The 72,089-nt window shown below is 37.4% G+C and overlaps 2 protein-coding genes across 2 annotated transcripts; both read left to right on the top strand.

Annotated features, from left to right (window-relative positions):
- The first annotated feature begins 21,438 nt into the window (after nucleotides 1-21,438).
- On the top strand, nucleotides 21,439-22,359 carry LOC141619881 (uncharacterized). The gene has a single exon (XM_074436900.1). The coding sequence runs from the start codon at nucleotides 21,439-21,441 to the stop codon at nucleotides 22,357-22,359; it is 921 nt and encodes a 306-aa protein (XP_074293001.1).
- A 42,353-nt stretch (nucleotides 22,360-64,712) lies between these two features.
- Nucleotides 64,713-65,642, top strand: LOC141619880 (uncharacterized). The gene has a single exon (XM_074436899.1). The coding sequence runs from the start codon at nucleotides 64,713-64,715 to the stop codon at nucleotides 65,640-65,642; it is 930 nt and encodes a 309-aa protein (XP_074293000.1).
- Nucleotides 65,643-72,089: the final 6,447 nt, after the last annotated feature.

The following is a 72,089-nucleotide window of genomic DNA, read 5'->3' as shown; positions in this document are numbered from 1 at the left end:
CTTCTTTTATCTATTAATGAACAAGTGGGTATGAGTACTCATAGTAGAGAGTGTTGTGGTTTAAAAATATTTTACTCAAGATACTATATAAAATTTTGGGAGACAAACTTTCTTTGAGTAAAATGGTATAACTGAGTAGTTTTGTGTATTGGATAGTGAATTGGTGAAAGTGGGTAGGTTTGATACATATTATATATTAAATGTTGGGTTCGGTCATATTTAGATTTGGTAGATTGGTTGGTGCTTTCTATTGTTACATGTGGATGAGAATATTATTGTATAAATCATCTTATGAGTTAAAAGTTTGTCTTATAAATAAACTAAGTATGTTTTGGATGTGGTGACGGCTAAAACCTAGGGATCTATTTCGAAATAATATTTGGTGTTCTTTGATAAAGAAATGACTCTTGAGATTATTTTTATATTCATCGTCTAAAGAATTGTGTTAACATAGTTTTCTTGATTGCTTTTGCTTGGTTGTTACTACATAGTTAGGGAGTTACTGAATTTTATTTTCATTTTATTTTGTTTTCTTCAAACAAGAAATGTAATTTAATAATTGTTTGCGAGACTAGACCATCGATACCCCCCAAAAATGTAATAATTAAAGACCTAGGTTGTTCTTATGAATAAGTTAGAAGGTTATAACCTTTGGCAATCGATTAGGCCGACTCACGATATCGCTAGTCCAAGTTATAATAGTATAGTTCTTTTAAACAAGAGAAATTTGTTGATTACAGTCTTCTAAAAACTACAGCCTTATATAATTTTTTTTTTTTTTTTGAAAATTACATCCAATATATCACTTCCGACAGAATTTTACTACCAAAAAATTGACTCGGGGGAAATATTGACGCCATTTTAAATTTGTTCACTTAAACATACTTTTTTATGACTAATTTACCCCTATCTTTTTACCTTTACTTTCTTAATCCCCTGTCTACTAAAAGAATAGGTGAACTCACAATTTTTTCCCTCCAAAATGCATCTTTTTAAATAAGGAAACTATTGATAATTTAATTGTATTCCCTAAATAAGGAAATTAATAATTATAACGGATTTAAATTATATAATTCTTTTCTTTAAAATTAATCTTTTCATCAAATTATATAATTTTCACTAAACACTAAACCATAATATTTTAATTAAAGTATAAATAATATAAAACTATAAACTATTAATTTTTTTTATTGATGCTATTATTTGAGAATGACTTTACTCATACTATTCATACTAAGTATAAACAAACTATAAATCGTTTTGATTACTTTCATAACAAAAAAAGTTGAGAGAATTTATAATTGAAATCATTAGCTTTGAGGTACAAAATATACTTTTTAAAAAAAATACATTTCAGAATGATACTCAATTCTCTTGGATTAATTTTCAATTTTAATTTTTTTTTGCTCAAAACAAAATACAATAACGAGAAAAATGAATAACTAATGAGATAGCACTATTATGTTACAGTTCAATTTTATTCAATTTTCTTGAATAATTTTACAGTTCATTTTTTTTTCTCATATCAAAATATAATGACATGAAATATGAAAATTAATAAGGTAATTTAGCATGATTAAATAATAAAAAATATAAAAATTCTATAAATACTGCGCATTCATTGCGCGGGATCTAAACTAGTTGTCACATTATGTCTATAACCTCATCCACCTCTGACACCACTCTTACAACTTGTCCACCACCCTATCTCTTACCGAATTTCAACAACCACCACATGCCCACAACCACCACATGCCCACCTCTACCACAGCCCGCCGTTTAGCCACCACCTCCATCACCATCACTGCTACTCGCCCAAATTCACCACAACAACCGCCACCCATCTACCTCATTCACCTCCATCATCATTACCTCTTGCCCACCATCACAACCACCGTCGCTCCAATGTTCCACCACCACCATCGCTTGCACTTGATTCACCTGAAACCCTCTCCTTACTCTTAACACTCCCACAACTCATCCCAAAAATCTCTACTTGACTAGACACTACCACCAAACAACAACCAAAATTCCAGATCTATGAAATTCGTGTGAAGACGATGGCGTTTCAGGAGTTAGGGTGGTGCTTCAGAAGTTTGAATTATGGATATTTGTTAGGGGAACATTGATGGGGGCTGATTGGTTGGCCGCCACAAATGTAGACCCAATGGCGAGGGCAATTTTGACATCGTGGTGATGGTGGTGGTGTTAAAAGGCATTAGGTTTTGGCTTACAATGGTGGTGAGAAGTGTTGTTTTCGATGCTTTCGGAATTAGTTGAGATTTGTGATGATGGTGATGGCGCCAGGTAGTGAGAGATGCGAAAATGGTGGAGCTTAGTGGGGTGATGGGTGTGGTGGTCGTTTTAAGAGGGGAAGGATTTAAGTGGGAAAGTAGTAAGAGAAGGAATAAAGAATATATAAGGTTGAAATGTTATAAGAGGGGCATATCGATCAATTTTTGACAAAATTCGCCTGAAACGTCATCGTGGTGCAATTTTCAAAGAAAAGTGATATTATGGCTGTAATTTCAAAAAACAATTATATAAGGCTGTAATTTTCAAAAAGTGGTTTTTAAAAGACTGTAATCAACAATTTTCTTTTTAAACAAATATTATGAATTTGTATCTCTTAAAAGAAGGGACGTGCTTTTTCACATACGAATTTTACTCTTTCACATACAACTTTTACGATATTACCCTTGTCATTTTTTCCATTGTTCACCCCTTAATTTTTTCCTCCCTTCCCTCATCTCCCATCACCACCTCCGATCAGCACTTCGTTCACCACCTCACGCCGTCCGACCTCCCCACCAACCACATCACCACCGGCCAACCTCGGTTTCCCTCTCCCCTGACCGCACAGCCGCACTCCCCATCCATTGTCTACACTCTTCCTCCCTCGCTTGACTGCCATCTCCTCTCTCCATTCACCAACTCCGTCATAATAGTCGCCGACAAAACCTCTCACCGACCGACCTAGCGCCGTTCGACATCGGACTTCACCAACTCCGTCATTAGACTATTCGAGTTCCGCACTTCCACTCCCTCTACATTACTCCCCTTCGCACACCCCTTGCCCCGACCAAAACGACCACCCTCCCGACCGTCCCTTCCCCAGATCTGCCTACCCCATCCCACTACCCGCTACCACCACCACCACCACCATACCCTATTATTATTATTATTAGGCATATTAATTTAACCAAAAATTAAACCTGATAATTTCTATAATAATTGCTAAAAGCGAAAATTATTTCACTAGTCGAAGAATTATAATCCGTTGTTTAAGGTTTTTAGATTAATTAGACTTGGTTTTTGGGAAAAGGGATAAATAAGAGTTAATTTGATTATGATTAGTGATGTGACTCTTATTTTCTCACAATTAGTCCCCTAATTGAACTCATTTTGCATACTAATATAGCATTTCATGACCATTTTATCCGTCAATTCCTTCCTATTTTGCTTTCCTATTGTATTGTATATGTCTTGTAGGAAAGAAGATAATGAGGCGGAATTCCCATCTCCCGTGTATATTTGGAAGCTTTTTGATGATCTTGGATGGAATAGTATGAAGAGGAGGTAAGAATGGTGACCAAGGATGTAGGAATAAAGAGTATATAGAAGGATCATAGGCTTAAAAGAAGGGATGACGAGAAGGAAGCCATTACAAGAATAAATTGCTCGGAAAAAAACCAAGAGTTGCTCCTTTGGCGCTTTAAGTATGATAGATGAAACGACATCGAAAAATTAAGTGGTCTAGGCTTTTGGATCACTCCAATAGGAGTTCGGATGAGGAAATGACGTCCGTTTTACGATCCGAGCTCAAATAGACAAGCTGTCCCAGGATCCGCGCATCCCGAGCTCAATCCGCACATCCCAAGCTGCTTTGCCATTTCAGAAGGTACTGCCCAAGGATCCGCGCATCCCGAGCTCAGGATGAGCATCCCAGACTTAGAATCCGCGCATTTCCCTCAGGACTTGCAATTCTCTATTCAACACATAGCATTGTTATTTACTAATCTACCCTTGCATAACCTAATGATGTACCACTATATATACTCCATTTGTAATAATCAATTGAACCAAGTTCCCTTAGATTAGTTAAGCTTCTTTAGATTAGATTAAACTTTCATTAGGAGTAGATTAGAATAGATTAGTCTCAATCATTCCACAAAATTACACATTAATCTTTCCTTAATCATTGTTCAAGTTTATTATTGGGTAATTGAAGATTATTGGAATTATTATTAGAGAATTGACAACTCTTCATAAATCAATCAAGTTTTTTTCTATTATTTTTTTCTTTCCATTTGTTCATCTTAAGTTTGGTATAATTCCTTTACTCTTTACTCTTTATTGCATATTTCTTCACTCTTTTATCATGTTTATACATTTTGTGATGATTGACACCATTGATGACATGTTTTCCATGATAATAAGTGAGTAGTTGCTTAACTAGGATTAGTGGGGGATTAGGGGAGTTAATCATGGGATAGATTTATGCTTAATGAGTTCATATGAATGTTTGCTTATTGTTCTTTAACTTATGCACATATCATGTTTGATGAAATGCTAGACTATGAAACCTTGCATTTTTTACCTAGCTCTTATCTATTCAACAAGGCTTGTAAGATATAAACAACCTCAAGCCTTGTTATACCTTGCATAGAGTTGAATAAGGATAACCCAAGTCGACTTGTAGGTGTTGTAAAGTCTTAATCGACTCGGCTCCGTCACGTAAGTTTCCCTAGGATTTGTTTTATCATGTATGTAGTTTAATAGGAAGAATTAAGTCGACTTGTAGGTGTTGTACAATCACAAATGACTCGGCTCCGGGACCCAAATCTTCTTATGAATTATAAGATATGAACTAACTCAATTCCAACAATAAGAAATTGCTTGCATCTATATAACTCATTTAAGCTATCTTACCATGATTCCCCTATGATCCATGACATCCTAGTATCCTTTATTATTTGTTTACATCTTTATTTGCTTTATTGCATGTTTTATTTCTGTTGCTTTTATTAGTTTAGAATCATCAACCCAAACCAATTGTGACATCCCTAAGCACAACTACAATTAGATTGAACAATTTGAGTGCCCCCGTCCCGTGGATCGACCCCGACTTGCTTGCTATGCTAGTAGTTGGGTATAAATGTGTTTGATGGCGAGCAACGACCCACACCATCAAAATGGCGTCGTTGTCGGGGACGGTGTTGTGTATTTGAATTATTCTTTTGTCTAGTTTTAGTTGTGCTTCTTCTTCTTCTTCTTCTTCTTCTTCTTGAGTTTTATTGTACTTATTCTATTTCATAGATCAACATGTCTAGTTTCACTTTTTGGCAATTTGAAAATGAGTCATTTGATAAATATATTGCAAGATTTGAAGATTATATGACTCATGCTTGGCATCATGGTTTTACTCTTTCAAATTATGAAGCATGTTATGTTATTTATAATGGCATAAACCTTGAAACCCGCAACTTGGCATTTCACTTGAGTGGTGGTAGGATATGTGAGATGAGTTGTGAGGAATTTTGGGAATTTGTTGAGTTCATGACCACCCATTGTCTTAAGCAAACTATACATGACATATTTGAGAGTGCCAAGGAAGGTATGAAAGCGATAAAGACCACATTTCAAAAATTCATTAAGGAAAACTATAATGAAAATGAGATTTGTGAGAATGAGACACCTTCCTATAACCTTGAGCCAACCTACTATGTTCATAAATTTGCCCCTCCTTGGGAAGATGGTGTGATAGATGAAGACAGTGACGATGAGGAGGAATACATTTTTGATTGTGAAACCAATGCTTGGATACCGTCATCCTACTCTTCTTGTGTAACAATGAACCCAACTTCCACGGAATTTGATGTTAATGGGCAAAGTGAAAGCGAGATGGATGTGAGCTTGAGTGAAAACTCACCCTTTGAGGATGACATATTAGAGGGAGACAATTGTGTTGAACTTGGTGAGCCTTGTTATCACAACCCCTTTGATAATGGTCCTTGTTGGGATGAGGAATATGAGGACATTTGGAACCCCAAATAGACACCATTGAAGTCACCTTGGATGAGAGTAAGAGTACTTCCCTTGAATGTGGTGATTTTGCCTATTTGGAGGACAAGTTGAATGAAGTGCTAAGCAACTACCCATTTCATGTCCCTTCCATCCATTACATCTCTTATAACTTTTGTCATAGTATTCTTCACATGCGTGTTCGGTCTATTACTTGGGCACTATTCAATGTCATAATCTTGTGTTGTTATCCATGCCTTTTCATATCGCACTCCCAAGAATTTGACCGACTTCTACGTGCTTTGAGTGCTAGTGATAATTTTCTATGAAATTGTTTATTGACAATCCTTGATTTGATGGAGTTCCTTAATAACCATTAATTTGTATATATATGCTTTTAGTGTAGATTTGCATTCATTTAATAAATTGCATGAGAGATGAAAGGGAGGGATCTTATATTTTTAATTAAGCCTTTTGGAGGAAATTGATGAAAATGAGAAGGTAGCAAATGTAAAGAAATTAAGAAAATGGGGATTTTAGGCTTGTGCACATCTTTTCTATCATCAAAAAATCCGTGAAACATCTCTTTTCACTCCAATCTCACCTACCATCTTCATCTCCTATCATGATTGTAAGAACCCTTTCTTTCCTTCTCTCTCAAGTATACTTGCATTTATGTAGTTACCTCATGATTAAACCCCTTTCTTCCTACATTAGCAATAGTGTTTAAAATCGGTTTGGGGAGGTTAAACCATGAAGCGACATACATATATCATATAGTTTAGGCTTGCATTTGTATTATATTGCATTTAAATTAGTTAGTTCATATAATATAGTTTGCATTGTAATATATCTCATATGATTCATGTAGTTAGTTGCAAATAGACTAGAATTCATACATAGTCACTAATGACCAAACCTATTCCTTTCTACACTAGAAATAGTGCTTAAATCGGTTTGGGGAGGTTTGATCATAAGTGACCATAGTTTAATAGAAAACATGCATCATCTAGTGTAGTTTAGATTGCATTCATTTGTTATATATGTCATATAGAATTGCATTTAGTTAGAGCATGCATTCATTCATATCATATCATTGCATTTGTACTTCATTTCCATAAAATCAAAAATCCAAAAAAATGTATTTCCCTTTCATTTCTACTCCTACATGTACATTGAGGACAACGTCCAAAATAAAGGGGGGGGGATGGGAATTTATATTGCAAAATATATAAAAATTGAAAAATTTCAAAAAAACTCAAAAATATGTTCTTTAATTTCATAAAAACAAAATCTATAAAAATTTGAAAATTTCAAAAACCAAAAACATGTTCTTTAATTTAGTAGTGTAGAATTGTATATACTTGTATTTTTGTTCTCCTCTCACATAGATACAACACTACATTTGAGGCATTGTCAAAGGAAAATGAAGACCGCTAGGTATGATCGCTCTAATCTCTATTTCCCTTCCATTTCTTTTCGTTATTCATATGAGGAGGATGGGCTTACATGTCAAGGAGGATGTGGTGTATTTTGTTGTTGCGGTTTATGTATCTATGTGTTGTTAGGAGTTTCATCTAGATTATATGGCATAATAGTGATAGAAGCATATGCATTATAGTTGTATATATGTTAGTTGCATCATGGCATGTAGTTGCATGGTTAGAAAATTTTGTGAAAATGTCTATTTAGGAAGCTTGACAAGTGTATATAAGGCCCTTGTAGATAATTTTTCTCCTTGAAACTTTGTTTGCTAGAATACCCTCAAGACACCCTGGGATGTGTCATACTAGTATCTTTTGACCCATGGACTAAGGCCTAGTCAAGAGTACCTTGTGGAGTGATACCTCCTTGGCTACCGTTTATTCCAGGTGACCTTTGAAGCCATGCAACCGTTCTTTCACTTCTATCTTCATATTTTGTCAACAAAAAGGGAAAGGGCATAAAAACATCAAATTGAGTTCATGTACCAAAATGAAAGTAAAAAAGGTTTGCAAAAAAATTACATCAATGAAAAGAGGAGCAAAAATAGACTCCTATGCTTTAATAAAAGTACCCTTGCTACAAAATGGGGTTACTTTGAAAAATGTTCAAAAATGTAAATATTGAAAATTTTGCCAAGTATCAAAATGCCAAACATCTTGATCCATAAATATTGAAAATTTTGCCGAGTATCAAAAGAAATGTTCTCATAAAGTCAAATGCCACAAGAAATTGGGGGGAAAAACAAATCAAAAAGCAAACTACAAATGTGAAACTCAAAACATCTTGATCCATTTTATCCATTGATCTTATTTGTTGCATGGTGGAGAGGGGACGAGCCTTCTTCTTGTCTAGGCAAGAGGGGGAATTCCGCGATCCTACAGTGTTTCTAATACCATAAGGAGACTACTCTTGACAAAAGCATTTAGCGATTGTGGACAAAGTTACCCTAGTTTGACACAATTTGGAGGTGATTTGTTGGTATCCTTTTAGACTTAGTAGCTTGGAGAAACAATATCTATGATGGAGTGTGTACCCTTGAATTGCTTCCCCCTTAGATGATTTCCGCCACTTAGATGAGGAAAGTGGACATTCTTTTGTAGATGCATCCATTACTTGTTTTGTGTGCTTAATGCATGGATGTATCACCATTTTGGCAATCCTCACCTTACCTTGCAAGAAGGCATCTTACCTCATATATGTCTTATTGTGAGTTAAAGGGGCGGAGTGAGACCCGCTAATTGTCTTACATCGGCTATATTATTAGAACATTTTAAATAAAGGTCTAGTTCTAGTCACCTCTTTACTCGGGACGAGTAAAGGTTCGGCTTGGGGATGTTTGATGTGACTCTTATTTGCGCACATTTAGTCCCCTAATTGAACCCATTTTGCATACTAATATAGCATTTCATGACCATTTTACCGTCAATTCCTTCCTATTTTGCTTTCCTATTGCATTGTATATGTCTTGTAAGAAAGAAGATAATGAGGCGGAATTCCCGTCTCCCATGCATATTTGGAAGCTTGTTGACGATCTTGGATCGAATAGTATGAAGAGGAGGTAAGAATGATGACCAACGATGTAGGAATAAAGAGTATATAGAAGGATCATAGGCTTAAAAGCAAGGATGACAAGAAGGAAGCCATTACAAGAAGAAATTGCTCGGAACAAAACCAAGAGTTCCTCCTTGTCTCTTCAAGTATGCTAGATGAAACGTCGTCGAAAAATCAAGTGGTCTAGACTTTTGGATGACTCCAATAGGAGTCCGGATGAGGAAATGACGTCCGTTTTACGATCCGAGCTCAAATAGACAAGCTGTCCCAGGATCCGCGCATCCAGAGCTCAATCTGCGCATCCCAACCTCCTTTGCCATTTCAGAAGGTACTGCCCAAGGATCCGCGCATCCCGAGCTCAGGATGAGCATCCCAGACCTAGGATCCGCGCATTTCCTTCAGGACTTGTAATTCTCTATTCAACACTTAGCATTGTTAATTATTTACTAATCTACCCTTACTTACCCTAATGATGTACCACTATATATATTCCATTTGTAATAATCAATTGAACCAAGTTCCCTTAGATTAGATTAAACTTCTTTAGATTATATTAAACCTTCATTAGGAGTAGATTAGAATAGATTAATCTCAATCATTCCACAAAATTACACATTAATCTTTCCTTAATCATTGTTCAAGTTTATTATTGGGTAATTGAAGATTATTGGGTTTATTATTGGAGAATTGACAACTCTTCATCAATCAGTCAAGTTTTCTTCTATTATTCTTTCCTTTCCATTTGTTCATCTTAAGTTTGGTATAATTCCTTTACTCTTTACTCTTTATTGCTTATTTCTTCACTCTTTTATCATGTTTATACTTGTTGTGATGATTGACACCATTGATGACATGTTTTCTATGATAATAAGTGAGTAGTTACTTAACTAGGTTAGTGGGGGATTAGGGGAGTTAATCATGGGATAGATTTATACTTAATGAGTTCATATGAATGCTTGCTTATTGTTCTTCAACTTATGCACATATCATGTTTGATGAAATGCTAGACTATGAAACCTTACCTTTTTTACCCATCTCTTATCTATTCAACAAGCTTGTAAGATATAAACCAACTCAAGCCTTGTTATACCTTGCATAGTGTTGAATAGGGATAACCCAAGTCGACTTGTAGGTGTTGTAAAGTCTTAATCGACTCGGCTCCGAGACGTAAGTTTCCCTAGGATTTGGTTTATCATGTAAGTAGTTTAATAGGAAGAATTAAGTCGACTTTTAGGTTTGTAGAGTCACAAATGACTCGGCTCCGGGACCCAAATCTTCTTATGAATTATAAGATATGAACTAACTCAATTCTAATAATAATAAATTGCTTGCATCGATGTAACTCATTTAAGCTATCTTATCATGATTCCCCTATGATCCCATGACATCCTAGTATCCTTTATTATTTGTTTACATCTTTATTTGCTTTATTGCTTGTTTTACTTCCATTGCTTTTATTAGTTTAGAATCATCAACCCAAACCAATTGTGACAACCCTAAGCACAACTAGAATTAGATTGAACAATTTGAGTACTCCCGTCCCGTGGATCGACCCCGACTTGTTTGCTATGTAGTAGTTGGGTATAAATGTGTTTGATGGCAGACAACGACCCGCACCATCAATTAGGAAAAAGGGTATGATATCGAAACTTTATGAAAAAATGTATGTGAAAGAGTAAAGTCCGTACGTAAAAAAGTAATTCCGTAAAAGAAAGGCTGGATTAAGTTAACTTTTCATAAGTCAACATTTATCAATTTGTAAAGCGAGCTAATTCAAAGTGGGAATTAGAGTCAACTCTTCACAGGCTAAGTTTTTACTCAAATTTTGTCTTTTAAATTAGTTCTTGTAACTTTCTTATAACTAGCATAGTACAAGAATAGTACTAAATCGAAAATTTTAAGCAAGTTTTCAGTTAAATTTTTCTAAAATGGGATAATCGATTAAGTGGAGGAATAACGTGAATTTGACAATTTGGACTAGGAAGCGATTAAAAATCAATTAAGCTACCCGGGGTCTAAGACCGTCTCTTCGTCAAATTGATTAAAACTTAGTTGGATAATCTTGTAACCCACTCGTAATATTAACCAAGTTTGATAGCCAAATCCCGGCTTTTTAATAGGGACAAACCCAATAAGGAGACTAATGCTTGAATGTGTATTATGTGGTTCTGACAAAATTTATCAAGGAATGAAATTATGAAAAATTAGAGTTTTAATACATAGGGTTTTACAATAAAATTTAAAAATATTCTATGTTTTATTGGGCATTTTTAGCGCTAAAATCGAAATCTCATTGAGCGGGAAAGCATGTTATTACTATCGTGTACGTAATGACATGGGAAGAATAACAATTAGCTTAATCGTATAAAATCGTCTGTTGCGTACGAAGGGTCTTTGGTGGACCTATCCTTACACTCGAGAGTAGGCGGGAGTGTGGCCATACTTTAGGTGGGGACTTGGTCAGTTTCATACGTGTTAGGTGGATCGCATCCGGGTTTTCGAAGGTCTTGATAGGTGGATAAACTTCGGGGATAACTAGCCGGGTGGTGAGTAGTCTGTGGTGCAGGTCTGTCAACCTCACTCACCGGCATTCGACCCTGGAAATAAGCGGACAAATTTGGTTTTAAACGTGTTTATGGCACCACGGTAAACAGGGATAATAAATGTAAGCCCCCTGGTATCGGTGTGATTGGCGGTATATTATTATCTTACAAGTATCAGATATTTGTTGCATGTTTGGACTTATATGGTAATTGGCCAGTATATCGTGAAAAAACTTTTCATCTAAACATACGACATTTGAAATTATTTGTTTTTCTCAAATGTTATGTGTTAAAAGGAATTACCATTGGTTCATAGCATCTATATAAAACAAACTGACTTGCAAACATATGAACCAAACACTTGGGCTAGCTGGTCATGGAGAAGCATCTGTAGATGTAAAAATCAAATTCTCTCTGGATATACTGGTACCTGGTGGCTTGATGAGGATGGGATCTACTCTGTGACCAAAGGATACAAGTGGCTCAGAAGGGATAACCCTGATGTTTCTTGGCACTCGTGGATTTGGAATTCTGTTAACCTCTCTAAGCACTGTTTCATAGAGTGGTTAGCTATGAGGAAGAGATTGTTAAAAAAAAGACAGGTTGTGTAGGATGTTTGTTAGTACAGAGGAAGGGTGTGTTCTGTGTGGGACTGATAAGGAGACTCATTCTCATCTCTTTTTTCAGTGTCCCTATAGTAACCGGTGTCTTCATTTGCTCTCTGACTGGTGTAAGATTCAGCTGCCTATATCAAATATAGAGGATTGGTGGAGCACAAAAAATTTTCAGTCCCAGATTAAGGGTGACATCTTAGCTGCCATTATGGTTGCTGCTTTCTATAATATCTGGTGGATGAGGAACCATTGTAGGCTAAACAATGCCTTGTTTAAGCCTGAATATGTTGTAGGACGAATTAAAAATGCGATTCAAAATTGTTGTAATAGCAGATGGAGGGATTTCATGTCCTTACATTGGCTACAATCGTGAGAGATGGAAGGTTTTATATGATGTAAGCTTGTATGTAAGCTTGTCATATACAAAATTGTAAGCGACGATGTAATGATTGCTCGGATATGATATAATATTTCCTTACATTCTACCAAAAAAAAGAATTACCATTTTAAGTGTAATGGTATTGTTGTTTTATACTTTAAGTTTCGGAATTGTTAATTTACCCGCCTGACGGTTTGCTTTTCTATAAATTTGTTTTCACAATATATCGTCTGAATAGTGAAGACTGACTCAACCGAACTAGACAGCTTGGAAATGGGATCTAGAATCTTCTATAGTTAGATTTTGATGTAAATTTTACTAGAAATGGTTGTAATATATAAGTATGTACTTATTTTGAATTAAGCAAATAGCTAATGACTCGGGTATATATAATGTATCTTCCATTGTTTCCTCTTTTGGACTTAATATATCAAGTCCAGAAAATCCGGGTTGTTACAAAAAAATCATCAACATTTAAAGAAAATAATATAAATGATAGAAAAGCACCAAGGAAGATAAACGGTGGAGTTGGAGAAAACTTAAATTAGAAGTGCAAATGACATAATTAGTAAATTATGGAATTTTAAAGGTTTTTTTATTCATTTATTTACATTTATTTTGCCATTAATTATGAGATTAAGTTTTTAATATGGAATAGTTTTGTGACCCTTGAGAATCACGGGTTTGATTGTTTTTGTTCTTTTGTTTTTGGGGTATCGGTCATGAATGCGTTATTAGGCTTGTTTGTCTTCTTGCATATATTATCTTGGAGATATGTTGGTAGGATACCTAAGCAAGGCAAGTAGGCAACAAATAGGGTCCTGCCACGGTTCCTGAGGGTAAGATATATTATAGCCAGGGGGTTGAGAATTTATGATATGAGAGTAGTTGGAACTTGTTGGAAATCACAAACTCTGTATTGAACAATGACACCAAAACCCATGAATACTTCATTTAAAAGAACATACGAATATCCGTTCTCTGATTTCGAAGGTTGGTGTTGCATATAAATTAAATGAGAAATTGTATTGTCTTGCTTGTGTTTTATCATAGCACTTTAAACAACTTATTCTCAAAGCCGATAAGCAAAAGTCAACACAAATTATGGGAAAAAGTAAAATTGCATTCAAACAGTGGAATATTAAGTTTGCAAACTACTCTTATTTTGCTATGGCCCTCATTGTCTTTGTCCTTTTACTAGTTGTTGTGTTGTTGTGTTAATCACCGCTGGTCCCCTTTCTGTTTCTGTTCTCTGCTTTTCTTCACGATGTTTGGATTATCTCTGGATTCTAAGCGCGCTTGGCTTTGTCACGGTGGTTATTCAGTTCACTCAACATTGACGACTTTTGGTATTCTAGTACTTGATATATTGTTTTTAGTGTTGTTTTGGTGCGTTCTAAGAACCTTGGTCCTATTTTTATCCGGCAAAGAAGCAAAAGGTTGGACACTTGGACATCTAATTCTATTCCTTATTACATAACGTATTCTAATGAAAAGAAAAATGTAAAATGAAGTAAACATGTAAAATATCAAAATGAATGGATAGTAATGATATTTTATAACTAAATTTTACATATTATCTTTAGTCAATTAGAGACGATATGAATGATGCGTAGAAAGCGCTCTATTAAAATACAACTTATGTTTGTCTTACTAATTAGGCTAAAATTACAAGTTTATTTTCTTAAATGCAATGGAGTTTGTTAAACTTTTTCAGCAAATACATTTACAATTCTTGTCGATTCGTCAGTCTTGCAACATCTTTCTTGTAAATTCAATTGATTTCAAACGTATTGGCAAAAATATTATTGAAATGATTTTTGTATAAAGAAAGACCTAAGTGATATACTTAAACCGTTAGCAAGGAGTTGATGACATGTGACTTATACAAATAAAATTTTGAATAAATACGCATTCAATAATTTTTAAAATAAATTTTATGTGAATAATTTTTGAGAGGATACACGAGAAAATGTATCTGTTCAACAATGACATCATTCTAGTTTTATTTCTATATCTCTTGTTAATTAGAGGCATCTCTATATCTTTTGTTGTTGATGAACTTTTATGTGAGGAGCTTTAACGTTTATCCCAATGAATTCCAAAGAAATAAGGATACACAATTTGTATTATTATACTTCTTCCATTTTTTAATTATCACCTCATTTGCTTGTGGGCAATAATTCAGATTAAGAAAAGACAAAAATCAATTGAAAATAAAAGGAAAAAGTTTACAATTGGTGGAATAATGTGAGAATTTTACCCTTAAAGGATGACATTTATTTGTAATTTTAAAAAAAGTTATAAGGAGCATTTGGTAAAAGCACATCCCAAAGTAGAAATAAAAGAAAAAAGGTGATAATATAAAAATGGACAAAAAAAAGAAGTTGGGTGATAATTAAAAAATATTCGTAACAATTAATTTATGAGACAAGAAAAATATATACAAATTATTACAAAAAAAAAAACATTTCTCGAAGAAATATTGAGAGTGCTAGAAGAAAATATTTGATGGAAAAAAATGATTTAAAAGCTTGAAAGCATTCAAAGTTGGAACAATGGATTGGAGAATGATCATCGGATTCCAACCAAGACCATGCAAAATATTTACCTTGATCCGCATTAAAATATCCAATTTATATCTTTGGAGCATATATACTTCAACACTTCCATTAAGGCATTTGATTTATAATCTGTTTGTCGACTAAGATGTTTGATTTATAACCTGTTTGACAAAATACAAGTTGAAGAGTACACGGAAAACTAATAAAGTGCATGAAAGGGTGTAAGACAATTTAGTACAATTTACAAAATTTATCAATTAATATTCCAAGGGTTAGAATATATAATGTAACATATCACCAATAATTAGAGATCCATACTATAGTTTTATATTGCACATACACAATAATAATAATAATAATAATAATAATAATAATAATAATAATAATAATAATAATAATAATAATAATAATAATAATAATAATAATAATAATAATAATAATAATGATAATAATAATAATAATAATAATAATAATAATAATAATAATAATAATAATAATAATAATAATAATAATAATAATAATAATAATAATAATAATAATAATAATAATAATAATAATAATAATAATAATAATAATAATAATAATAATAATAATAATAATAATAATAATAATAATAATAATAATAATAATAATAATAATAATATAAAAAAAACCCAACAAAAATGAAAAAAATATCCAAGTCAAAAGAAAATTGCAAAGAAGTTTCATAACCATTATTTCCAAATTTCATGCAATGTAATCCTCCTGCAATTTCAATACAAACACAAAAATAATAACTAAATAAGATTATAACTATTAATTAATTTAAAACATACTAAGAAAAAAAATTTAAATAATTCATTTGGTTAAATATGCATACTTTACCTACCAACTTTTTGGATAAAAATAAAAAATAGGATTGTTGTAATATTTATATAAGCAATTTTTTGTAATTAATTATCTAATTAATTTCTAGAATTTATTTGAGAGAAGAAGAAGGTTTTGTGAACTAAGAGGGAGATAAAAAAAAATATGGTAAAATAAATATATAGTATATTAATTGTGAGGAAAAACAAAAAGACTTTCTATTTAATAAAAGAAATAAAAGTTAAATGAATAGGTAGATTGATACCAAATTTAAGAGAGGAAAATAAAATGTTTGTATTAATTTGTCTTTTTGTGTTGGCAACTAATATTTTTAATTTTATTAGTATATATTAAGGATGTAACACATGGTATTTAGAAATTATTTCTAGTTAGATAATAAAGTAATTAATATAAATGATTTATTATTAACCAATATAAAAATTACACGTGGATTAAAAATTAAATGTTTTAAGTAGGCTTTTAACAATATTCAAGTCAAAAGAAAATTACAAAGATGCTCCATAACCATTATTTCTAGATTTCATGTAATGTTATTGATATGTGAGTATGTCATCCTTCTGAAATTTCAATAAAAAAAAATAACTAAATAAGATTATAACTATTAATTAATTCAAAACATAATAAGAATAAAAAAGTTAAATAATTCATTTCATTATATATGCATACTTTACATGCCAACTTTTTGGATAAAAATGAAAAATCGGATTGTTGTAATACTTATATAAGGAAATTTTTTTAATTAATTATCTAATTAATTTCAAGAATTTATTTGAGAGAAGAAGACTGTTTTGTGAATTAAGGGGGGGATAAGAAATTATGGTAAAATAAATACAAAGTATAATAATTGTGAGGAAAAACAAAAAGATAAACTATTAAATAGAAAAAATAAAAGCGAAATGAATAGGTAGATTGATACAAATTTTTGAGAGGAAAATAAAGAGTTTGTATTAATTTTTTTTTTGTTTGCAACTAATATTTTTTTTTATTTTGTTAGTATTTATAAGTATGTAACACATGGTATTTAGAGATTATTTCTAGTTAGATGTGACTCATATTTGCACACTTTTAGTCCTCGCACTAGCCTCGTTCCTATGCTTTCTTGCATATTTTAGGGTCATTTCTTATCTTTAGCTTCCCACTTTGCATATTCTTTGAGTTTTTGTGTCCTTGGTTGGAGAGGAATGCTAACCTTGCATTTATGGAGCAATTTGGAGCTAAATGGATCGTATCTAACGACCAAGCAACAAGCAGGAGACCGATACTAAAGGCCTAAGTAGATAGAACAAGTAGAATGGGCAATGATGAAGACCCCTACGCCCCTAAATGATCCCCACTGATTTTGAGGCAGTCAAGAGAAGAGGAAGCCAAGCTGGCCCATGATCCGGGCATCCCAAGAGCAGCCCGAGCGGCCCGAGGCTCAGACCGGGCGTCCCAAGAACAACCCGAACGTCCCAAGCTCAGACCGAGCATCTCATACTCAGGTCGGGCGGTTCCCTATTCAGTATGAGCGTCCAATGTAGGGAGGTCGTAAGGCTCCTTAAGGACTTGCAATGCCTTAATCTTCTTCTTAGGGACTTAATCGTCATTTAAGCCCTTAGTTACTCTAATACTTGTACTTAGTATAAATACCCTATTGTGTTAGGGGATTAAACACCAATTCCTAATCTAGTTTTAGTAGAGCTTATTAGTATTAATCAAGTTGTAATTACACAATTCAATATTAATCAAATCTTAATCTCTCTTTAATCATTCAAGTGTTCTTAGATTTAGTTGGGTAATTTGAAGACTATTTGTAACACCCCCATTTATTCATGAGCCTTTAGCTAGACATTTCCAAATAAATAGGACTGTTACCATCTCGGTTTCCCGAGGTAGTGAATAACAAGTACAACAAACCAAAGTACTTTAATTATAACTTTAGCGATTACATGTTTATTACAAATTAACCAACTAAAACTTAATATAAAATAATATACAACTCGCAGCGGAAATAAATAAAGTGATTAAAAAATCTATGTGGTCTAGACTTCTAAATAGACTGGCCAAATCCTCACGCATTCCCATAAGCTCCCAAGTCAGCTAATCTTTAGTATCTGTCAAATCTGCTCCTCATTATGGTTCATCACAGGTGTTCACGAATACACTGTCAACCACGAGGTTTAGTAGGATAAAATACATTAAAACAACCAATCTATAATAATCTCACAACTGAAAATATGCCAAATTCCAATCTCAACTGTTCACATGTCATATCTCAACATCAACTGTCCACGTTATCCACCAGAGACTAAGCGTGGGGCCTTCCAATTAATCACACACGTTATCCACCAGAGACTAAGTCTAGGGCAGGCCAATAACCATACACATTATCCACCAGAGACTAAGCCTGGGGCACTCCCATAACCACTCACATTATCCACCAGAGACTATGCCTGGGGCCGTCCAATTCTCATAAACTATTCCACAACATAATCGTATAAAATATGCACAGCTCCAACAACTAACAATATTAATCACTCAATCAACTTAAATAAATAAGCAGTCATAAACCAATCATCCTTCCAATAACATTCACGTATTAAACACGGAAACAGATATAGTTGAGTATATTATCCTACCTTTTCAGAAATACTCCAATTTACGCAATCAACTAAAATATTTTTCAGTAAATCCGTCACCTAAACAAATAATGATTTGTCCAATATTAATTATTTATGCTTTATTTATAATTAATTATTAATTATTATATTTATTCATTAACTATAATAATTATATTATTACGAAATTAGTAATCAAAACCCGTCTTAAAAAAACCGCAAATAAACCCGTCATAAAATCCCGTGTCAATATTAGACATGACCCAATAATATAATGTCACGTGTACAACAACTTCTACCAAAACCCACACCAAACACGCACCCCCCACAAGCCACACCCACGACAACACCCACAATAGCCCCAAAATCCCGACTCCTAACCACCACCTAGTCAGCCGCCACACTCAGCCATCTTCCACGGCACCACCAGCCCGTTCCAACATGACCAACCTCCTCACGAGCCCCTCCTAAACGTCTGCCCTAACCCCGCAACAACAACAACGTACGAGACCGATGCAACTTATACACTCATGGTTTACAGCACTCATAACCACCACCACCACCTTTTTTCACCACCAACTCAACCACCCATCATGCCCTTGACACACCACGAACCACCAGCCTAAACCCGATCCATATAGTAACACCCCAGCAACACCCAAACCCGTCATCAACAACCCAATCGCCTTATCCTCTATTTCACGTTTTTCCAGCCACCACTGCCACAAACCTCCATCACCGGCCACCACGCAGGGGTGAATGTACCTGGTAGCAACAGGCAGCAGTTGCAACCCCATTGAAAAAAAAATGGAGAGACAAATAATTTGCAACCCCATTAGAAGATAATATTATACTACAAATTATTAAAATGGGAAGTTATGCTCCGTATAAATCGCTGTATTTCCTTAACAACCTCAACAATATTGGAAAAAATATTTTAATTTCCTATTAATAAGGCAACTTACTGTATTTATACTCAAGAAAACACAACCCATATTCTAATTCCTATTAAAAAGACACTCCGATTACTCCAGAATCTTCAGTTTTTTCCTCCCTGAATCTCGATCCGGTTGTCAGATCGATAGTCACGGTTTCAGTTGAAAATCCGCCATTTAAGACGGTGGACGGGGCTTCTTTTGTTTGAGGTAATTATGAACTCTTTGTTCTAAAACTAAATTAATGTTGTGATTTGTGATTTTGAAGTAGTAATTATTGATAGATGATTGATAAATATAATAATTTCCAATAGGCAATAGATTGAATGCTTAGATAGATAACGAATTGAATCAATTCATAATAGATGTTTAATAGTATTATAATAATTTGGGATTTTAAGGGTTGTGGACAGTTCAGATTTGGTGATTGTAAAATGAAGAGATGTAGATTGAAGAAGCTATGAAGGAAGGTTGGATAATGAGAGATATCAGATAGTTGAGAGAAAAAAGAAACTTGCAGGGCTCAACTACTCAAGTTTAGAAATTAAGAGTACAATTTACATAGGTAGATAGGATTTTAGGAGTAGTATTATTGGTTTATTGTGGGGGCATGGCACATGGATCTAAAATCAATTAAAAAAAAAGAAATGAATGGTGTAGCTAAAGGCGTGTAAGTTGTAGCACACTAGCAGCATTGTACAATGCAAATTGCAAAGGTAGACTAATCAACTTGGCATTAGAATTGAAGGACAAGGGACACGTATCATACTATCATAAGACTATATTTAAGGGTATTGATTTTTTGGTCTTGGTTTAAAATAAAAAAAATATAACTAAAGTTTAGACATATAAACATACTTTAGTAATTTGTTGACTTGAATAAAAAATAACGGATTTATGATTAAAACATTCAGAATGAAGAGAACTAAAACACCACCTATTACGAGCTTTTTTCCGAAAAGATACCAGACTGATAATGCACAAAATTAGCCGAATTCAAGTCCTATAGACGAACCTGAAACTTGAAATTGAAGAGCCCCGCGATAGTGAACCTGAAATAGCTACTACTTCAAATCATTGTGAAGATCCAATTTTAGATAGGTTGACCGATTTTGATGTTATTTCTCTTCCACAAGATCCTGGGTTAAGGAGAAAGTTAACGGATTTCCACATTAATGATCGTGATATTATAAGAAGAGAGTATGTTCGAAGAGGACCATGCCAACCTCGTGATCACAAATATCCAAAGACAAAGCGTAACTTTGTTGTTTCGTGGTTTGATAAGTTTAAGCCTTGGTTGGAGTATAGTAAAGAAAAAGATGCGGCATTTTGTTTCGTTTGTTATTTATTCAAGAGTGACTCCGTATCGGGTGATGAGGCTTTTGTGAATAAGGGGTTCAGAACTTGGAGTAAAACTGATGCATTTAATAAGCATGTCGATAATCATATGAGTGCTCATAATAATGCCATGAATAATTTCGATGTTTTTAATAAACAAAAATCTTCCATTGCATGTTGCTTTGAAAATTATACCAAAGAAGCTAAAAGTGATTATCGTATTCGATTGGAAGCTTCAATAGATGCATTACGGTTTATTACTTTACAAGGATTGCATCTCGGGGTCATGATGAAAGTGACGAATCTTTAAACCAAGGTAATTTCCTAGAGCTTAGAATATGCAAAGCGTAACAGTGATGTAGCCAGAGCTCTTTTTGATAAGAAGGTACCTGGAAATTGTACTCTTTCCTCATCTACAATCCAAAGAGAAATTATAAGTGTTTTCGCAAATGAGACAACCAAAAGAATCATAGAAGAACTAGATGGTGGATTTTTTGGTATTCTTGTCGATGAGTCAACATATATATCTGATAAAGAACAAATGGCTCTTTGTTTGAGGTTTGTTGATAAAATAGGACAAGTGAAAGAAAGATTTTTGGGTGTTGTGCATGTGGGTGACACTACTTCTTTAACACTTAAAGCTGCAATAGAAAAGTTGCTAGGTGAAAATTCTCTTACTCTTTCCAGTGTTAGGGGTCAAGGTTATGATGGTGCTAGTAATATGAAAGGTTCAATTAAAGGTCTTAAAACCTTAATTATGGAGGAGTCTCCTTCAGCTTATTATGTTCATTGTTTTGCTCATCAACTCCAGCTGACACTTGTTGCCGTGGCTAAGAAACATGTTAATTGTAGCGTCCTTTTTTATTCACTCACCATTTTACTTAATGTGATTACAAGTTCCTATAAACGAAAAGATATTCTACGAGAAAAACAAGCTGAAAATGTCTTAAAAGCATTACAAAAGGGTGAACTTGTGTCAGGAACTGGCTTGAATCAAGAGAAAGGTTTGAGTATGCTCGGTGATACTCGTTGGGGGTCTCACTTTAAAACTATTTTACATGTGTTCGATTTATTTTCGAGCATTCTTGAAGTTCTTGATGCTATTAGTGAATTTTGTGATGGGAGTGAGCTAGTAAAGGTGGAGAGTCTTGCATTTACTATGAGGACATTTGATTTTGTTTTTATTGGGCAATTGATGATTACTATTTTTGGGATTACTAATACATTGAGCAAAGTCTTACAAAAGAAAGATCAAGATATCGTGAACGCAATGGTTGTTGTTGATGCGACGATAAAGAGTTTAGAGAAGATTAGAGAAGATGGGTGGACTGCTCACATGGAAAAGGTGACATCATTTTGTCAGAAGATTGAAATTTGTATTCCTATCAGGAGTGATATGTATGTAGTTCCAGGGAGATACAGGCGCGAAAAGAAACAAGTGGATAATGATCATCATTTTTGAATCGATGTGTTTCTGATCTTGGTTGATCAAATATTGCAAGAGATTGAAGATCGATTTGACGAGAGAAGCAAAGATCTACTAATTTGTGTGTCTTTATTCAATCCTAAAGATCGATTTTCTTCATTTGATATTCCTAATTTGCTTCGACTTGCTCGCTTCTATCCTAGTGATTTTTCACGTCTGGATTTACAACACTTAGAATATTAACTTGGAAACTTTGTTGAAGATGTTCAAAATGATGATCGAATTTGGAATTTAGAGAGTCTAAATGATCTATCAATGAAGCTTGTTGAGAAGAAGAAACATTTGATACACTTAAAGGTCTACTTGCTCCGCAAAATTGTATTGATTCTTCCTGTGGCGACAGCGACTGTGGAAAGGGCTTTTTTGGCAATGACTTATATAAAGAATAAAACTCGTAATAGCATGGGAGATGATTTTTTGAACGATAATTTAGTCACTTTTATAGAGAGAGATCAATTTTGCAAGATTACTACTGAAGAACTCATAAACCATTTTCAAAATATGAGAACTCGCCGGTTACGATTAGAATAATATATTTGCGTTGAGTTTGTAATTTGGTATTTATGACTATGTTTTTTCCCCCGATTATGATATATAATTTTTTCGCTACCCCTTATTTTTAATCCTAGCTTCACCCCTGCCACCACGACACCACCCCTGAGGTCGAATACACCACCAACATCCATCCTCACCATACCCAGGTCAAGGCAACGAGTATTTAAATGGTTCCATCGTGTCTATACAACGTTTTCACCCTAGGTCATAATTCCGGCAACCACCGTACCAAACACCACCTCCGACCACCCCATTACCACCCCTAGGACCGCCCAATGCCGACAAGACCAACCACCCAAGTCCCAGGTCAAGTCGTCATGTATACATGGGTTAAAACCCGTCTTAACTACCCACGGCAGCCACCTTTTTAGACGCCAAAACCGCCACCCACGGTGGTCAACGACGGTCACAAACAGTCTTAAGAGAATCACGGTGGTCGAAGGTAGCTACTAAGGTTAACGTCATTGTTCATGGTGATCTATACGGTGTAAAAACGATGACTTAAATTATTAAGACGATATAAACATAAATTACGACGATCTTTACCTTTTATCGTTAATTGTTCCTTCCGTCTCTTAAATATCCTTCTTCTTTCTTTGTAAATTTTTTTTCAGATTTATTATGTATTTATAGTCTACGTTTAGGGAGTATATGATGTCAATTAGGAAACTATTGCCTTTTCTAATTATTATTAAGAATTACCATATTATTATACTTATTATTTTATTATTAAATCCCGACTACCACTCATAATAGGCCTATAATAATCATCCCATATCTATTTCACACGGCCCAAGGCCTTATTACTAGCTAAGCCCAATTCCAGACTTGCTTACTTACTTTATTATTTAATTAACGTCTTATTTGCAATTAGAAATGCCATTAATTAATTACTTAAATTACATAAATTATTATTAAATTACGGGATATTACAGTCTTCCCCCCTTAAAATGAACTTCGTCCCGAAGTTCGCCCACAACTACCACAACAACATTTATAAACATCCACACAATTGAGCACTATCCAACTTTACAATTATCAACTACAACAATCTCATCACAAGATGTCACAATAATAACTCAAAACATTTGTAGTATCACATTCCTTCCCCCTAAAAATAAACTTCATCCTTGAAGTTCGAGATAACAAACAAATGAAATAGACCATTTATCACCAGAACATATAATACACAATGTAACATAAGACAACTATTATTCTCAGCAGAACATCGATTGATGACATAATTAATTTCAAATAGCAAAACCACATTGTATAGTATATTCGAACTAATTTTTATTTAAACTTAACTACTGTACTTAACTACTGGCGAATACATTTGCAGGATAATTAGTGATCTATAACAAAAGATACGCATAATTGTTTAGAATATATATATATATATATATATATATATATATATATATATATATATATATATATATATATATATAGGATTAGAGTTACACATTCCGCATATCACTAGAAATGTTATTCTATTTCACAAAATTTACAACATCAAAATGCCAAGGTGAGAGATAAGAAACAATTCTTTAGAAATTTTAGTATAACTTACATTTTCAAGGATAAGGAAAACATGTTACAATTTCCAAAAATCATTAATAAATAATAACATAATTAATTCTTGAGCACTTATAACTTTTTTAAAATACAGAGAGTTAGTAAACCACGAGAGAAAGAATCAAGTCAAAAACTCATAAGGTCAATTTATCATGCATTTACAAGTTATTTGATCGAAACAGAAATTTTACAGCAACTTGTCAGAAACTTAGGTCAACTTGTAAAAATCATATAAAATGTCAAAATATTATCTTGTAATGTGATTTATCAATTTAGAAACATATACGAATCTTTTAAACAGTAGAGTTGGAATTAGACCTAAACAATAAGTAATATTTAAATGACAATTTTTACAAAAACATGGTACGGAAACATAATTGAACAGGAATATTATGACCACTGTCCACTAAATTAATTATTACTCCTAAACCCTATATTATATAAGCATGAAACCAGCGGCATATGAAAGCTAACTCACAGTGCTATTATTCATAAAATTTTCGGCCTAAGACAACTTACAAGGAATAAATTGCAACCAGATCAATTAGGTGTAAAATCTGACATAACAAAGTTCAGCTCTACTTTTCATTTACTAATCTACAACTCATTATATATCCCCAACTCTGCTTGTACAACCGCATCTTAGTCAACACACCCCACATATGACTAGTTTCCATTCTTAAACATACCCAGCACAAGTCCTAATCCTTATATTACAAATAACATGGTTCCGGGATTCACATAACCGCATATCGCTAGACATGATACTACTACATATCATCATCAACCAACACAAAATTCACATTGTATATCATGCTCATAAACTCAAACAATTTTGCACTCCAAATTCCATATGTATCGAACAATACAATCATTTCCAATTCTCATTCCATCCACGGGCAATATTCATAAGAAATGCGCAATCTCATATTCAACTCATGTCTCAAATCTCAATTCTAGTTCATAAGCAATGCCAATTCCATCAATCATATACATCTCAAGGTTCCAAAATTATTCCTTTTAACTACCAATTCGCTCAAATTTTCTCTAGGGTACCCGATTCGAAACTGAGAGGGCCAATGGTTTGGTGTGAGGGGGCCCCTAACTCATCCCAATCCTAAACGGGGCTCATATCAGTTTCTATCACGGGGTTCATTTTATTAGACACATCATATGTTCATTATTGTTCATTAGTTAGGCCTGAGGATCGTTTTGCTCTGATACCACTTTGTAACACCCCCATTTATTCAGGAGCCTTTAGCTAGACATTTCCAAATTAATAGGACTGTTACAATCTCGGTTTCCCGAGGTAGTGAATAACAAAGTACAACAAACCAAAGTACTTTAATTATAACTTTAGCGATTACATGTTTATTACAAATTAACCAACTAAAACTTAATATAAAATAATATACAACTCGCAGCGGAAATAAATAAAGTGATTAAATAATCTTTGTGGTCTAGATTTCTAAGTAGACTGGCCAAATCCGCACGTATTTCCATAAGCTCCCAAGTCAGCTAATATTTAGTACCTGTCAAATCTGCTCCCCATTATGGTTCATTACAGGTGTTCACGAATACACTGTCAACCACGAGGTTGAGTAGGATAAAATACATTAAAACAACCAATCTATAATAATCTCACAACTGACAACATGCCAAATTCCAATCTCAACTGTTCACATAACATATCTCGACATCAACTGTCCACGTTATCCCCCAGAGACTAAGCCTGTGGCCTTCCAATTAATCACATAAATTATCCAACGGAGACTAAGCCTGGGGCAGACCAATAACCATACACATTATCCACCAGAGACTAAGCCTGGGGCAGTCCCATAACCACTCACATTATCCACCAGAGGCTATGCCTGGGGCCGTCCAATTCTTATAAACCATTCCACAACATAATCGTATAAAATGTGCATAGCTCCAACAACTAACAATATTAATCACTCAATCAACTTAATTAAATAAGTAGTCATAAACCAATCATCCTTCCAATAACATTCACGTATTAAACACGGAAATAGATATAGTTGAGTAGATTATCCTACCTTTTCAGCAATACTCCAATGTACGCAATCAATAACTAAAATATTCTTCAGTAAATCCGTCTCACGAATCCGTCTCCTAAACAAATAATGATTTGTCCAATATTAATTATTTATGCTTTATTTATAATTCATTATTAATTATTATATTTATTTATTAACTATAATAGTTATATTATTACGAAATTAGTAATCAAAATCCGTCTTAAAAACAACGCAAATAAACCCGACATATAATCCCGTGTCAATATTAGACATGACCCAATAATATAATGTCACGTGTACAACAAATTCTACAAAAACCCACACCAAACACGCACCCCCACACCCGCGACAACACCCACAATAACCCCAAAATCCCGACTCCTAACCACCACCCAATCACCACCTAGTCAGCCGCCACACTCAGCCATCTTCCACGGCACCACCAGCCCGTTCCAACATGACCAACCTCCTCACGAGCCCTTCCTAAACGTCTGCCCTATCCCCGCAACAACAACAACAACATACGAGACCAACGCAACTTATACACTCACGATTTACAGCACTCACGACCACCACCACCCTATTTCACCACCAACTCAACCACCCATCACGCCCTTAGCACACCACAAACCACCAACACAAACCCGATATATATAATAACACCCCAGCAACACCCAAACCCGTCATCAACAACCCAATCGTCCTATACCCTGTTTCACGTTTTTCCAGCCACCACTGCCACAAACCTCCATCACCGGCCGCCACGACACCACCCCTGAGGTCGAATACACCACTAGCATCCATCCCCACTATACCTAGGTCAAGGCAACGAGTATTTAAATGGTTCCATCGTGTTTATACAACGTTTCTGCCCTAGGTCGTAATTCTGGCAACCACCGTACCAAACACCACCACCGACCACCCCATTACCACCCCTAGGACCGCCCACTGCCGACAAGACGAACCACCCACGTCCCAGGTCAAGTCGTCATGTATACATGGGTTAAAACCCGTCTTAACTACCCACGGCAGCCACCATTTTAGACGCCCAAACCGCCACCCACGGTGGTCAACGACGGTCACAAACAGTCTTAAGAGAATCACGGTGGTCAAAGGTAGCTACTAAGGTTAACGTCGTTGTTCATGGTGATCTATACGGTTTAAAAACAATGACTTAAACTATTAAGACGATATACACATAAATTACGACGATCTTTATCTTTTATCGCTAATTGCTCCTTCCGTCTCTTAAATCTCCTTCTTCTTTCTTTGTGAATTATTTTTCAGATTTATTATGTATTTATAGTCTAGGTTTATGGAGTATATGATGTCAATTAGGAAACTATTGCCTTTTCTAATTATTATTAGGAATTATTATTATACTTATTATTTTATTATTAAATCCCGCTTCAAATCCCGACTACCACTCATATTAGGCCTATAATAATCAGCCTATATCTATTTCACACGGCCTAAGGCCTTATTACTAGCTAAGCCTAATTCCCGACTTGCTTACTTAATTTATTATTTAATTAACGTCTTATTTGCAATTAGAAATTCCATTAATTAATTACTTAAGTTACATAAATTATTCTCATAAATTATTATAAAATTATGGGGTATTACAGTACTATTTGGGGTTTATTGAAGAATTGACAACTCTTCATCATTTATCAAGTTTTTTTCTATTATTCTTTGCTTAATAATTGGATCATCCTTAAGTTGGTATAATCTCTTTTACCCTTTGCTTAATTATTGTTTGTTGCTTTACTCATTCACCATGTTTAACCTTGTTAGTATGATTAACACCCTTATTAGCATGTTTACCATGATCATGAGTGAGTAGTCTTCCAGCTAGGGTTAATGGGGGATTAGGGAAATTAATCATAGGGGTAGATCCATGCTTAATTTAATATGTTTTCATATGAATGCTTGCTTGTTATAATTTCAACTTATGCACATGTTATGTTTGATAATTTGCTTAATTGACAACCTAGCATGAATCTCTTATCCATTCAACAAGACTTGTAAGATATAAACTAACTCAAGGCTTGCTAAACCATGCATATAGTTGAATAGGAAGAAACTAAGTCGACTTGTAGGTGTTGTACAGTCTTGACCGACTCGGCTTCGAGACCCAAATCTTCCTAGAAATTGTAAGACATAAACTAACTCGATTCCGCTATAACAATAATTTGCTTGCATCTATGTAAACTTGTTTGTATGATCTTCACCATGATTCCCCTATAAACCCATGACACCCTAGTGCCGTAATCCATTGTTTACAAACCTTAATTGTTTACTTGCTTTGTTTTGATTTAATTTCTTTACATTTCATTGTTAAGTGGTTTAGATTGTAAACCTCAAACTCAACCCAAATTGTGACACCCTACGATATAACTCTCTACAACTGATAAATCAATACAATACTCGTCACTTGGGATCCAACCTTTACTTGCCACTCTACTAAGAGTAGTTAGTTGAGATTATAAATATTGTTTGATTGGTTAGCTTAGACGACAAAGTTTAGACCGAATCAAAAATTGCGCCGTTGCCGGGGACAGTGTTCAATTGAATTGTTATCATTTGTTGTATTTTGTTGTGTCTTTCTTAGCGTTGGGGGACTCAAATTCCTCAAGGTAGTTTTAATTGGTTTCTAGTTTTTTGCTTTTTGCATGTCTAGAAGATCACAAGGCGGTCTTTTGCCTATTGATCCCGATATTGAAAGAACCTTGACCAATATTAGAAGAACCGTTAGAGGGACTTCGACAAGTTTGGGTATTGGAGAACTTGTGGACATTGGTGTTGTCCAATCGGATAGTGTTGAGTTTACCAACCCTTTTGCAAGAGAAGGAGAGGAGAACCCAATTCAAAACCAACCACAAAATCAAGCTACAATGCCTAAATTTTCATCTCATTCTGTACCAACCGAGGAGAACCTACCAAATGGTACTCCAACACCACCCCACTTGACCGGTAACTTCATTGCCAAATCTGCATTCATACAATTAGTTGAGAGAAGTCAATTTGGAGGGATGCCTAGTGAGGATCCTCATCTACACATAGAGACTTTTTGTGACTATTGTGATGCTATTTCCCAAACACAGGTAACTCAAGACCAAATTCGATGGGTATTGCTTCCTTTTTCCTTGATCGGAGCCACAAATCAATGGTTAAAGAGCCTAGGCAAGGCTACTTTTGGAATTGATTCATGGAAGAAGTTAGCACTTGCTTTTTTCAAGAAGTTCTATCCTCCGGAGAAGACTAACATGTTAAGAGCCCAAATCATCGGATTCAAGCAAAGTGATGAAGAGTCTCTATATGAGGCTTGGGATATATTCAAAGATACATATCGCTCTTGTCCTCATCATGGACTAAGCGAATGGTTTTTTTTTCCAACAATTTTGGAATGGGTTGTATGAAGACTCAAGGAATGTGCTCAACATGGGTTCTAATGGAAGATTCACCGAGGTAGATGACAACCAAACTTGGGCAAAGATAGAAGAGATGGCGGTTCATAACTCTCAATATAGTAGGCCAAGAAAAGCACTAGGGTAGGGAGACATAAAGTTGACTCCGTCATATAATTGAGGGCCGATTTGGGTGCCCAACTAAACGCCCATATTGACATAATGAACTTGAAATTTGAGAAAGCCATAGCCAAGATCAATGAAGCTTCTCAATCATCCAAGCAACATGTCAATGCCATGGTGGCAACATCTTCTATTCCAAATGGAGTGTGTGAAAATTGTGGAACTTTGGGACATGATCAACAAGAGTATAGAGGCACAAGTGAGCAAGTGAATGCTTTCCAAGAATACAAGAATGACACCTCTTATTCCAAATATTACAATGAAAACATCAAATTCACCCAAACTTCTCATACAAAAGCCAAAATATTCAAAATCCTCAACCCACATACACCCCACCTCCAATGAGAAATCCTACTCAAAGACCATACTTCAACCAAAACCACCCCTCTTACAATCAATCTAATGACCAAGCTTTTGATATTCAAAAAGCGGTCCTCCAAATGCAAAAGAGCCAACAAGATTTCTTTGCTCAAATGCAAAGAGATAGCCAAGCCAAAGACACTACCATCAACAATATTCTTGCTCACACCAAGATGTTGGAGACTCAATTGTCCCAATTGGCTTCCTCAAGTTCCCAAAAACAAAAAGTACAATTACCTCCTCAATGTAATCCTCCTACAAGACATGAGACTATCAATGCCACCACTTGAGGAGTGATATAAGATATGAAGGACCTAAGATGCCAATTGAAGAGAATATTGTTGAGGAAAATGTCAAGCAAACTGATGTGATTGAACCATTGAGGAGAAATCCTAAGGTGGTAGAGCCAACTACCAATGACTCATCAAAGAAGAGAAATTAAGAGAAGACCAAAGAAGTTGAGAAAGAGCCTATTGTGATTAGACTTCCATTCCCAAGTCGTCAAGCCAAGCCCAAGCTTGATGAGCAACTTGGAAAGTTCATGGAGATTGTGAAGAACTTAGAGGTTTCTATACCATTCACGGAGCTAATCAACCATGTTCCGGCCTATGCAAAATACATGAAAGATATACTTACCAAGAAGAAGTCCATAAGGAAATTGGAAACTATTACCTTCACAAAGATAAGTAGTGCAATTCTTCAAAGGAATTCCCCACCTAAGCTCAAGGATCCGGGAAGCTTCTCCATTCCATATACCATTGGTGACACCACAATCAACAAGGCACTATATGATCTAGGTGCAAGTGTGAGTGTTATGCCATATTAGGTATGTGAAAGACTAGGAGTGGGAGAGCTCAAATGCACTAACATGACCTTACAAATGGCGGACCGGACAACAAAGAAACCACTAGGGGTATGGGAAGATGTACCCGTCAGAGTTGTAAAGTTCTTCATACCGGTGGACTTTGTTATTGTTGACATGGAGGAAGATTTCAACATTCCAATCATTCTAGGAAGACCATTGCTACACACCGCCAGAGCGGTGATTGATGTAAAGCACATGATGCTCACACTTGAAGTTGGTGATGAAATTGATAAGACTATGAGAGCTCTTAACTTGCTTGAGCCATTATTTATGGTTGATGTAATACTCCGTATTTTAATAATAATTTATAAGAAAAATTTATGAAATTTAATGAGTGATTAAATGACATTTCTAATAATAAGTATAAGTAAGACGTTAATTAAATAATAAATTAAGCATCCAAGTCGGGAATTTGGCTTAGCTAATATTTTTGCTTTGGGCCGTGTGCCATTATTATATGGACCGAAATTTATTAGTATAGTATGGGTGTGATCGGGTTTTTGTATCGGGAGTTAATAATAAATAATATGGAAATAATAATAATATGGGAAATTAAAAATAATTATATTAATATCTTAATAATTAAATTAGTAAAAGAGATGTATGGTAATCCTACTTATGGTAAGACTAGTATAATAATAATAAAGAGAGAAACTTTCCTAAAATAATACTACCTTACTAGTATATAAGCAAGGCTAACCTAAACATAAATCCTTATTCCACATAAAAACTCATAATATCACATAAAAGAGAGAGAGAATTAAAAGGAAAAAAAGAGAAGAGAAGTTCATCATCTTTTATTTTGTAAGTTCATCTTTAATCTTTCAATGTTTAGAATAAAGTTACAGCAATTCAATAAATCTGTAAGTTGTCTTAAACGAACTACCAGACTATCTTAAAGTCGTTGTCTTCAAAAACGTAAAGAATAGACTTAGGTTATTTTCAAGTCTTGTTGATGCCTGTAAAATTCCGTAGCAATTGAACGTGTAGATTTTCCAGAATAAATTCGTTATGAACATGTCGACTGAGAATCCGCGAATGCACTAGTGGTCTAAAGTTTATTTTGTAAACCTAATTTATAAATTGAAATTGAGTTGGGTCTTTTGCAAACATTAAAATTGGAGAGTCTATATGATTTTAGGCTTTTGTTTCACTTGAAAAGGATTTGTTAAACTTATTTTAGAGGTCAATACTTTTTATGCGACGGAATTCGTCAGTATTTATGATTCCTTCAAGAAACCCTGATGTGGAATTTGAAGAAAGTCTATTTCACAAGAATTGTAGATATGTGTCTTAGGGTTTCAACCTCACTGGTCTTGCATCGTTTTGATTTTTTATGAATTAATTATGAAATTTATAGCGAGACTGAACAGTGCTGTAAAACGGTAGAATTAGAGATTTAGCTTTGAAGTTGTCAAAAGGATTAGGACATGATAGGTATAGGATAAGTGCATGATTAGTTGGTTGATTATTGGTTATAAAGTAATTGTACATAATTATGTTATGTAGGTTATGAATTGGTAAAGAACAATTTTGATTGCTTGTGTGACTCGCGTGACTCGAAGATTTGCGAAAAGGTAGGATAATCTACTCAACTATATCTGATTTGCGTGTTTAATACGTGAATGTATTGAAAGGATGATTGGTGTATGATTGCTTATTTAGTTAAGCTAATTGAGTGATTAACTTTGTTAATTGTTGGAGTTGTGTATATTTTATACGATTATATTGTGGAATAGTTTATGGGAATTGGACTGCCCCAGGCTTAGTCTCTGGTGGATAACGTGTGTGATTAATTGGAAGGCCCCAGGCTTAGTCTCTGGTGGATAACGTGTGTGAGTATTTGGACTGCCCCAGGCTTAGTCTCTGGTGGATAACGTGGACGGTGATGTCGAGATGTGACATGTGAACAATTGGGATTGGAATATTGACAGTTGTGAGAAATTGGTTGTTTTAATGTATTTTATCCTACTCAACCTCGTGGTTGACAGTGTATTCGTGAACACCTGTGATGAACCATAATGGGGAGCAGATTTGCAGGTATTAAAGATTAGCTGACTTGGGAGCATTAGGACGTGAGCTCGACTTGGACCATAGCTTAAGTTTAGATCACATAGAAAAATTATATCACTTTATTTATTTCCGCTGCGAGTTGTAATTATTTTATATTAAGTTTTAGTTGGTTAAGTTGTAATAAACATGTAATCATTAAGTTTTAATTTAAAGTACTTTGGTTTGTTTTAATTTGTATCATTTACCTCGGGCAACCGAGGTAGTAACAGTCCTATTTATTAGGAATGTCTTGCTAAAGGCTCCTAAATAAATGGGGGTGTTACAAAGTGGTATCAGAGCAAAACGATCCTCATGCCTAACTAATGAACAATAAATGAATATAAGTTGTGTCTAATAAAATGAACCCGGGTAGAAACTGTTAGGAGCCCACTTAAGGCTTGGGATGAGTAGGGCCCCTCACACCAAACTTCCGGCCCTTTCAGTTTTGAACCGGTAATCTTGAGAGAATACTTGAGAGTGTGGGGTAAATTAAAATGAATATAGTAGATTTCTCTTAGGAATTTTGTCTGTCTTGGTTGCATATTGTTGACATTAATGGTTGCGGTTTCGGGGGCGTAACCTTATTTTACGGAGGAGGGGTGTGACATGATTTATTTAAGCATTGTCATAAGCATGATGATATAGGGAAAGTATGTTGGTATGTATGTGGAAGGGGGTTAATATGATTAAACATGTGAAGTATTAATTGTTGTGATTTTGGTTGATTTCTCGAAATTTTATCGCTTGATTGTTATGGCTGCCATTTTCTGTCAGTTAAAAATTCTTGCCCGATATTTTTATGTGTGATACCTTTGTGAGTTAGCTTTCATATGCCACTGGTCTCGTGTTCAAATAATATACGTTTTAGGAGAAATAAATATTTTAGTGGACACTAGTCGAAATATTCTTGTACAGTGATGTTTTAGCGTCATGTTTTTGTAAAGTTTTCCATTTAAAAACTACGTAATTATTTGTTATAATTCCATTGCCACTGTTTAATAGACTCATGTATGTTTCTAAATTGGTAAGCCACGTTTTAAGAAAATATTTTGACAATTTATGGTGATTTTTACAAGTTGACCTAAGTTTCTGACAAGTTGCTGTAAAATTTCTGTTTCGACCAAGTAGCTTGTAAAATGCATTATAAATTGACCCTTTGGATTTTTGACTTGATTCTTTTTCTCATGTTTTACTAACTCTTTGTATTTTAGAAAAAAGTATAAGTACTCAAGGAGTCATTAAGTTATTATTTATTAACGATTTTTGGAATTTGTAATATGTTTTGTTATTCTTGAAAATGGAAGCTCTATGCTAAAGTTTCTAAAAGTTATTTTCTCATATCTTGATATTTTGATGTTGTGAATTATGTGAAGTAGATTACCATGTCTAGTGATATGCGGAATGTGTTTCCCTAAGCCTATATATATGATTACAATAATTGCATCCATGTTTAAGTTAGATATCATTATTAAGAAAAGATTAACTAATTAATTATGCGTATTTTGTTATAAATTATTATTTATCTTGGTAATGTATTCGCCAATAACTAAAGTAAGAAGTTCAAATTTAAAAAAAAGAAAGATTAGATCGAATATCCTGTATGATGTGATTTTGCTAGTAAATCAAAGATTTTGTTAGTAAATCAAAGATTTTGTTATTCATTTTACCATTAATTAGTGTTGGAAATGAAAGTTGTTTTATATTACAATGTGTGTTTCATGCTTTATGACATTACAACAATGATTTGGTTGTTCCTATTGTTTGTTATTTCGAACTTCGGGGACGAAGTTTATTTTTAGGGGGAAGGAATGTGATACTATGAGTGTTTTAAGTTATTTTGTGATACCTTGTTATAAGATTGGCATGGTTGATAATCGTAAAATGCATAATTGTGTTGGATGGTGCTTAGTTATGAGAATGTCTATGTGTGTTGTGGTAGTAGTTGTGGGCGAACTTCGGGACGAAGTTCATTTTAAGGGGGGAAGACTCTAATACTCCGTATTTTAATAATAATTTATATGAATAATTTATGTAATTTAATGAGTGATTAAATGACATTTCTAAAAATAAGTATAAGTAAGACGTTAATTAAATAATAAATTAAGCATCCAAGTCGGGAATTGGGCTTAGCTAATATTTGTGCTTTGGGCCGTGTGCCATTATTATATGGACCGAAATTTATTAGTATAGTATGGGTGTGATCGGGTTTTTGTATCGGGAATTAATAATAAATAATATGGAAATAATAATAATATGGGAAATTAATAATAATTATATTAATATCTTAATAATTAAATTAGTAAAAGAGATGTATGGTAATCCTACTTATGGTAAGACTAGTATAATAATAATAAAGAGAGAAACTTTCCTAAAATAATACTACCTTACTAGTATATAAGCAAGGCTAACCTAACCATAAATCCTTATTCCACATAAAAAATCATAATATCACATAAAAGAGAGAGAGAATTAAAAGGAAAAAAAAAAGGAGAAGTTCATCATCTTTTATTTTGTAAGTTCATCTTTAATCTTTCAATGTTTAGAATAAAGTTACAGCAATTCAATAAATCTGTAAGTTGTCTTAAACGAACTACCAGACTATCTTAAATTCGTTGTCTTCAAAAGCGTAAAGAATAGACTTAGGTTATTTTCAAATCTTGTCGATGCCTGTAAAATTCCGTAGCAATTGAACGTGTAGATTTTCCAAAATAAATTCGTTATGAACATGTCGACTGAGAATCCGCGAATGCACTAGTGATCTAAAGTTTATTTTGTAAACCTAATTTATAAATTGAAATTGAGTTGGGTCTTTTGCAAACATTAAAATTGGAGAGTCTAGATGATTTTAGGCTTTTGTTTCACTTGAAAAGGATTTATTAAACTTATTTTAGAGGTCAATACTTTTTATGCGACGGAATTCGTCAGTATTTATGATTCCTTCAAGAAAACCCTGATAAGTCTGGAATTTGAAGAAAGTCTATTTCACAAGAATTGTAGATATGTGTCTTAGGGTTCCAACCTCACTGGTCTTGCATCGTTTTGATTTTTGATGAATTAATTATGAATTTTATAGCGAGACTGAACAGTGCTGTAAAACGGTAGAATTAGAGATTTAGCTTTGAAGTTGTCAAAAGGATTAGGACGTGATAGGTATAGGATAAGTGCATGATTAGTTGGTTGATTATTAGTTATAAAGTAATTGTACATAATTATGTTATGTAGGTTATGAATTGGTAAAGAATCAATTTTGATTGCTTGTGTGACTCGCGTGACTCGAAGATTTGCGAAAAGGTAGGATAATCTACTCAACTATATCTGATTTGCGTGTTTAATACGTGAATATATTGAAAGGATGATTGGTGTATGATTACTTATTTAGTTAAGCTAATTGAGTGATTAACTTTGTTAATTGTTGGAGTTGTGTATATTTTATACGATTATATTGTGGAATGGTTTATGGGAATTGGACTGCCCCAGGCTTAGTCTCTGGTGGATAATGTGTGTGATTAATTGGAAGGCCCCAGGCTTAGTATCTGGTGGATAACGTGTGTGAGTATTTGGACTGTCCCAGGTTTAGTCTCTGGTGTATAACGTGGACGGTGATGTCGAGATGTGACATGTGAACAATTGGGATTGGAATATTGCTAGTTCTGAGAGATTGGTTGTTTTAATGTATTTTATCCTACTCAACCTCGTGGTTGACAATGTATTCGTGAACACCTGTGATGAACCATAATGGGGAGCAGATTTGCAGGTATTAAAGATTAGCTGACTTGGGAGCATTGGGACGTGAGCTCGACTTGGACCATAGCTTAAGTTTAGATCACATAGAAAAATTATATCACTTTATTTATTTCCGCTGCGAGTTGTAATTATTTTATATTAAGTTTTAGTTGGTTAAGTTGTAATAAACATGTAATCATTAAGTTTTAATTTAAAGTACTTTGGTTTGTTTTAATTTGTATCATTTACCTCGGGCAACCGAGGTAGTAACAGTCCTATTTATTAGGAATGTCTTGCTAAAGGCTCCTAAATAAATGGGGGTGTACAGTTGATCACTATACCCGAGAAGGTGACAAAAAGAAGGTGGAATCTCCATTCAAAGAACAAGTGAAAGATGGAAATCTCAAAGAGAAGGGCAAAGACACACCGCCCAATTGGAAGAAAGACATTGATGATGTTTAAATGGCTCTATTCGGAGAGCATGGAATTTTACACAACAAGAATGAGAGTTTGCAAAGCTCACCCATGACAAGTATAGATGAAGGCCTCATTGGCCATGTTAACAAGGAAGAAGAGTTGCTATTTTCAACTCATGATCCACTCAATATAGGGAAAGAAGCAAAGGAAGTATGTTGTCTATGGGATGACGAGTTTGAAGGACTTGTTAACCCTTACATCGGGAATGCTATGACTCTAAACCAAGGCTATGTAGACCCTTGTCACCTCTTTGACTTGGACTACTATATGGATGAAGACAACAATGTGCCAAGGTCTATGAAAGATCTCTATCATGACAATGAACAAGCATTTGACTACTTCTTCAAGGCGTTGAGCAACATCAACAACGTCCTTGCTTTACCCCCTTGACACCTCTCAAGAAAAGGAGAGTTTGGTGGAGTCCTCCCTAAACCACCATTTGTAAATATTCTAACCTCTTAACTTGCATTTAACTTATACATTATTCAATTTTTGTAATGGATTTTATATGCTTTGTTATTTAACTTGTGTAACAAGAGAGCAAGTGAGGGAGGGATTTTAATGTGCTTAAAATGTGCAGTGTTTGATGATCAAGTGTGAGGAAGCAATTGCCTAGGCTAACCAAGCTTTTGTAGTGCAATCCATAAGAATTAAAGAAGAAAATGGCGCGGGAAAGGGATCCCCACGAGTAGGCCTGAGCTCATGGGAGCTGAAGCAAGCAAGAAAACAAGAAAAATGTACTGCATGAAAATCTGCTCGTACACAGCTCGAGACGAGCGTCTCAAGCATCAACCCGCTCGACCTGAGCTCAATACGTCCATCTCCAGAGTGCAAATTTTGCACTATCTAAAAATCCGCCCGTCTCCAATTGAAGACGCCCGTCCTGACCTGCTATTAGACCAAAAACACGGGATTTTCATTCTTCATTCTTCATTCTTCATTTCTCCTCTTCTTCAAACACAAACACACATTTTCCCTCACTCCAAACATCGATCCTCTCATCCAAAAACACAAGTTTCTTAACCAAATTCACCAAACTCAAGTACAAATTTGCTCTAAACAAATTTAAATCACTCCTTTGACAACAAGAAGCCCATTAAAGCATCAAAATCTCCACAAATTCAATCAAATTTTATAGGATTAGGGTGAAATCCGAAAACCCCAAATTGATTGAGCATTTGATTGAAATTGGAGGAAGAAAGGAGCATTCAAGCTTATTCTAGATTTGTTGATATCAACTTGAAAGGAGAATCATCATGGCAAGGACCAAAGGCAATACTAAAGCACCCAAAGTCCCAACCTTGTCCAAAAGACAACAAGCTCTTGCATCAAAGGCATTAGTAGTGGATCAACATCAAAGGGAGCAAGCTAGGGAAACCATTGGTGCTATTGGAGAGGTTACTACCACTTTCCCGGAAGTTGATTGAGCAATTGAAAAATAATTCCGGAGGTAACTTTTATTTCCGATAAGCATAGAACTGCATTCGAATCCCTAGCCATGAAAAAGATTATTGCTACTAAATTTGTGTGCCAAGATACCTTGGATAAATTGAGTGTGCTTGAACAAACTAAGGCATTTTTCGAGTCCAAGGGGTTATCTACCCTTTTTGAAATGAATGAGTTAACATACCCATCCTTAACTTTGAAATTCGTTAGTTTCTTGAGGGGAGTATAACATTGAGGCTAGGAAATATGTCGAATTTCGCCTTGAAAATAAGAGTAGGACAATGTGCAAAAGTGATCTAGGTGAGGTATTCGGGCTTAAAGACCATCGAAGCTTCTTCAAAAAGCCTCCGGGGTTTAATGCCGAGCCCCTTTGGAAAGCTATTGCCGGTCGTGAGTTGACCACCTTCAAAGAATGCATTGCCTTATACATTCACCATCAGGGTATTAGGTATTGGCATAAGTTTGTGGCTAACACCTTGATAGCCCGAAAAGAAGCTAATCACTTGACCGAGCTAGATCTTGTATGCTACCTTGAATCCTTCATGAATGTCAATGGGAAGTCCAACAAAGACTACAATATTCTTCACTTGTTGATTAAAAGATGGTTGGACATTGAAAATGGGAAGGATGGCGCGGCCTTTATTGTTAATGGTGGCTTGATAACTAAGTTGGCAAAGCACTTTAACCCACAATACGACAAAGACAAAGTATATAAACCGGTTAAAGGAAGCAATCTCCTTGATATGCAATCATTGATTCACAAATTGCATTGGGTAAAACATGAGAATTCCGCCCAAGGTTATGAATGGATCATCAAGGATGCCGACTCAACTTTCTTGCCAAGTGAGATTTGCCGCATTTCCGTTCACCGGAACAACTACCTTCTCCCCGTCTCAACAAATGCCAAGAGTATTATCAAGCAACAAGTTCCAAGTAAAGAAACCTCCTCCCTAATGGTACCTCCTTACCCATTTTCCTACAAAGAGTTCACAACAAATGAGCCTAGTATTATGACGGGCAATGACTACATGGTGCAATTATTAAAACATATCCATAAGGAGGCTTACAATGATTGGGTGAACGCTTATTATGCTCAATATCCGCCCCTTTACCACCTTGCTAGGCAAGGACTCCTTGATCCCACGAGTTCTTTGCCGGATTGGGCGGATAGGAAAGTATTCTTTCCACAAGCTTCTAGAGATGAAAAAGAGGATGCCAGGGAAACTAGGGAGATTGAGGAGGTTGTTGATGAGGATGGGGAAGGAAGTGAGACTAGCCATGATGATGATGATGATGATGATGATGATGATGATGATGAGCAAAGTTCAAGGTCAAATGAAGAAGAAGATGAGGGTGAATCCTCCAGCTCCATGGAGGTGAGTGATGATGATATGATTGAGGATTAATGATTGAACAAAGCATGAAGGAAGACGACACAAATGCGGGGTTGATGGCTTATACTAGCATCTCGACCTATTCCATTGTGAGTCTCCTACCCCTCTTTTTGCTTTGTTGTTTTTATCTCTTGTTTACATTGTTGACATAACTTGTATCACTTATATAACATTTAGTGTAGAGCATCTCTAGAGTCATTTTGGGCTCTTTGGTAGTTATGAGTTTCGAGTCCTAGCACTGTAGATACCTCATTTCTGCACCTCCCGCAAGCCACCCGGTGATGATTGGGCCGCATGTTTGGTACACAGAACTATTTATGACAATTCGTAAGTTTATCGTCAAGTGATAGCTCAAATACTTGTGTCTACCCCTTTGGTCGTCATCTACGCGCCATTACGGTCGTTTTAACAGTAATTAGAGTAAATTTGGAGTCCGGGTCAAAAACCGTCTTCATTTTATAATAACCGTTTAAAATGCTGAGTCAGAATATTCTGGAATGTTCCGGATATTTCTATTCCATATTTTCAATCTTTTAATCTTTTGGTAAATTATATCCCGAAATTATATTTTATATAATAAGGAAATTAAGATCAACCGCAATTCCATAATAGAAACGCGGAAAACCTTTCTTCCGCAGGAGGAAACCCTTGGGGAAAAGACGCAGCAGGTGCTGCGCCTCTTCCAAGAGACGCAGTGGTTGTTGCGCCCCTTCCCCAGCTCCTTTCTGCGTATTTTAAGATCTTTTCGAGATTGACTTCCAAAGTTTTACCGAAACCCTAATTCCTTCGTGTGATTAGTATAAATAGGGACCTTCGTTCCTCATATTTCTTACGCGAGTGTCCGCCCTTCTCTTCTCCCTTTGCATTCTAAGACCACGCTCTTGCTTTTTGACGCCTACATGCTTGAACTTTCGACCACGTAAGCTCGGATCCTTCTGAGTACCAGCCTCGTTTTGCATGACCGACCAATTTGACCAACTCTACAGCAATCAACTTAATCACCTTTATTTAATTTCCTCTTAGAGGGCACTTTCGTCGTACATTCGAGTCGAGCATCACTAAACGTTAACTTAGTTAATCTCGTTTCGTCAAACATGTAAGTCTCAAGGTGTAAATCCCATCTTTTATTATTGTTTTTAGTTTTTTTGTATTCATTATTGTAAGGTTTACGTCGAAAATATATTCAAGACCGATTTATAAAACCTTTATTCAAACCCTTTTTACAGATTAATGGGAGACAGACGTCGAGAAGGAACGCAAGAATCGCTGCGCCTCTTGAAGGGGACGCAACACTCTTTGCGCCTCTTCCTGAGGCTGCCGCAGTTCTTGCTTTCCTTCTTCTTCCTTCGTCTTCTGATTAATTCGTTTGTTTTTCTTTCGTCTTTGCTTGTTCTTATTTCATTGACATGATAATTTTAACATATAATCATTAATAATTCGTCACCTTTTTAATTCCCGGCTTAAATCCCAAATAATTAATATTTGCGGGTTTTCGTCATTAAATCAATCCGGGTTCTAGAGATTCGATTCATCAATATCAAGTCTCTGAAATTCATCTTTTGTATATTTTCGTTTGTTCGTTGTCATCAGTAGTTTAACATTGAAAACCTAATTAATTTGTTTTAATTCGTTTATTTTTAATTAACCTTTTAATCTTACAATTAATTTGTTTTAATTAGTTTTATCCCGTCTTTTATTGTTTTTACGACTAATTTGCATGTAAATAATTTATTAAACCACTTCTATCCGAGTCGAATATTATTAATCGAGCATTAAATTACCAATGAATATTAACGATATGCAATTCCGGCTTCACAACCAGAATTCACCTCAGGAACAGACGCAGTGAGCACTGCGCCTCTTCCAAAGGACGCTGCTCTGCTGCGCCTGTTCCGGGTTGAATTCTGCCCCTGAACTTCCGTCATTGCTTTGACCTAATTTATTAGTTTACGTAATTAACTATTACCCGTATTATCACCCATTAATCTTTTCGATAATTTATTTTCCTTTTCTTTTCTCAAATCATCCGTTTTAAACGTATTTTCGACGTAAATCAATCAAACCATTGTAATTATTGTAATTTCAATTGTTGTTTTTTTATCGTTTTCTATATTATTTATTGTTTGTATGCCTTCACATGTAATCAACCTTAAACCCTAATTCGACATAATAAGTGCTAAACTACGTGTTCACCGACTTAGTTAGTTCTCACATGCTAGGATGAAAACGTTAGATGTTGCATTGCATGCATATAACCGACAACATATCAAATATAGACGACTTCCCTAATCATTAGTAGAGGCCGCTATCGAGGCGGGCGGGATTAGGTTTTCGATCAAAAGAGCTTCCTAATACGTACCCTCACCCCTTACTCCAGATCTTTGTGAACATCCCTGTTCATTGGCATCCACGAGAGTCATTCTAGACATAGAATGCTAAGGGTAACGAGTTCTTAGTGTTCATGTCATTACTTTGTGTCTTGATATGACACGAGGTATTCGAACGGTTTCCAATTTTCCACAATAAATTGGTGGCGACTCCACAAATGCAAAAGCTTATTTTCCCAAGCTAACCCCATGGGCCCGCGTCCACAGTTTGGCGAATTCGCTGGGGAAAATAAACTTACGTGTTGTCAAGGGTGAAACTTGAACAAGGTTAGGGAATAGTTTGTACGAGACAGTTATCGGTTTTCATAACTCGGTCTTCCTAGACCGTTTATTCGGCCTTCCTAGGCCCAACCCAACTCATTCGACCAATCGTCCCGTCTAGACGGTCCAAATTCTTATTTGGGCCTAAGGATGGATAACGATTGATGCCAACCATACCATGGTGCTTACTCTTGTTTGTATCAAGGACTTTCACTACTTGAGGAAATGGACTAGGAATCGGCCTTACTCCTGTTTGGTACGAGCCTCTCCACAGACCCGGGGTTTGATTGTTCGGTATGGCAACCCACCCTTTAAACCAAAACCCTCTTAAATGCACTCAGCATCCCGTTATAATGCCTGTATAAATGCTTGTATTATATGTGAGCACCATTTTCTAAACAAAACCATGAAGAATTTTGCAAAATCAAAAACTCTTTTAAAAATGTAAAATTTTCGGAAAGAAAGGCCAAATTTAGCGCAAAACCAGTCGAAACTCTGTCTGGTTGTCGAGACAAAATTCGGGCCTCAAAGCCCATTTCAAAACCTCACTTCAAGTCCACTCCTACAACTACACTATAGTTGACTAGGACCAACATTTCTAAACTTTGTCGTTTCTTCAAACCTCACTTGACACAAGTGGCACACTTCCACTTCACGAGTCAAACCTTTTCTTTAGGTAAGTGTGCTAGAATGGTCGATCGTGTTTTGATTCGTCGTCGATCTCTTATCCAGTATCCAAGATGCCTGGAACTAGTCACGCAAGTGTCAATGGACAACCACCGAATGGTAATGATCTAATCCTAACCGCGTTAACTCGTCTCCAAGCTAGTCAAGACCAAGTGTATGGTCGCCTCAACACAATCGAAGGCCGAATCGTTGCGGTAGAACTAGGTTGCCTCCTGTAGAAAATGAAGTGCCTTATGAATTTGTGAATGATTTCGTGAATGACAACCTTCCACCTTATGTGGGAGCACAAGAAGTCAACCCTCCCGTAGGTCTGACCGAAGTTGAAAAACGACTCCAATACTTGGAGGAACAATTGATGTACCTCAAAGGGGATGATATCTATAGGGAACAATCGCAAGTATGAGGCCGTGAGTTCCAAATTGCCAACCAACTTTAACATGACGGATATCCCGAAATTCAAGGGGCATGAAAACCCTTTGAACCACATTCGTGCTTTCAAGAATTACATGTCTATCAAAGGCATCAAACCCGAGATGTTCTTTAGGATCTTTCCTTCATCTCTTGATACCATTCCTAAGCAATGGTTATATTCCCTAGAGGACAAGAAGATTTCTACGTGAGATGACGCCGCAATTGAGTTCGCTAAACAATATGCGGATAATGCTGAGATCCAAGTCAATATGCGCACTTTAGAGGTTCTTACCCAAAATGAGAAAGAAGGTTTCACCGACTTCCTAAGTAGGTGGAGGAAAACTAGTACCCAACTTGTCGAGCGTCCAGATGAAGCTACCCTCGTGGAAAAATTCGTGGACAACTTGAAGCCTATGTATGCAAATCATTTGAGGTACCAAAACATCAAAACCTTCAAGGACTTAACTGTACTAGGGGCAAGGATCGAAGATGACATCCGTAAAGGACTCTTGTCCAAAACGGTAGGTCATGGATATCAAGGCTCAACAAGTCATTCTTACGGCTCTACTAGCAAGACTGATGAGGTTAACTTTCTCGAACCATCAAAAAAGAATAACCCTCAAAGAAAATTCACAAACATTGGGGATACATACTCCAACGCTCTAAAGAGAATGATGAAATGGGGTAAGCTCCAACCCATAGGGCCTACACCTGAACCAGAAAAGAAATCCAAGTCCTGGGATGAGAATTCATACTGCGAATATCATAGAAGTAAGGGACACGATATAGAAAAATGTTACAAGCTAAAACATGTACTTCAGGACAAGATTGAAGACGGTCGCCTACCAATACCGCCTGGAGGCAAGCCTAACAATACTTAGAATCCTCTTGGAATTCTGATGATTACAAGTGAAGAATCTACCTTAGATTGCTCACACCTCATTTCTCCAGTCGAAGATGAGATCCATGCAATAGAGGGTGAAGGAAGTTACTCCACCATTTTCCCTACTATCACTGACATTATCGCATGGGCAAAGAGTGTGAATAGACAAGTCTCAGAACTAGAAAGTGTAGTGGCCACCCTACGTAACCCAAGTACAACACCTAAAGAACGTGCGCCACTAAATCTCTCTCAAAATGCTAAGATGCAAGAAGTAGTAGCCGTGGTTGATGAGCTAATCGACCAAATCATCCACTTAGAAGCCGAAATCATAAGGTTGAGAGAACTCGCTACTATCAATGGAGTGTGGGCCGATGATGATGAAGATGAATACCTCACCGAACACTACTTAGTCAAAATCAGTGAGGAAATAGTTCAAAACACTGAGGACCAAGATATAGACCACCTTACTCGTTCAGGCCGTCCATATCAAAATGTTTCTCAAAATGGTCCCATAGCAAATGGTCCAATTACCAATACCAACGTTGTCACACCAAATGATAGCGAGGATACCTCCACTGACCACTTACTAAAGCAACTACAGAAAACAAAGGCTGATCTTTCAGTCTAAAAACTAGTTGCAAGCTCATTCCCACATCGCCAAGCTTTACTGCAGGCCTTGGCCAAATTAAATGTGGCACATAACTCCACACCTGATGACGTAGTCAACTTGGTCTTCCAAGATTCGACTAAGCTACGTAACCCAGATACTTTCTCGGATGAAGATTTGCCACCTTTCGGCGATAGTCACAATTTGGCTCTATACATTACTGTCATTTGCTTAAAGAAGAATGTGCCAATGACTTTGGTGGATGATGGCTCGGCAGTCAATGTCATACCACTGAAAACAGCATACAAATTAGGAATGAAAGAGTCGGATTGGACCCCTACCAATCAAGGTGTTTGCGCATATGATGGTACACGACGAAAAGTGGTAGGACTAGTTAACCTTACCATAGCCACAAGGCCGATCGAGCGAAGGGTTAACTTCCAAATAGTGGACATCGAAGCATCCTTCAACATACTTCTGGGAAGACCTTGGATTCACGCTTCCAAAGCAGTAACATCCACCCTCCACCAGAAAATCAAGATCCCACTAGATGGAAAAGTGGTGACGATCACTTCGTCACCCATCAAAGCGGTAATAGAAAAGAGGTCAAGCAACCAAATAATTGTAGATCTAGTATATGAACCTTGTAGAGAGTGAGTTGGCACCTTTGTACTTCGATCCCTAATCTAACTTAGTGGTCAACCACATGCTCAAATCTCAGGGATACTTCCCGCGAATGCCATTGAATCTTGTCCAAAGAAATACCTTTGCACATTACAAAGAAGGTAACTCATAAAGGATACCACTAGGATTAGAATACAAACCCGCCAAGGAAGAAGCTCTAGAGATGCTCACTCAATTCCAAAACCGCAGGCACGTGGGGATCCAAATGCGACCCTATCTCCCTACCCTAAATGGATACTTCGTTAGAGATGGGAGCCAAGAACGCTTTCACGGGTTTCCCGAGCCTTGGCATTACATAGGAAAATAACTAGCTGGAATTGAGATCTTTCACGATTGCTACTTTATTCCTACGGAAACGGTTCCTACCGTCAAGACTCGTCAAGCACCTTGCTTAGACGAACAAGTTGTCAGCTTACTGTTTGGAGAAGATCGATTTGTTAGAGCCTCGCAGGACGAGATCATTACCATGATACTTCAAGACGATCACTTCAACCCTACCGCATTGATAACAGAAACCAGTTCGAATCAGCAGAAAGGATGGAGAAAGTCGATCAAGTGGACGAACAACCAAGGAAGACTCTTCAAGCTCACCACTGGAGAAGGAGAGATGTTCAAAGGAGAACCAGAAGACAATGAATTCGAGTTAGAGTCAGAGTCGGAATCAGAGTCGGAGTCTAGAGAAGTCCCTAGAGAGTCTCCTCATGTCGTCACTCCCACTCCCCTTGTTTCTCCTAGCTTAGCATCAAGTAGTAACAATTGTTTAGGAAATGTCCCGACAGCTGTCCCTTTACCGCTACTGACTACTGAACAGATGGCTTCTTTGTTTCAACTCTTTTCAAATTTTAATATGAATAAATCAGATTCTGCTTACTCTTTGTGTTATTCTGAATGCAATTCTGTTTACGATGATAATGAGGATGACCCAGACCCAGATTCAATCAAAATACCTCCCTACATAGCTCAAGAAATACTACAAGAGGGGGAAGGGGTACCAGTTATAGAAAACACAGAACCCATCAACGTAGGAACCGAACTAGAACCCCAAGAACTTAAGATAGGGACAACCTTGAGCCCCGCTGAAAGGGCCAGTTTTATAGACCTCCTACACGAGTTCAAAGACGTTTTTGCTTGGTCCTACAAAAGACATGCCCGGGATCGACAGGGATATTTCCGAACACAGAATTCCGATCAAACCAGGTTTTAAACCCGTAAAGCATAAGCTTCGTCGAATGAGGACGGAATGGGCTCTTAAAATCAAAGAAGAAGTCGATAAACAATTCAAAGCCGGGTTCATCAAAGTTTTCGAGTATTCAGAATGAGTAGCCAACATAGTATCCGTGCCCAAAAAGGATGGGAGAATCCATGTTTGTGTTGATTTCAGAGAATTGAACAAAGCGAGTCCCAAAGATGACTTTCCTCTACCACATATCGACATATTGGTGGATAATACAGCAGATCACGCGTTGTTGTCCTTCATGGATGGGTATGCAGGATATAATCAGATCAAGATGGCCATAGAAGACATGTATAAGACCGCCTTTGTCACTCAATGGGGTACCTATTGCTACACAGTTATGCCATTTGGGTTAATCAATGCTGGGGCTACATATCAACGCACCGCGACTATGCTACTATATGACATGATGCATAAATAAGTCGAGGTGTATGTAGACGATATGATTGTCAAGTCCAAGGATAGAGAGGGGCATATTGATAACCTTCAAAAGTTCTTCTCAAGACTACGAAAATACAACATGAGACTCAACCTTCAGAAATGTGCATTTGGGGTAACATCCGGCAAACTTCTGGGGTATGTTGTCAGTCAACGAGGAATAGAAATCGACCCTTCCAAAATCAAAGCTCAAATAGAAATTCCGCAACCGCAAACAGAGAAGGAAGTTAGAGGATTCTTGGGCAAGGTGCAATACATAAGTCGATTCATATCGAAACTCACCATGATCTGTGAACCTATCTTCAAAAAGCTAAAGAAAACAGATCACGCCATGTGGGATGACGACTGTCAAAAGGCGTTCGACCGAATCAAGGAGATACTAGCCAAACCACCAGTGCTCATGCCACCCCAACGAGATCAACCTCTTGGTTTATATCTCACAGTAACCGAAACAGCCATGGGAGCTATGCTAGCACAAACCGTGGGAAAAGAAGAAAGAGCTATCTACTACCTTAGTAAGAAGTTCTTGGAGTATGAGTGCAAGTACACACCACTCGAAAAGACGTGCCTCGCTCTTGTGTGGGCAACGAAGAAGCTACGCCATTACATGCTTAGTTATTCCGTCAAATATACTCCAAAATGGATCCTGCCAAATACCTCTTCGAAAAACCTGTTCTCAATGGACGCCTAGCGAGATGGACTTTGATGCTCTCAGAGTTCGATCTCAAATATGTACCTCTGAAATTTATAAAAGGACGCGCTGTCGTCGAGTTCTTCGCAGAAAATCCCATCAATGATACACAAACAATAGACACCTGGTCGTTTCCGGATGAAGATATAATTCAAACCGATGTAGACTCCTGGGACCTTTATTTTGATGGAGCGTCGAACCTAAGAGGATTTGGAATAGGAGTGTTGCTCATTTCTCCTGAAGGTGAGCATACACCACTCTCTGTCAAACTCGACTTCGAGGTGACAAATAACGCAGCAGAATACGAGGCTTGCCTCATTGGGCTACAAGCAGCAGTAGGTTTAGGCATCAAGAACCTTCGCGTGCAAGGAGATTCATATTTGATCATCAACCAAATTACGGGATCTTGGAAAATTCGGAGTAAAAGCTTAGCAACCTATCAAGCCAGGATAGACAAAGTTGCCCAATTCTTCGAGCAAGTAACCTACCTACACCTACCTCGAGAAGAGAATCACTTTGCAGATGCTCTTGCAAAACTTGCATCTTTGATTATTATGCCGGATAATATGGTAGAAATGCCTTTATGCATCGACGAGGGTCAGAACCAGCTTATGTGCACCAAATTACAGATGAAGAAGAAAACCCAGAGGAACCTTGGTTCCAAGCAATTTTGAACTTCAAACTCAATGGCACGTATCCATCAGACATGGATAAAAGGGGACAACGTGTTATACGCTTACTAGCCTTCCAATACATCCTCATGCAAGGAGAATTGTATAAAAGAACACCTCTTGGTTTAATCTTGCGTTGCCTTGATCGTTCACAGGCACAGAAAGTGATGGAAGAAGTTCATGATGGAGAATGTGGACCTCACATGAGTGGACCAATGATGGCAAAGAAAATCACGCGTTTGGGATATTATTGGACCACAATGGAATCCGATTGCATCAAATATGTCAGACATTACCATAACTACCAAATCTTCCGAAATGTGCAACATGTCCCTCCCACATTACTCTACACCATGACGTCTCCTTGGCCATTTTCTGCTTGGGGAATCGACATCATCAGAAAGATCACCCCGGTTGGAACAGGAGGTCACTGTTTCATTCTTGTGGCAATCGATTATTTTACCAAATGGGTAGAAGCGACCTCTTACACTAGTCTCACGGCCAAGAACGTGGCAAAGTTCATACAAATCAACATCATTTGTCGATACGGTTGTCCACATGAGATCATCAGTGACAATGGGTCACATTTCCAGGCCGAGACTGAACAATTGCTAGCCAAGTACAAAATCAAACACCACCATTCCTCGCCATATAGACCACAAACAAATGGCGCAGTAGAGGCAGCAAACAAAAACGTTGTCACAGTCCTCAAGAAAATGATTGACAATTATAGAGATTGGCCAAGTAAGATACCCTTTGCCTTATGGGGATATCGCACATCTGTTAGAACACCCACTGGGCCACTCCTTTCTATTTGACTTACGCTATGGAAGCCGTGCAACCAGTTGAGCTAGAAATACCATCCTTGTGCATTCTACTCGAAAGTCAAATTCCAGAAGCCGATTGGAAGAGAGACAGATATGAAGAACTCATCCTCCTGGATGAATGAAGATTGCGTGCATTATACAATGTGCAAACATATCAGGCACGTATCAAACGAGCCTTCATAAAAAGGGTTAAGCCAAGAAACATCAAAGAGGAAGACTTAGTCCTCAAATCAGTTAGAGCTCTTTTACCTGTCAATCCACGAGGAAAGTTCAAACCCAACTGGGCCGGACCATTCCTGGTCAAGTCCATACTTCCGGGGGGTGCGGTTAGGATTGCAGATCTAGATGGGAATGAATTTGCCAACCCAACTAACCTCGATCAACTGAAACGATATTATGCCTAGAATAGGAACAAAAACGCGCCTCGCGTAACATCACGTGCCGCTAATGTGGCACGGAAAAAAAAAACGGCCCATGGCCAGCTGAAATAAAGCTTCTGTCACTTTGCTCTTGCATTTTGACAAATCGTCATCCTCATATCATCAAATAAACTGAGTTGTGCTTTAGGAGTAAGTAAAGCTCATGCTTATTTTCTAGTTCGTTACAAGCTCTTGCTTAGAACAATTATTCTTTTATATTTACTTGAACTACGCGCAAGGGTTTGATTTCATTTTTTTAAAATGAATACGTAGGCAATCCTTCACAGGATACAACCCATTATTTTAAATGTAAATAGAAGGACATTTGCGTATGCATTTGGAATTCGACAAGAATAATAAAACAAAATCACAATGGTTTCATAACCAATCAATCTTTTATTCATTTCCTTCAATAATAATAATAATACGCCACATAATAAAAATAATGCTTAAAATAAATAGGCTAGGATTCTAAAAACCCCGCCATTTTATTACAAATGATAATAATAATAATAATAATAATAATAATAATAATAATAATAAATAATACTAAGACTTAGGCTATTCTTCCATCTTCCCCTTGCCTTTGTCATTCTTGTCATATTTCTTATCTCGACCACGAGTCGGGCACTCCTGCACTATCTCAGACCTAATCACCAACGGTCTCTCTCGCGGTCTAGTCTTGTCATTCCTATCAACCACCTTTTTGACGACAGGAGAGGTCTTCGATTTCTTCGACGGGTGAACAACTCGGAATCCGGCTTCTTCCTCTCCCTCGGTCAAGTACTTCTCTTTCTCCTTCGTTACATCACGAACCTTGTAATCAACAGGCTCGCGCTTCCTTAGCCTCTCGCGTTCCTCAGGAGTAGTAGCCTTCCACCACTGCAAGTAAGAATATGATACCCATAATGCGCTAACAGAAGAATTTAGGAACCACATGTTTCTCTGAGCCCATTTGAGGGCCCACTCTCTTCGACTCTCGGTAGTAAGTGCCACGGCAATCTGAGGAACAGTATCAAGCTTAGGAATCATCTGCTTCAAGCCAACCTGCCTCATCAGTCTCTCTGGGAAGATACATAACATGAATTCCAAGCCAGGAATGCGCACCGATCGAGTAGGATCCAGAGACGATACTCCAGTAACAGACTTGAGATGCCACCATGGTACGATCCATCTGATCAGGGGACCATCCTCATTCCTCAACTTGTTCTCCCAATAGTTTCAAACCCGAGTGAAGTCCACCATATAAAGCCTGATCCTCATTGCAATCGAGCGAGCATGGTAAGCAGGAACATTAACTGGGGGCTCGATCAACCGCAGACGCTCCATAAGCCAAACCAACCAAAGCAGGTATTAGTATAAAAAAAAAAGCCAAAAAAAACAAAAAAAAAACGAAAAAAGAAAAAGAAAAAAAAACAAAAAAGAAGGTTGTATTCTCTTACCTGTAAGATGATGGGACTTCCTAAATAAGGAAGGTCGCGGTTGGCTTTCCTGTTATCCAATCCCAATAGGATCTCTCCTAAACATAGGCAAGCTGGGCTCCTGCGCAGCTCCATTTGCTCAACTAAGCTCAGATAGTGAGGATCACCTCTCATCTCCTCATCAACATGCCCTTGGAGAACATAACCATGCAATAGGCAAAATCCGAACGCCCTATGCCTCGCAACATGGGAGATAGAGGGTTCTGCCCTATTTATGAACTGATCAATGAAATCAAGCATTCAGACTCCTTTTGAGGTCACAAGACGGTCAACCTCGGCTCTTGTCAATCCGAGCAAATCCCTAAACTTGTTTTTATTTCCTTGAGAAGTAGAATGTATAGCAGGCATATGTTCCGGGTCCCATCCACCTATTGCAGCAATTTCTTCGGGAAACGGACGGATATCTCCTCCAGGGAAGGCAAACACGTGGAAATTAGGGTCCCAATACTCAAGACAAGTATCCAAAATGGCTTAACAACCTTAACTAGTTTCAAGCTCAACATCGATACAAAGTTGTAGGCACCCATATCATGTTTTTCCACATTTGTGAATTCGTTTGTCCATTCTTTGAGACGGATTTCTACAGCATCCATGTTGTATGATTAATTAGAGAGTTTTGTGTAATAGAGGGAAAAAAGACGGCTGAATTATGCGAATAAAACCTCCATCGACGTCTATATTTATACTAAAAGTTGTTTCCTAAAATCCGTCAGGACGGACGCACTGAGGAAAGGGCGCAGCACGTGCTGCGCCTCTTCAAAGGGACGCAGCTCACGTTGCGCCTCTTCCTCAACGGTATTTCTGTGATTTTCCGCGTTGGATCTTTCCTAATTCCTTAAGCATAATTTCTTATTCATATGGGTTATTATTTTTGGTAGTTCCGTCGAATTAGTATGTTTCGAGTATCCTAATCTTGCGGGCACGTTTTTCGAGGCAAAATCGACATTTTCTTCAAACAAGCACACTTACCCATTTCTTTTATTTTTTCTTTTTGGGGGAATCATTTCACTCCCGTTCACATTTTATTTCAAACTTAGCCATTTCTTTTTATTTTTCTTTTTAGGGGAATCATTTCACTCCCATTTCATATTACATTTCAAACTTATATGTTTCTATTTTCATTTTTTTAGGGGGTAACCCTCCCTACTGTCCGGTCATTTTCGGCAAATTTTTTGCATTTTTTTCCAAGTCTTTGTCTTGCGCTAATTTAGGCCATGTATACAAATATGTGTTTTATGTGAATTTCTATGTAAATTTCGGCAGCATGACTACATAAACTGTCATCTACCAAACCTGTTCAAAGCTAACCTGCAGGTATAAACAAGACAACCCAGTAGCAAAGGCACTTAAGCCATCATATATACAACCAAAAGGACATATGTGCACCAAATTGGGGGCTCGTGCCCGAAACGAAGTTCGAAAGTCCAAAATGAAAGTCCTAAAATATACCAAAGTGTGTGCGGTATAGTCAACAACAAAAACAACCAAAAACAGAAAAAAACTACTGCTGGTCGCCGCCTAGCTCAGTAACTCTCACCTCGAGAATAGCAATCTCGGCGTCGCGGACCTCCAACTCTCTCAGAAAGCGAGCTGTCTCCTCCCGGGACTGCGCTAGCTCTCGCTCCAGGTCGCGCTCCCTCTGCAAATGACAACAATTGGCTCATGTAAATCATTTCAAACGTAAAGAAAGTTAGAAAATTCATAAATAAAGTAAATGGAAGGTTCGTACCTGACGTCCCCGACCGCCAGTGAGTGCCTCGACGGCAGAAGCCCGTAGCCGGTTGGCTACCCTCCACAAAGCCACAAACCGAGATGGCGCTACATGCATTTTAATAAACAAGGATTCTCAATGATTGGACAAAATTAAACAAATGTATTCTTATACAAAAGTTGATCAAGTCAGGGAACTTACCCTCCGAATCAGATGCTGCCACTCGTCCAGGCCAGCATCTGTCACCGCCTCGCCAAAGTCGCGAAGCTCGGAGATCGTCGTCATCCCCGTTGCATCAGTGTACTCGAGGGTCTCGGGATACGCTGGGGGCTCAATGCCCGCTGCCTCAACCTCCTGCAAAATTCAAATGGTTTCCATTAATCGATGATCATTCATCGTGTTTTCAAACCAATCGAATGAAAAGTGAAGCGCTTACCACCACCGGCCAGTACGCCAACCTCCGGTGAGTGAACGCAGAGTAGTCCTCTTCGGGAAGAAGAAGAGCGTCACCGCCGACGTCTGTCAGGTCAGCCTCCCTCTCAGCATCGTAAGGCTCCCTAAACATCATCCGAGGAGGATCGATGGGAACCGTGAAGGCGTCTCGAGAGCACTGACGAGTCAAACGCTCGCCCAAGTACCACACGGGAGCCATCGACGTCCTCAACAGCAACCGGCTTGAGCTCCTAGGTCGAAGGACCTCAGCCACAAAAGGAGGGACGCCAGTGTAGTCCGCCCAAGGCCTGGGCACCCAATAAGATAAGCATGCAAGAGGTCATTCTTATGATCGTTTCTAAAAGAAGTAATGAGTAAGCAAATAAATTAAAAGATACTCACGCCACCCAGCTGCAGGGCGTTCATGCCCCGTCAACAGACGTCGTAAGAAGAACGCGGATTCTTCCTGCGACACATCACCCAATCCCCCACAACGGGATAAGCTCTCGCCCCCGGCTCCGTCCTCTTGGGCGTGAATCCCGGAAAGTAGGAGTACACCCATGCCTGCAAAATAAGATAATCAATGATGATCTTTCGTGATTCGATAAGGAAAGGAAATGATATTTCATTATATGAAATGAAGGTTTATACCTCCAGCAGCAGTCCATGACCAACAGTGGTAGGAGAAGTCCCCTTCTCCACCAGCTCCGGACAAACTATGGCCCTCATGTAGCGAGTGAGGACCGCAAAGCCAGGAGTGACCCAGTCCCAATGACCCAAGTCACTCAAGTCAGAAAGGAAGGAAAGAAGCTTCGTCGACAGCCTCTCCCCCTTGTCTTCAATGTAGAGTGAAGACAAGAACCACCAGAGCCACATACGAGCTCTCTGCTCTGCAGTACAAGGAGGTGGAGTCGTCTCCCTCCCATCGATCATCACCATCGTCGGGATCTTCCCAGCAAAGTAATCCCGGACGTAGGAACTCGGAACCAACCCAGGAACCGCAGCAGCTTTCACCACCAGGTTCCAACCGATCAAGCTCCTAGCCTCAGCCGAGTCCACTCTCATGGCTGTCTCCTGCCACACCACAGCCTCAGTCCCACACGGCAAACCAGAGATCATGCCATAGTCCTCCAACGTGACACCAACGTCACCGAAAGGCATGTGAAAGGTCGAGGTCGTGTCCCAAAACCGATCAAGGAATGATCGAATCAGGCAAAGGTTAGCCCGAATCTTCCTCCCCTTGATCTCCCTCCAAGCTCGTACCAAGGCCCCAAAAGCTCCTAACTCGATGATGGTCTGCTCCTCCGCCGACAGTCTCCTGTAAGCCTTCATCCTCGTCGTGTAACCCGAGAAGGATCTGATGTTCCCGGCCTCCTATTTCGTTTCAATGCAAAGCTATCTTTAGCTCGAATGAAAAAGGAAAGGAATAGCAAATAAAGGAGGACAAAGAAGGTAAATGAAAGAATGAAGAATTCACTTTACCAAGCTCTTCACCGTACTGTAGGACAGGTGACTCTCCACCGCCCAGATGAGATGTCGGCTATCCCATCTCTCAGCCCACTCGGGCGCTGCCCTCAGCTGACGACCACCTCGTCCGACGTTGGCCCGCCTCGGGGCCTCCTCCTCAACAGCCTCCTCCTCGACGACCTCGTCCTCAGCAGCCTCCGTCGCAGCAGCAAAAGCCTCCTCTAACTCCTCCTCGAGCGTAAGGGAAGAGTCAAAAACAGTGTCCAAGTCCATGGGAGCTCTCTCTGACGTAGAAGCCTCGTCGCCTACAAAATTAAAGTGAATTAGGCTGCGTCGAGTAACGGCAAGCCTTAGTAAGGGAATTTTCAAGCTTTCCAAGCTCCTAAATCGCTCTTTTCTCGCCATCTTTGGCCATTTCTCCAGAAACCCGACCGCTTATGTGGTAATATGGGTCAGGTCAAGCCTAAATTCAAGCTTAGTCATGGGTTGGAGTCGGAATTTCGACAGCATTTCGTTATAACGGCGATTATGACCTGGAAAAGTGTCCTGAAAAAGCCGTCACAAATCAAAAATCCGAGATGGTAGGCAGTTTACCCATCACACAAGGATTCCAAATATCAAGTTTAGTCACAAATGGGTAATCCTAAGGCTATTTTCGAAGCTATTTACGACTAAGCTGTGAGACCGTCACAATTTCACTCAAATGCTCAATACTCGTTGAAAATTCGAATTGAACACATGGTTATGATCCTTATACTACCAAGTATCCAATTACAAAGTCAATTTTACAAGGCAAAATCATTTGGTGGAAAAGCCCCAAATTGTTCGACATTTTAGGGTTGGAAACCCTAATTTGTCGGTCCAAATTGTATAAATACGGAAGATTAATGCAAAAATAAGACACATACCTCTATTAGTCATGGTAAATGCAAGATCTTGATCAAATTTTGGCGAGAAATGGTTGGAATTTGAGAGAGTTTAGACGGAATTGTTTTGTTATTATGAAACAAAACACGATTTTTATCGAGTTTTTACTCAGACAGAGACACACCCAGGAAAGGACGCAGCAGGTGCTGCACCTCTTCCAAGAGTCGCAACTCTTGCTGTGCCTCTTCCTCAGCTTCCCTCCAAATCAATTTTCGAAAATTCGTTATCAGTTCGTTATTTGTGGGGCCATCTTTGGTGTGCCTCTTCCTTAACCCCATATCGTATATTTGGTCCGTTTGATTTTCATTCTTCGTTCGGACCCGTATTTTCGAGCAGACTGCGAACCGTCGCAGTACTTTATCAAGACCTCGCTTGCCACAATGAGCGAGTATCCTCTAACAGGTGTTTGACACACCTCAATTATGTTACCCCAACGAGAGTTCAAGACAGCCAATTGTCCCTCTCAACACGTGGAGTTCAACATCAATCTCAAGTTTTTACCGAAGTTTGTTTGAAGACCGACCCAGGTAGATTTCTCCCAGCAGTTTCTACCGGCGTCCTGCTGCCTCCTTCTATCCTTCAATATTATGTTTTGCTTCCCCTTGGAGTCCGACAGAGTAAGAAGTCTCAAGGAATTTCAGGTATGGTCTCTTCTTATGGCTGGCGAGCTTCCTTACGTAGTCTAATGGATTTTAAACGACTCTCCCCGGAAGTCGACAGACTCTAAAATGTTCCCGACGACAGGTCCTTGGCTCAGACCCCTTGAGCCGCCTAGCGTCGCCATAGTCGTCAGGTTGTAATCTTCGAATGACGTGATGGCTATAGTTTGACTTTCGCCTTGTCCAAGCCTCAGTCAAAGTGGGGGCTCTGTAGATACCTCATTTCCGCACCTCCCGCAAGCCACCCGGTGATGATTGGGCCGCATGTTTGGTACACGGAACGATTTATGACAATTCGTAAGTTTATCATCAAGTGATAGCTCAAATACTTATGTCTACCCCTTTGGTCGTCATCTACGCGACATTACGGTCGTTTTGACAGTAATTAGAGTACATTTGGAGTTCGGGTCAAAAACCGTCTTCATTTTCTAATAACCGTTAAAAATGCCGAGTCAGAATATTCTGGAATGTTCCGGATATTTCTATTCCATATTTTCAATCTTTTAATCTTTTGGTAAACTATATCCCGAAATTATATTTTATATAATAAGGAAATTAAGATCAACCGCAATTCCAAAATAGAAACGCGGAAAATCTTTCTTCCGCAGGAGGAAACCCTTGGTGAAAAGACGCAGTAGGTGCTGCGCCTCTTCCAAGAGACGCAGTGGTTGCTGCGCCCCTTCCCCGGCTCCTTTTTGCGTATTTTAAGATCTTTTCGAGATTTACTTCCAAAGTTTTACCGAAACCTTAATTCCTTCGTGTGATTAGTATAAATAGGGACCTTCGTTCCTCATATTTCTCACGCGAGTGTCCGCCCTTCTCTTCGCCCTTTGCATTCTAAGACCACGCTCTTGCTTTTTGGCGCCTACGTGCTTGAACTTTCGACCACGTAAGCTCGGATCCTTCTGAGTACCAGCCTCGTTTTGCATGACCGACCAATTTGACCAACTCCACATCAATCAACTTAATCAACTTTGTTTAAGTTCCTCTTAGAGGGCACTTTCGTCGTACATTCGAGTCGAGCATCACTAAACGTTAACTTAGTTAATCTCGTTTCGTCAAACATGTAAGTCTGAGGGTGTAAATCCCATCTTTTATTATTGTTCTTATTTTTTTTGTAATCATTATTGTAAGGTTTATGTCGAAAATAAATTCAAGACCGATTTATAAAACCTTTATTCAAACCCTTTTTACAGATTAACGGGAGACAGATGTCGAGAAGGAACGCAGCAACTGCTGCGCCTCTTCGAAGGGACGCAGCACCTGCTGCGCCTCTTCTTGAGGCTGCCGCAGTTCCTGCTTTCCTCTCTTCCTTCGTCTTCTGTTTAATTCGTTTTTTTTTTCTTTCGTCTTTGCTTGTTCTTATTTCATTGGCATGATAATTTTAACATATAATCATTAATAATTCGTCACCTTTTTAATTCCCGACTTAAATCCTAAATAATTAATATTTGCCGGTTTTCGTCATTATATCAATCCGGGTTCTTGAGATTCGATTCATCAATATCAAGTATCTGAAATTCATCTTTTGTATATTTTCGTTTCTTCGTTGTCATCAGTAGTTTAACATTGATAACCTAATTAATTTGTTTTAATTCGTTTATTTGTAATTAACCTTTTAATCTTACAATTAATTTGTTTTAATTAGTTTTATCCCGTCTTTTATTGTTTTTACGACTAAATTGCATGTAAATAATTTATTAAACCACTTCTATCCGAGTCGAATATTATTAATCGAGCATTAAATTACCAATGAATATTAACAATATGCAATTCCGACTTCACAGCCAGAATTCACCTCAGGAACAGACGCAGTGAGCACTGCGCCTCTTCCAAAGGACGCAGCTCTGCTGCGCCTGTTCCGGGTTGAATTCTTTCCCTGAACTTCCGTCGTTGCTTTGACCTAATTTATTAGTTTACGTATTAATTAACTATTACCTGTATTATCACCCATTAATCTGTTCGATAATTTATTTTCCTTTTCTTTTCTCAAATCATCCGTTTTAAACGTATTTTCGACGTAAATCAATCAAACCATTGTAATTTCAATTGTTTTTTTTTATCGTTTTCTTTATTATTTATTGTTTGTATGTCTTCACATGTAATCAACCTTAAACCCTAATTCGACATAATAAGTGCTAAACTACGTGTTCACCGACTTAGTTAGTTCTCACATGCTAGGATTAAAACGTTGGATGTTGCATTGCATGCATATAACCGACAACATATCAAATATAGACGACTTCCCTAATCATTAGTAGAGGCCGCTATCAAGGCGGGCGGGATTAGGTGTTCGATCAAAAGAGCTTCCTAATACGTACCCTCACCCCTTACTCCAGATCTTTGTGAACATCCGTGTTCATTGGCATCATCGAGAGTCATTCTAGACATAGAATACTAAAGGTAACGAGTTCTTAGTGTTCATGTCATTACTTTGTGTCTTGACATGACATGAGGTATTCGAACGGTTTCCAATTTTCCACAATAAATTGGTGGCGACTCCACAAATGCAAAAGCTTGTTTTCCCAAGCGAACCCCGTGGGCCCGCGTCCACAAGCACCATTCAAAGGACTCACACCTCGGCAACATTGAGGTGTCTATCTTTTTGCTCCTACTACAAAGAATCCAAATGACAAATTTCATTCATGCATTGCATTTCATGCCTTGTGAATGAACTTTCCTCTTTTTGCACTAGTAATAGTGTTTTGTCCGGTTTGGGGAAGTTCACTCATAAGGAATGCGAGTTAATCTAAATTAGCTCTCCGAACAATAGAAAGCATGCATCATATAATTTAGTCTAGTTTGCATCACTTGTATATACTTACCACATGTAAATATTTCACATGTAGTGTACATTTAGTGTAGAATCATGCATCATATCATATCATTCATTTGCATAATTCCCTATTATTTTGTCCATTTGGGACAATGTCCATTATAAGTGTGGGGATGGGGAATTCTAACACTTATTAACACTTATTTCAAAAAATGATAAAAATTTCAAAAATCTAAAAACATGTTCTTCCCTTCATAGCGTAGAGTTGTTTTAACACTTATTAACACTCATATTTGCACACTTTTAGTCCCTGAACTAGCCTCGTTCCTATGCTTTCGTGCATATATTAGGGTCGTTTCTTATCTTTAGCTTCCCACTTTGCATATTCTTTGAGGTTTTGTGTCCTTGGTAGGAGAGGAATGCTAACCTTGCATTTATGGAGCAATTTGGAGCTCAATAGACCGCATCTAACGACCAAGCAACAAGGAGGAGACCGATACTAAAGGTCTAAGTAGATAGAACAAGTAGAATGGGCAATGATGAAGACCCCCACGACCCCTCAATGATCTCCACGGATCTTGAGGCAGTCAAGAGAAGAGGAAGCCAAGCTGACCCACGATCCGGGCGTCCCAAGAGTAGCCCGAGCGGCCCGAGGCTCAGACCGGGCGTCCCAAGAATAACCCGGGCGTCCCGAGCTTAGACCGAGCGTCTCATACTTAGGCCGGGTGGTTCTCTAACAAGTATGAGCGTCCAATGTAGGGAGGTCGTGAGGCTCCTTAAGGACTTACAAGGCGTTAATCTTCTTCTTAGGGACTTAATCGTCATTTAAGCCCTTAGCTACCCTAATACTTGTACTTAGTATAAATACCCTATTGTGTTAGGGGATTAATCACGAATTCCTAGTCTAGTATTAGTAGAGCTTATTAGTATTAATCAAGTTGTAATTACACAATTAAATATTAATCAAATCTTAATCTCTCTTTAATCATTCAAATGTTCTTATATTTAGTTGGGTAATTTGAAGACTATTTGGGGTTTATTGAAGAATTCATAACTCTTCATCATTCATCAAGTTTTCTTCTATTATTCTTAGCTTAATAATTGGATCATCCTTAAGTTGGTATAATCTCTTTTACCCTTTGCTTAATTATTGTTTGTTGCTTTACTCATTCACCATGTTTAACCTTGTTAGTATGATTGACACCCTTATTAGCATGTTTACTATAATCATGAGTGAGTAGTCTTCTAGCTAGGGTTATTGGATGATTAGGGGAATTAATCATGGGGGTAGATCCATGCTTAATTTAATATGTTTTCATATGAATGCTTGCTTCTTGTAGTTTCAACTTATGCACATGTCAGGCTTGATGAATTGCTTGATTGACAACCTAGCATGAATCTCTTATCCATTCAACAAGACTTGTAAGATATAAACTAACTCAAGGCTTGTTACACCATTCATATAGTTTAATAGGAAAAAACTAAGTCGACTTGTAGGTGTTGTACAGTCTTGACCGACTCGGCTCCGAGACCCAAATCTTCCTAGGAATTGTAAGACATAAACTAACTCGATTCCACTACAACAATAATTTGCTTGCATCTATGTAAACTTATTTGTATGATCTTCACCATGATTCCCCTGTAAACTCATGACACCCTAGTGCCTTAATCTATTGTTTACAAACCTTAATTGTTTACTTGCTTAGTTTTGCTTTCATTTATTTACATTTCAATGTTAAGTAGTTTAGATTGCAAACCTCAAACTCAACCCAAATTGTGACACTCTAAGATATAACTCTCTACAACCGATAAATCAATACAATACCCATCCCTAGAATCCGACCTTTACTTGCCACTTTACTAAGAGTAGTTAGTTGAGATTATAAATATTGTTTTGATTGGTTAGCTTAGACGACAAAGTTTAGACTGAATCACAAGTAACCCTTTTAATTATTGTATATATTAGTTTAGATCTCCTGCAATGAATGCGCGGTATATATAGAGTTACTAATATAGACCTCGTGTAGTATATGCACGCTATTTATAGAGTTTTACTTTTTAGTGTATTATTTATAGAATTTAAATTGACAATTCACTTATTTTTCATGTTTCTCCTTAATGTATTCTGATTAGAGAAATAAATAAAAAATTAAATCGTAAGAAGTAATAAAATGAGTATTTTTTTTTTTGAATTTTTTTACCGAGAAATTAATGATGTTAATTTACAAATATTTACTAATAATATATTTTTTAGCTGCAAATTTTTATCATAAAAAGTCAATGAATTTTAACAAATATTTACTAATAACATATTTTTTAGCTGCAACTTCTTATCATAAAAAGTCAATAAATCTATCAATAAGTTTTTTTTTAAAAAAAAAAAATTCTTATCCTAAAAATATCGGACATAAATTTGTGTAGAATGTGAAATATTAAATGTTATAAATATTTAAATACAAAAGATTATATCCATTTATAACTTATCATGTCGGCACCTATAATATATGCTAAAAATACCAAGCACTATTCTAGGAAATATGTTTTAGACGGGAAAAGCTGGAGTTTCGCCTATTCATTTAGTAAATAGGGGATTTTAACACTTGTGTAATGTCAAAATAACCAAATATAAGTGTCAACGCTTTGCTTCTTAACTCAATGCTTTGTAAGATATCATAAACTCATTTATAACGACACATTATAAACTCATTGTTGATATCGTCTTGAAAATCGCATTATTTGTATTATAATCACGTTTTTTGTTGTAACTGTAACACCTCACTTATCCGGCCAAGTTAATCAAGGGTGTTACCATCTCGGTTTCCCGAGGTAGTGCATCAAAACTCCATTAATGAAATATTTTATTACAATCCAAGTTTAAAGTCGTTACAAGGCAATATACATAAGAAGGAAATCTCATTACTACAACACACACACACACACACACACAAACACACACACACACACACACACACACACACACACACACACACACACACACACACACACACACACATACATATAGGTCGGGGTCCTGTGCGAACTAAAGTACGGTGCGACTGTATGAACTACTCACATACACAGTATAATACTTCTGGATACACAAGTTCATACTACCGGATATACATGGTTATACTACTGGATACACATGTATCTAGTAGCTATACCGTATGTATCTGAGGTGGTAATTTGTGTATCCACTACCACCACCGCCACAACCACCACCCTACCTCCATTACCACCACCACTACCACCAACAACACCATCATGCCACCTCACCCACCACCACAACCACCTCATCCTCGATAACCACATGAACCTACTGCCAACACCATCACGGTACACAAATCCTAATAGTACTACCAGGTACACATCACCGACAAACACCACAGTGACCACCATTGCCACCAAAATAAGACCACACTAGTCACCTACCCACCTTCATATCAAATGACTCAATCCGTGAAACCTGTGCCGCACCACCACCGTCATAGCCGCCTCAGATCCACCGCATCTGACACCGATGGCGCCATTTCTGGCCGATGATTACATTATGTGGTTCGAAATACTCCGGCATGAACCCCGGCGTATTCGATTTTTTGAAAATAGTCTTCATTAGTTCTAGATCTACCACCACATCAATGATGCAGGAGCAATGTCGAGCTCTAGCGCACTCTTACTTAACGCTGGTCCGAATCCTTATTTTGGCGCTAAAAGAAATGCGAGCTATGTCACAATGATAAGTTGGACGTCGAGCTCTAGCTGGTCCGAGAAGTGCCGTCCAAGAAGTGTCGTCCAAAAAGAGTGCCGCTCAAGGAGAGGATAAATCTAGTCTTCCTCACCTAGTTTTCCTCACCTAGTTTTTACAAAAATCTAGCATATTTTTCTACATAGTCTTAAATAATGCCTTGGAGCCCAAGCACACTTAAGAAATTGCCCCTAACATTTAATGTTTCCTTGGAGCCCAAGCACGTCTCTTCCTATATAAGGGCCGAAATACCCCATTTGTAAATCATCCAATTTTAGAAATATAAACCCAAGTGTTGAGAACTTTTCTCAAACTTTGAACGCTTGCGAGTGCTCTTGTCTTCCTTGCGAGGTTGGCGCCTTATTTCATCCTTGTTTACTATGTGTTCTTGGTTGAAATATCCTTCGTTTCCCTCCTTGTTCATGTGTGGTCTTGATTGGAGATTTCAATTTTAGTTGAGTTATCTTGCGAGGTTTCTTAGCTAATCCATATCCATTTTACTTAACATTTTCCGCTGCAAACTAAACTCTAAAAACACAAAAATATCACTCAAAACACTTCACCAAATCAGGCCCCTTTTGTGTCTAAAATTCACACCAAATTGGTACCCGGTTTTACATTAAATTGGTATCAGAGCTTCGGCTCTTGATTTTTCATAAGTAAGACGATCCATTTCTAGTGTTATTATCTTGAAAAAAAAACAAAAAACAAAAAAAAAACAAAAAAAAACTACTGTTCAGGTCCTGGTACTGTTCACCCGTGAGAAAAAAAAAGATGTCTTCTCATGATGGTTCATATCAAGAACCATGGGAGGAACGTATGGATTACTTAACAAAACGAATGACATAAATGGATTACAAGATTGATCAGATTTATAATCATACTTTTAGAAAGAAGGGGAGGAGGCACGTTGAAAGTTCAGATTCCGATGAGAGCCATCATTCCATTCCTGAACCAAGGAGGAATAATGATGATGATCATGGATTAAAACTTGATATCCCGGAGTTTGAAGGGGAACTTGACGCTGAAAAATTCTTAGATTGGGTGAGACAAGCAGAGAGAGTCTTTGAATATAAAGGTTATGATGAACACAAGCAATTCAAGGTTGCTACCTTGAAAATGACCAAGTATTCATCCTTGTTGTATGAGAACCTTAAAAAGCAAAGAACGCGTGAAGGAAAAAGTAAGATTGAGACTTGGAATAAGTTGAAGAAGCACTTGCAAAAACGCTTCATGCCAAGAGACTATGAACAAGAGCGGTACTTGAAGCTTACATCTCTTTCTCAACGTAATTTAAGTGTGACTGATTACATTAAGGAGTTTGAAATACTAATTATGGTGTGTGATCTTGAGGAACGGGAGGAGATGCAAATTGCTCGATTCATTAAGGGTTTCAGTCCTTCATTGGTCCAACGAGTTGAAATTCAGAATTTCCTTGATTTTAATGATATGTGTAAGCTTGCTCTTAAGTTTGAAAAGCAAGACAAAGGAAAGAAACCCCTGGTTGCTCGTGATGGTTCTAAGGGTGTTAATCATTTTTATAAGTTAAGCGCTACATCATCGTTCAATAGGGAAGCCAAAAAGGAAGAACCTAAAGACAAAGGCAAAGGAGTTGCTACTGATTTCAAAGATATGCGTGCTAAGAGATGCTTTAAGTGCCAAGGTTATGGACACATCGCTAATGAGTGTCCCCAAAAGAGAGCGCTTACTCTTCAAGAGTTAGGTGAGATTACTCCATGTTTCGTGGTGACAAATGAGACGGACGTTAGTTCTGTCTAGAACGATGGAGATGAAGAAGATGATGAGGTTCACACTCATATTGTCGAACCATCATATGACACTGATAAGGAGATGTTCGTGGAGAGAAACTTGCATATTCAATCCACACCGATTGAAATGGAGCAACGTGAACAGATTTACCATGCTCATTGTAAGGTGCATGGTAAGACTTGCAATTTAATTATTGATAGTGAGTCTTGCACAAATGCGGTTGCTACTAAATTGGTGGATTCCTTCAAGCTTGAGACTCGTAGTCACCATAAACCATATATGCTGCATTGGTTGAATGAAAACAGTGGGATTAAAGTCAATAAACAAGCTTTACTTTCATTTGTTATGGGTCCCTATGAAGATGAAGTATGGTATGACGTGTTACCCATGAGTGCGTGTCATATTCTATTGGGTCGACCATGGCAGTTTGATAGAGAAGTTGTTCATCAAGGAAGGGATAACATTTACATTGTTAGCAAGGGTAAAAACAGATTCCACTTGAAACCCTTGTCACCAAACAAAGTAAGGAAGAAAAATGAGAATTTGTTTATGAATGCTAAAGAATTTGTTGAAGCATTAGAACAAGGGGAACAAGATTATGTTCTTATGGTTCAAGATGTGGAGAAAGGAGTTTGTGTTCATGATTAGGCTGTTCAGATGTTGTTGAATGAGTTTGGCGATGTGTTCCCGGAAGAGTTGCCACTTGGATTACCTCCTATGCATGGAATAGAGCACCAAATTGATCTTATTCCAGGAGCTACACTTCCAAACAAACCAGCCTATCGATGCAATCCAGAAGAGGCTAAAGAGTTGCAAAGACAAGTGCAAGAGTTGATTGATCGAGGCTATGTGCAAGAGAGTCTTAGTCCTTGTGCCGTACCTGCTCTTTTGGTATCCAAGAAGGATGGGACATGGCGTATGTGTATTGATAGCCGAGCGGTGAACAATATTACAATCAAGTATCGCTTTTCTATGCCGAGGCTATATGATATGCTTGATGAGTTGAATGGAGCTCGTGTGTTCTCAAAAATTGATCTTCAAAGTGGTTATCATCAAATGAGGATTTGAGAAGGTGACGAATGGAAAACAACCTTCAAAACAAAGCAAGGGTTGTATGAGTAGCTTGTTATGCCATTTGGGTTATGCAATGCTCCTAGTTCTTTCATGCGGCTGATGAATGAGGTCCTAAGGCCATTTCTTAATAAGTTTGTTGTTGTTTATCTTGATGACATTCTAATTTACAGCAAAAATAAGGAGCAACACTTGGAACATTTGAGAAAGGTGTTCGAGAACTTAAGAGAACAGAAACTTTATGGAAAGCTCGAGAAATGCATGTTCATGGTGCCTAGTGTGACCTTTCTTGGTTACATCGTTGGAGAAGAAGGGGTGAGCGTTGATCCTTCAAAAGTGGAAGCAATTCAATCGTGGCCTATTCCTAAAACAACTACTGAAGTTAGAAGTTTTCATGGATTGGCTTCATTTTATCGAAGGTTCATTCAAAATTTTAGCTCTATTGTTGCACCTATTACCGAGCTAACAAAGAAAGGAGAATTTGAGTGGAATCCTAGCGCACAAAAGGCATTTGATGAGATCAAATATAAACTATGTTCAGCACCTATTCTAGCTTTACCCGACTTTGACAAATTGTTTGAATTTGAATGTGATGCTAGCGAAGTTGGAGTTGGAGCTGCTCTAATCCAAGAGAAATGACCAATTGCATTCTTTAGTGAGAAATTGGGTGAAGCAAGGCTGAAGTATTCCACCTATGACAAAGAGTTCTATGCGATTGTGCGAGCGCTGGATCGTTGGACTCATTATCTTCGCCCAAAACCATTTGTTCTACATTCTGATCACGAGGCTCTAAAGCACATTCATGGACAGCAAAAGTTGAATGCAAGACATGGCAAATGGGTAGAGTTCTTACAATCTTTTACCTTTTCTTCAATGTATAAGATGGGAAACTCTAATGTTGTGGCTGATGCGCTTTCGAGGAGGCATTGTTTGCTTGTTGCACTTGATGCGAGGTTACTTGGATTTGAGCAATTGAAAGAATTATACAAAGATGATCCTGATTTTTCAAATGAACTTATTAGTCCTGCTAATTTGTTCTCGGTGCAAGAAGGATATTTTTTTCAAAGGAAACAAGCTTTGTATTCCTAAGAGCTCAATTCGAGAGCTATTGGTTAGAGAAGCACATGGAGGAGCGTTGGCTGAACACTTTGGCGTCAATAAGACTTATGATATCCTTGGAGAGCACTTCTATTGGCCTAAGATGCTCAAGGATGTGCAAGATGTGATAGCAAGGTGTGCTACATACCAAATGTCGAAAATTTCATTCACTAAGGGGCTTTACACTCCCTTACCAGTTCCTATACAACCATGGGACGAGGTAAGCATGGATTTTATTGTTGGGTTGCCTCGAACTCAAAGAGGTAAAGATTCAATCATGGTGGTGGTTGATCGATTCTCAAAAATGGCTCATTTCATACCATGTCACAAAACTGATGATGCTTCTAAAGTTGCTGAGTTGTATTACAAGGAAGTTGTTCGTCTACATGGTATTCCAAAACCTATTGTTTCCAATCGAGACACTAAGTTTTTAAGCTACTTTTGGAAGACATTGTGGCATTTGGTTGGTACTAAGTTGTTGTTTAGTACTTCTCACCATTCCCAAACTGATGGTCAAACGGAGGTGACAAATCGAACTCTTGGAAGTTTGTTACGAGGTTTAGTGAGTAAGAGCACAAAGGATTGGGATGTGAAGTTGGCACATGCTGAGTTTGCCTATAATCGTACACCGTCTATGACTACTAGCCGTGCACCATTTGAGATCGTTTATGGGGTAAATCCTTATCTCCCTATTTATCTTATTCCTTTTCCAAAGAAGGAGATGGTAAGTTTTGAAGCTAAGGGAAGACAAGCTGCATTCTTGCGTAATTGTGAGCAAATCAAAGCTCAAATTGAGAAGGCCAATGCAAGATACAAGGAGAAAGCTAATAATCATCGAAAGCAACCTACTTTCAAGGTGGGAGATCTTGTTTGGTTACATCTTCGCAAAGAAAGGTTTCCCTCGAAGCGAAAGAACAAGTTAATGCCAAGGGCCGATGGTCCATTTCGACTACTTGAGTGCTACGGTGAAAGTGCTTACAAAATTGAACTCCCTGATGAATATGGTGGTATAAGTGCTACTTTCAATATTGGTGATCTATCTCCATACTTGGATGCTGAAAATTTGAGGACAAATTCTTTTGAAGAAGGAGAGAATGATGCAGGAGCAATGTCGAGCTCTAGCGCACTCTTACTTAACGCTGGTCCGAATCCTTATTTTGGCGCTAAAAGAAATGCGAGCTATGTCACAATGATAAGTTGGACGTCGAGCTCTAGCTGGTCCGAGAAGTGTCGTCCAAGAAGTGCCGTCAAAAAAGAGTGCCGCTCAAGGAGAGGATAAATCTAGTTTTCCTCACCTAGTTTTTTACAAAAATCTAGCATATTTTTCTACATAGTCTTAAATAATGCCTTGGAGCCCAAGCACACTTAGGAAATTGCCCCTAGCATTTAATGTTGCCTTGGAGCCCAAGCACATCTCTTGCTATATAAGGGCCGAAATACCCCATTTGTAAATCATCCAATTTCAGAAATATAAACCCAAGTGTTGAGAACTTTTCTCAAACTTTGAACGCTTACGAGTGTTCTTGTCTTCCTTGCGAGGTTGGCGCCTTATTTCATCCTTGTTTACTGTGTGTTCTTAGTTGAAATATCTTATGTTTCCCTCCTTGTTCCTGTGTGGTCTTGGTTGGATATTTCAGTTTTAGTTGAGTTATCTTGCGAGGTTTCTTAGCTAATTGATCGGTCCGTTTCGTGTTCACAATTAAAGGTGTGGTCGTTGGGTCACGTCCGAATCAAAACACAATTTATAGCTTCACAAACAACTCTACAATTAGTAAAGAGGCAAGTAAAGGTCGGATCCCAAGGGACGGGAATTGAGATGAGATTTCTATTGAAACTAGTGGTGTCTTAGGGGTGTCACAATTTGGGTTGATGTAGAAGATCACTAACTAAAATAGCAATGAAAATAAACAAGCAAGATGAAATAAAAGGGGTGTAAACAATTGATTAAAAAGCACTAGGGTGTCATGGGATCATAGCGGAATCATGGGAATTGATCATACAAACATGTTCTCAAATTATAAGCAAGCAATTATTGTTGTGATGGATTGAGTTGGGTTATATCTTACAATCCTAGGAAAGTTTGGGTCCCGGAGCCGAATCGATTAGATTGTACAACACCTACAAGTCGACTTAATCTTCCCCACTCAACAACATGCATGGTCTAATGAGACTCGAGTTGGTTTATGTCTTACAAGTCTCATTGAAAAGATAGGAGATGGTGGTAAATGCAAGGATTCATAGGCTTAGCATTTCATCAAATATAACATGTGCATGAGTTGAGATCAAAACAAGCAAGCAAATAAAACATGAAAGCATATTAATTTAAGCATGAATCATTCCCCATGTTGGTTTCCCCTAATCAACCATTAACCCTAGCTAAGAGACTACTCACTCATTATCATGTTGATCATACTAGCAAGGTTGTCAATCATACCAACAAAAGGAAACATGATGAATAAATGAAAGTAATTAACAATAATTAAAGAGGGATTAAGAGAATTATACCTACTAATGATGCCAATAATAAAGAAAAGATAAAAGAAGTACTTGATGCTTGATTAAGAGGTTGTCAATCTCCCAATAATAACCCAAATAATCTTCAATTACCCAAAATAAAGGATGAACAAAAGAGAGACTAAGGAAATAAAACTTGTATTAGAACTTGATTAATTGTTGATTACAATACTAAAGAGAGATTTGATTGATATTAACTACTCTAATTATTGATAAGAAGAACATGCTCTTCTAATTAGACTAATGGGGTATTTATAGTGGAAATTAGGGGGATGCATTAGGGTTAACTAAGGGCTAAACTAGTAATTACACTTTTTAGATTGAGCAGGGAGGAGCCGGTATTTTTCGAAGGAAGGGCTTCTTTCTTTGTAGCTTGGAGAAGACGAAATTGCGCTGTAGAGGAATCCGAGCGGATTAGTGTCGGGACGGGCGGATTCTGGCTGTGGAACACGAGCGGCTTTGGAGGAATCCAGGCGGATTGTGGCAGTGCTAACCCGAGCGTCTTGGGATGAAACCGCACGGATTGTGCAGGTGGAGGACGGCCGGATTGTAGTCAATCCGCACGGATTGTTCTTCAGCAAGATTTCATCTTCTTTTCTTCCCTTTTTTTCATAAATTCCTTGGGGATTTCCTTGGGGACTCAAGGATCCTTTCTCAACATTGCTCATCTACTATAATATGTACAAAGGCCTTCTAATCTTGTCTCTCCTTGATGCTTGGTCATTGGATTCGATCAATTTAGTCTCGTTTTGCCATGAAAATGCAAGATTCTTACTCCTTTCCTACCAAGGGATCAAAATCTCAAAGAATATGCAAAACAAAGAACTAAAGATAATAAATGACCCAAATATGTACTAAAAAGCATGGGAACAAGGCTAATTCGGGGGATAAATATGCGCTAATTATGCTCACATCAAATATCCCCAAACTGAACCTTTGCTCGTCCCGAGTAAAGAGGTGACAAAGACTAGGACCATTATTTAAACTAACCTAATAACATAGCCGATATGAGACAATTAGCGGGTCTCACTCCGCCCCTTCAACTCACAACAAGACAACCATGAGGTAGGATGCCTTCTTGCAAGGCAAGGTGGGTCTTGCCAAAATGGCGACACATCCAAACATTAAGCACACAAAATCAAATAATGGATGCATCTACAAAAGGAATAGCCACTTCCTCATCAAGCGGCGGAGGCACTAAAGAGGAACAAATTTAAGAGCATGTAATCCTTCACAAATACTAGTTCAACAAATTACTAAGGCTAAGAGGATGGCACTAAATCACCTCCAAATGGTGTTAAACTAGACTACTTTCGTCCTCAATTTCCAAATGCTTTCGTCAAGGGCGATCGGATGGTGGTGGAATGATGATCCCTATGATGCTAGTAGCATATGACATGACAAGTCTCGAATTCTCTACAAAAGTAAAGGTCATGGATCGTCCCAAGCTCGACAAAGTGGCTTGACAAAAAGGCTTTTTGGGAATGAAATGCTCAAATCTTTATACACAACGGGTGGATATGACTAGTATTCAAAATTGACCTCATTCGACTTTCACATTTCAAAAATTTTAGATGGGGTTTGTCCCTTCCGGGCTAGTGTACTTTGCTTTCGCCAATCGCTTATTAGGCAACCGGTTAACCTCTAGACAATAGCTTTTCGGGGTGATAGTCACTCTGTCTCTGGGCGGCCGAATTCACAACCGTGTGGGGGCCCAATTCAATGGATCCCGCTCCAAAGCACATCGAAGTGGTACGCCTCCATCAAAACAAT

The sequence above is a fragment of the Silene latifolia genome, chromosome X (assembly GCF_048544455.1).
Source record: "Silene latifolia isolate original U9 population chromosome X, ASM4854445v1, whole genome shotgun sequence".
NCBI classification, from domain to species: Eukaryota; Viridiplantae; Streptophyta; class Magnoliopsida; order Caryophyllales; family Caryophyllaceae; genus Silene; species Silene latifolia.
The sequence above is the reverse complement of the archived record's forward strand: the minus strand, read 5'-3'. Positions and strand labels throughout refer to the sequence as shown.

What these genes read in the sequence shown, in the direction of transcription:
- LOC141619881 (XM_074436900.1), top strand. Translation starts at nt 21,439, where the DNA reads ATGGCTCTTTGTTTGAGGTTTGTTGATAAAATAGGACAAGTGAAAGAA.
- LOC141619880 (XM_074436899.1), top strand. Translation starts at nt 64,713, where the DNA reads ATGGATTACAAGATTGATCAGATTTATAATCATACTTTTAGAAAGAAG.